The 64,273-nt window shown below is 46.8% G+C and overlaps 1 protein-coding gene across 3 annotated transcripts; it reads right to left on the bottom strand.

The window, feature by feature from the left end:
• Positions 1-34,042: 34,042 nt before the first annotated feature.
• On the bottom strand, positions 34,043-42,161 carry Dynll2 (dynein light chain LC8-type 2). 3 transcript variants are annotated; one of them, XM_038326808.1, is made up of 4 exons: positions 41,887-42,161; positions 39,191-39,236; positions 38,607-38,745; positions 34,043-35,969 (listed from the first exon to the last, which is right to left on the bottom strand). In XM_038326808.1, exons 3-4 carry the CDS (start codon positions 38,736-38,738, stop codon positions 35,832-35,834), a joined length of 270 nt encoding a protein of 89 aa, XP_038182736.1. In that variant the 5' UTR covers positions 38,739-38,745; positions 39,191-39,236; positions 41,887-42,161; the 3' UTR covers positions 34,043-35,831. The 3 variants fall into 3 exon arrangements, with proteins under 3 accessions (XP_038182736.1, XP_038182735.1, XP_038182737.1); XM_038326807.1 differs by lacking the exon at positions 39,191-39,236; XM_038326809.1 differs by lacking the exon at positions 41,887-42,161 and having other exon boundaries at positions 39,191-41,367.
• Positions 42,162-64,273: the final 22,112 nt, after the last annotated feature.

The raw sequence follows: 64,273 nt of genomic DNA, 5'->3' as shown, positions 1-64,273 counted from the left end.
AAAAAAAAAATGGAGAGAAGAGGCAGAGTCGAGACTCCAGAAGGCAGGGGTGGGGGTGGGGGTAACAGACTGTGGCCCCTGGTCACTAGAACAGATCCTGAGAACTTCCAAGTCTTGGAGTCAGGGTACCCACATCTAAGTCTCAAAAACTGCCACCCCAGCCACTGTCAGGGATAAGGATTGAGATCTCCAACACTTTCAGCCTCTATAAAGGCAGAGGACTCCAACAACCCAGGCTTAGAGCCATAGCACTCCTGGCTGCTGCCTTCCCTAGCTGAGGCAAGTGCCAAGCCACAGGCATACAGAACCCAGAGCAGTGAGCCTTCAACCCGAGCTCCTGGAGCTGTGGGTCTCTGGTTTCTAAAGCCTGGGACCATGAGTCTAGCTATCTGGCCTTGACGTACTGGAGTCCCTGCATCTGTCAGTCCTTAATGCATCGACACTAGAGGGCTGGACCACTCACACTAGAGGACCCATTCCTTAATACTCATGATTTCCATCCACATAGAGCAAATGACCTAGCCAGCTCACTGGTAACTGTGGATTTCTCAACCCCAAATACACAGGCAATGAAAGCAAAAATAGACAAATGACTGACTGCAGAAGTGGCTAAGGGGTTAAGACTCTGACTGCTCTTCCAGAAGCCCTGAGTTTGATGCCTAACATCCACATGGTAGCTCACAACCATCTGTTACTCCAGTTTGGGGGGGTCTAATGCCCTCTTCTGGTGTCTGTGGGTACTGCACACACATGGTGCACAGACATACTAACAAACAAAACATTCTCATGCACAGAAAATAATAAAATAAAAAAATTAAGTAGACTAGTGAGATTATACCAAATTAAGACACCTCTGAACAGCAAGAATGGCTGAGTGAAAAACAAACCAAAGAATGAAAATATCTACAAGTCATACTTTAAGATAGGGCTGTTACCAGGTGGTGGTGGCACACGAATTTAATCCCAGCACTTAGGAAGCAGAGGCAGAGGCAGGCAAATCTCTGTAAGTTCAAGGGAAGCCTGTTCTACAAAGCGAGTTTCAGGACTGGCTTCATAGCTACTGGAATACCCTGTCTCAAAAAACAAAACAAAATTAAACAACAACAACAACAAAGATAGGGACTGTTTCCCCAAATACATAGAAACTTCAATTACTCAAAAACCAAGAACACACACACAAAAAAAAAAACAAGGGCTGGAGAGATGGCTCAGTGGTTAAGAGCTTTGCCTACTTTTTTAAAAAGGTCCTGAGTTCAATTCCCAGCACCACATGGTAGTTTACAACCATCTGTAATGAGATCTGGTGCCCCCTTTGGGCCTGTAGAAATGCAAGCAGGCAGAATGCTAGATACACAATAAATAAATCTTTCAAAGAAAAAACAAGAACACAAATGACTATCTTTAAAATGTGCAAGGGGCTTGAATCTATATTTTTCAACATAAGACATATGATCAGCCAATTAATAGATTTTTAAAAGTTGACTGTCACGAAAGAAGTGTAAATTAAAGCCACAAGCTATCACCTAACGTGTGGTATACTCACTGTTACTTAGAAAAGCAAGTGATGGTGCACGCGTGGAATCCCAGAACTCCAGAGCCTGAGGCAGGAGGATTGCAATTTCTGGCCAGACTGGGGTAGCAAGACTGTCTTCAAATAGGGGATGGGTAAGACTAGGTGTAGCAGGCTTCTTTCTTCTTTGGAATCTGTCCTGGAACTAGCTCTTGTAGACCAGGCTGGCCTCAAACTCACAGAGATCCGCCTGCCTCTGCCTCCCGAGTGCTGGGATTAAAGGCGTGCGCCACCACCGCCCAGCTAATTTATTAGTTATGAATGCTTGGACCTATCTTATGCTTGTCCCACAAGCTCTTACAACTTAATCTGTTTCTTTTCATTTATGTTTCACCTTGGGGCTTCTTAACCTTGTTTCTCTATATATATTTTACTTTCCTGCTGTCTCCATGACTGGTGGATGCCTGGCTTCTGACCCTAAATGTATCCCTCTCTTTCTCCCATGTTATCTTCTCCTTCTTCTCTCCTTTATCTAGATTTCTCCTCCTACTTATTCTCTCTGCCCACAAGCCCCACCTATCCCTCTCCTGCCTAACTATTGGATGTTCAGCTTTTTATTAGACTAATTGGGTGCCTTAGGCAGGCAAGATGAAACAAATATTATACATCCTTACATCGTTAAACAAATGCAGCACAACTTTACATAGTTAAAATAATATTCCACAGCAACTAGTATGCCAGGACTAGGGATCAAGCTGCTACCTAGACAAGAGCCCCACTACTGAGCCCCATCCAAGATGGAAGTCAAATGTGGGTGGGGACATGGAGCAAAGCCAACCCTTATACACTGCAGTGGTGATGTAAACGAGGACCGCTAGTTTGGAAAACTGTTTCAAGTTCTTCAGAAACATGAATATAATCCAGTAACCTCATCCCTAGGTCTCTCTATACCCAAAGAAAATAAAACCTAAATATCAAAGACATATCTGCTTTCCCATGTTCAATGCAGTAGACAAAATATGGAAATGACCAAAATGCCTATCAATAGAGGAATGATTTTTTTTCATTTTTTATTGATATTTATTGAGCTCTACATTTTTCTCTGCTCCCCTCCCTGCCTCTCCTCTCCTCCCTTTAACCCTCCTCCAAGGTCCCCATGCTCCCAATTTACTCAAGAAATCTTGTCTTTTTCTACTTTCTATTTCCCATGTAGATTAGATCTATATAAGTCTCTCTTAGTGTCCTCATTGTTGTCTAAGTTCTCTGGGATTGTGGTTTGTAGACTGGCTTACTTTGCTTTCTGTGCCTGGGTTACCTCACTCAAAATAATGTTTTCTAGCTCCATCCATTTTCCTGCAAGATTTAAGGTGTCGTTATTTTTTTCTGCTGTATAGTACTCCGATGTGTAAATGTACCACATTTTTCTTATCCATTCTTCAGTCGATGGGCATTTAGGTTATTTCCAGGTTCTGGATATGACCAACAAAGATGTTATGAACATAGTTGAGCATATATCCTTGTGACACGATTAAGCATCCTTTGGATATATACCCAAAAATGGTATTACTGGGTCTTGAGGAAGGTTGTTTCCTAATTTTCTGAGAAATAGCCACACTGACATCCAAAGGGGTTGTACCAGCTTGCATTCCCACCAGCAATGCAGAAGTGTTCCCTTTTCCCCACAACCTCTCCAGCATAAGTTGTCATCAGTGTTTTTGATCTTGGCCATTCTTTCAGGTGTAAGATGGAATCTCAGAGTTGTTTTGATTTGCATTTCTCTGATGACTAAGGATACTGAACATTTCCTTAAGTGTCTTTCAGCCATTTTAGATTCCTCTGTTGAGAGTTCTCTGTTTAGGTCTATACTCCATTTTTTTATGGATTATGTGATCTTTTGGTGTCCAATTTCTTGAGTTCTTTGTATATTTTGGAGATTAGACTTCTGTCTGATGTGGAGTTGATGGAGATCTTTTCCCATTCTGTAGGCTGTCATTTTGTCTTGTTGACCATATCCTTTGCTTTACAGAAACTTTTCAGTTTCAGGAGGTCCCATTTATTAATTGTTTATCTCAGTGTTTGTGCTTCTAGGGTTATATTTAGGAAGTGGTTCCCTGTGCCAATGCATTCAAGTGTATTTCCCACTTTCTCTTCTATAAGGTTCAGCGTGGCTGGCTTTATATTGAGGTCTTTGATCCATTTGGACTTAAGTTTTGTGCATGGTGATAGATATGGATCTATTTTCATTCTTCTACATGTTGATATCCAGTTATGCCAGCACCACTTGTTAAATATGCTTTCTTTTTTCCATTTGATATTTTTTGCTTCCTTGTCAAAGATCAGGTGTTCAAAGATGTGTGGATTGACATCTGGGTCTTCTATTCAATTCTATTGGTCCTCCTGTCTGTTCTTACGCCAATACCAAGCTGTTTTCAGTACTGTAGCTCTGTAGTAGAGTTTCAAGTCAGGGATTGTGATGCCTCCAGAAGTTCTTTTATTGTACAGAATTGTTTTTGCTATCCTGGGTTTTTTTGCTTTTCCATATGAAATTGAGTACCATTCTTTCGATGTCTTTGAAGAATTTTGCTGGGATTTTGATGGGCATTGTGTTGAATCTGTATAGATTTTTTTATGTATTATATATACACTGTAGAATATTATGCAGTCTAAAAGGGAAAAAGGAGACATTATCTCATTTAAAACAACACAAATGAGCTTGGATGACATTGTGCTGTTAAATAAGCCAAACAGAGAGACAAATACAGTATAATTTTCCACTTACATTTAAAATCTTTAAAAAAATCAAACTCAGTCAGGCATGGCGGTGCATGCCTTTAATCCCAACACTCAGGAAGCAGAGTCAAGTGGATCTCTGTGAGTTTGAGACCAGCCTAGTCTACAAAGCAAGTTTCAGGACAGCCAAAGCTACACAGAGAAACCCTGTCTCGAAAAAACATTAAAAAAATTCAAACTCATAGAAACAACAACTAGTGGCTACCAAGGCATGAGGGGTGTTTAGACAAGGAAAGGGGAGGTGTTGGTCCACAGGTTCAATAGGAAGGACATTCTGTGCTCTGCTAGGCAGAGTAGACAGAACAGAATTGTGGGAGAAAGGAAGCAGAGTGAGGCAGACGCTTCAGGCAGTCGCCATAGTCAGTCGCCATGCTTCTCCTCTCTGAGATGGATGCAGGTTAAGATCTCTCCTGGTAAGCCACCACCTTGTGGTGCTACACAGATTACTAAATATGGGTTAAAGCAAGATGTGAGAATTAGATAATAAGAGGCTGAAACAAATGGGCCAGGCAGTGTTTAAATAAATACAGTTTCCGTGTAATTATTTCGGGTGTGAAGCTAGCTGGGTGGCGGGACACAGCCCACCGCTCCATCTACACTACATACTCTATTGATGAGTTGTGTGTCCTTCTCGGTGGAGACTGAATTCACCCAGACAGAGAAAGCCCAGTTCAGCTTGGTGAGATGGTGGGGGTATTGGGGTTACCTCTGGGAGCAGAGGTGACTCAAATGCAGCAACACTCCCAGGAAGTCCCCTGGGCACCTTGCAGGCTGTTACACCACCAGGGAGTCTCACTCTAGCCTTTCCTGACCTCTTATTGAGCCCTGGGGAAGGGCAAGGCCTCCTGAGACTATTGTGAGGGCTTATGAAGGCTCATGGGTCCTGAGAGCCTCCCCTCCCTGACAGAATAACATAGGTGGGACCTCAAGCCGGTCCTCTGAGACAGTCACAGGAGCTCTGACTCGTGATGCAACAGTCATGTCTGAGTCATGTTGGATGACAATAGATAACCCAGATGTAGACTTCAAAATATCTAAAAGGGAAGATTTAGGTGCTCTAAACACAAATAAGTAGTAAGTATTTAAGGTAATCTCTATGCTAATTGTTCCATTCCATAAAGTGCACATGTTTCCAAAACTTCACATTGAAAATAGAGCTTCAAGTTGTGTGAGGTAGGACACGCCTATAATCCCAGCACTTGAGAAATGGAGGCAATGCTAAGAATTCAAGGCTAGCCTCAGCTACATAGCCTGGGCTACCTGAGATCCTGTCTCAAAAATCAAACAAGTAAATAAATAAATAGAATAAGATAAGACTTAGAAAGAAAAGAAATCTTCAAGGTTGCAGTGACAGAAAAGTCAGTTAGTTGCCAGAAGACAGGAAGGGTAAGCTGCCAAGGAACGCAAGGAGCAGGTATTTGGAGGTGATGAGCAATGATAGGTGTGATCATGGGAGTGGTTACATGGCTGGAGACAATTGTCAAAAGCCAGAAAATTGTGCACTCGAAACAGTAAATCTTACTGTATATGAACTTACGCTAATGCAACTGGGTTTTTTTTAAATAAACACTATACTCTGGTTTCTCTTCAGACCATATAAATCTTTCAACTCCTGAAAATGAAAGAGATGCCTGAGATAGAGCATGAGCTGAGAATCAATGTCTCCAACTTCCTCTCAGCTTTTATTATGGTTTCTTTTACTTAAGCTTTTGCTTAAACTTGTGGAGATCTCCTGGTAGTTTATGTCTCCTGAGGAAGAACAGTTAGTGAAGGGGTAGTCATCTCATTCAGTTTTACTTCAGTGTGTGTGTGTGTGTGTGTGTGTGTGTGTGTGTGTGTCTGTATGTCTGGTGTGTGTGTGTGGTATGTAGTATGTGTCTGTTGTCTGTATGTCTGTGTAGTGTAATATGTGTTTCTCTGTGTGTTGTGTGTGTATATATGTGGTGTGTAGTACATGTGTCTGTGTGTGGTGTGGTATAGTGTGTGTGTGTCTGTCTGTCTGTGTGGTGTAGTATAAGTGCCTTGTGTGTGTGTGTGTGTGTGTTCATGCATAAGGATATCCATTTGTGTATGTGTGTACATGAAGGCCAGAGCACTGGGTGTGTTCCTCAAGAGCTGTCAACATTGCTTTTTGGGACAGGGTCTCTCATTGGCCAGCAAGCCCCAGGAATAATTGTCATTGCCTCAGGGATGAGATTACAAACATACACCACCATATCCAGCTTTTCTACCTGCATTCTGGGGCTCAAACCTTGGTTCTTGTGCTTGTAAGGCAGATGCTCCAGCCTCTTGGATTTCTTCTTCATCTGTTAAATTTGAGTAAAATAAAGTTTTGCTTGCATGTTTAGCAGAACGTGGAGCAATATCAATTTCTATGCAGTCATTTTTCTAATCTTGCCTGGTAATACTCCTGCACGCTCTTCATTTGTACACAAGCAAAGAAACATACTTGAAATCAGGTCACCTAGACCTACTGTTTTCGCCTGATCTAAAATGTGAGCTTTTCCTAAGATATGAGCAAGCAACTGAAGTCTGGTGAACGTGTAGAAGTAGTTGTCACTGCTGACACCTTCTGGTAAAACAATGGCAGTGCCAGCATCAGAACTATCTGAGTATATTGAAAATCCAGAGACAAGTATCGAATATCTCTCAAAAGATGCTGTGTTGCTAGACGTCTTTACGCACTAAAGAGTCTACTGTGTTCATACAGACACACACGGACCAACACACACAGAGATGGATGGGTAAATGTGATTCAGGGCAGGCATGATAGTGCCTGTCTATAATTCCAGCACGTAGGAGGGGGAGGTGGGAGAATCCCGGTGAGTGCAAGGCCAGCCTGGGTTACATGGTGAGTTCAAGTCAACCTGAGCTACAGAATTATACCTTGTTTTGAAAGAAAGTCAGTCCTAAGAGTTAAACTCTCAATGTGAGGATGTTTCCAAGCAATAATAACCAACTTCATTTTTATGCCTGCATATAAGTAGTATACTAGGAAAATGTATTTAGAGAAGTTACTAATCCCAATTGCCAAATTGATGAGATCTAGAATCCCCCAGGAGATAGGCTTCTGGGTAAACCTGTGGGAGCTAAGTTAATTGACAGAGAAAACTCATCTATTGTAGACAGCACCATTCCCTGGGCTAGGGTCCTGGACTGTACAAACAAGAGAAAGTTAACACAGCCCAAGCACTCCATGCTCTCTGTTTCTTGACTATGAATGCAGCATGACAAGCTCCCTCCCCACCATGATGGACTGTGGCCATGAACTATGTACTCTGGGATAATGCTCTTGTACCCTGTAAAGATTTGTCACTCATACTGGTTTAACAAAATGATGATTTGACCAGTAGCCAGGCAGGAAGTCTAGGTGAGGTGACCAAACTAGGAAAATTCTAGGAAGAGGAAAGGCAGAGACAAGGTCACATGCCAGATACAGAGGTAGCAAGGTGAGAATGCATTGCTGAGAGAAGGTACCAAGCTACCTGGGTACATGGCTAAACACAGATAAAAATTATTAAGTTGAAGAGCTAGTTAGTAATAAGCCTGAGCAATAGGCAAAACAATTTATAATTAATATAAACCTGTGTGTGTTCCTTTGGGACTGAACAGCTGTGGGACCAGGCAGGACAGAAACTTTCTTCTACAATTGTGAGCCAAAACAAACCCTTCTTGTTTGTCTTGGGGTATTTCATCCTAGCAACAGGAAGAGAAACTAAAATGCATTAGAGTTCTCTGGGGTGTGAGAGTGTGTCAGTATCAGTGCACCTGCTGAACACTGAAGATGTCCTGAGTCTGTCCTCGGTGTGGAAGAAGGATTGATTGACACCTGCTTAACATGTAAGATGTTCTAGGTCCCATACTTAGTGTGGAAGAGGGATTGATTGATTGATGATTTGGGTTATAATACAAACCTAGAATTGACCAAATTTGGTATTTATGGAAAACAGAAGTAGACAGTGTGTTGCTTTCTTCTTTAAACTTTTCTTTATGGTTAGCTTCTATAATAAGTATATTAATATTGTACAATTATGTTTAATAGACTATTAATATGTGTGACATCTAAAAGACATAATTTTTTAAAGACTTTTTTGTTTTGTTTGTTTGTTTGGTTGGTTTTTCAAAACAGGGTTTCTCTGTATAGCCCTGGCTGTCCTGGAACTCACTTTGTAGATCAGGCTAGCTATAAACTCACTGAGATCCTACTGCCTCTGCCTTTAGAGTGCTGGGATGAAAGGCGTGCACCCCCACCACCCAGCTAAAAGACTTAATTTTTATACGCCAAAAGAGATCACATAGTGGATGTGTAACGTTTTCTGCATAGGGGCAGTTTCTTCGGTGTCGTAACTGGTGCCTTCCAGGGACTATGTTGACATCACTCTCTCGGCCTTTTCCGAACTTGCCCACCTTAGCCCTATGTATCTCTCCACCATCCTCCAGGCCCCGTGCTCCTGCAGTAGAAAACACAGACCCGTTTCAAAGAGTGGTTCAGGACCACGGACAGTGGCACACAGCTTCCTAGTCATGCTGGAGGTGAACATCTTGCAAGCTAAAATCCAAGGTCTTTCTCCAAGTGTGGTGGTTTGTATAAGAGTGGCCCCTGTGGGTTCATTTTTTTTTTTTTTGAATACTTGGTCCCCAGTTGATGGCACTGTTTGGAAAAGATTAGGAAGTGTGGCCTTGCTGGAGGAGGTGTGTCATTGCGAGCGGGCTTTGATGTTTCTAAAGCCCATGCCAGGCCAGTGTCTCTCTCTCTCTCTGCCTGCCTGTGGATCAGGATATAAGTAAACTGGCAGCCCCATGCCTGCCTGCCTGCCTGGGGCCATGCTTCCTGCCATGATGATAGTGAACTAACCCTTTGAAGCTATAAGCAAACCCCCAGTTAAATGCTTTATTTTATGAGTTGCCTTGGGTCACAGTGTCTCTTCACAGCAACAGAGCAGTAACTAACACAAAGTTGATGCACGATCAATAAAAACTCAGAGAGAGAAATTGGGGTTCAACCTGAAGATCTCAAAAGCAAAGCAGCCAGCCACTGGCTCTTACCTCGACCTCAGTCCAAAATGGCAATCCTGCCTCCAAGAATCTCAGAATGAGACTGTATCTGAGAGCTGTCTCCTCCCATTTTATAATCCTCTCTAGTTCTGAGATTAAGAGGCATGCACCACCACCACCTGGTTTCTATAGCAAACTAATGTGTCTACTGGGACTGAAGGTATATGTTATTGCTGCCTGGTCTACAAGCCTGGCCAGTATGGCTGTTTTACTTTTCTGATCCTCAAGTGAGTTTTATTTATTAAAATACAAGTGAAATGCCACTATACAAAGTCAAATTATAAAATCGTCCCCCAGAAAGATATCATGACATTGGTACTCAAAACACTTTGCAAATGAATGCACTGATGAAAAGTTTGTTCCAGCAAAGAGCTACAGCTACATGCTAAATGTAGTCAATGAGTATATGTCTGAGCACCTATTGCATGTCATGCAGGACTCCTTCAAACAATCTTTATGCCTGTATTAGTTAGAGTTCTCTAGGTGATGAGCAAAACAGATAGAATGAACCTATAAACATTAAAGGAGAATTGATAGGGGTGGAGAGATGGCTCAGAGGTTAAGAGCACTGGCTGCTCTTCCAGAGGTCCTGAGTTCAATTCCCAGTGCCCACATGGTGGATCACAACCATCTGTAATGAGATCTAGCGCCCACTTCTGGCCTTCGGGCAAACATGCAGATAGAACACTATGAGAGAGAGAGAGAGAGAGAGAGAGAGAGAGAGAGAGAGAGAGAGAGAGAGAGAGAGAGAGAATTGATTTGATTAGAATGGCTTAAAGGCAATGATTCAGTGAACCCAATAATGGCTGTCTCCCGACAGAAAGGCCAAGAATAAGATTTGGTCTAGGAGACTGGATGTCTCAGTGAGTTTTCCATCTAGGTTGTTCTAATGTCTTTGAAGGAAGGCCTCAGCAGCAGGATAGATGGACTTGCTAGCAGGAGTAAGGTTGAGCAGGCAAAAAAAAGGAGAGGTTCTCTCTTCGGTGTCCTGAGATGTGAGCTGCCAACAGAAGATGTGACCCAGACTTAGGATGGGTCTTTCCATCACAAATGATCCAATCAAGATGCTTGGTTATAAGGATGGTCAAGGTGATGACCAAGATTAGCCACCACAGTGACCAAGGCCCTTGCTGCCCTCTATGTGGCTGACTTTTATGGCAGTAGAAAATCCCGCTTTGTGACTTGCAGGAAACAAAGGCCGATAAAGCTTTGGCCATTTTTTCCTGTTACAATCTGGGTAGCTTGTTCTCTGTCAACATTAGCCCTTTAATGTTTCCCCTCATCACCCCAAGACACCAGAGAAATGAAGCAAAGCCTTCTGTCCTTGCCTCCATTACTGGCACTATAGCCTCTAATGTTTCAGATAGATAGATAGATAGATAGATAGATAGATAGATAGATAGATAGATAGATTTTAGATTCATGTTATTTTTATGCATGTGTGCCTGTGCATCAGGTACATGCCTAGTGTCTATAGTGGCTAGAAGAGGACATCAGATCCCTCTGGATCTGGAGTTGTGACCCACTGTGTGGGTGCTGGGAGGCAAGCCTAGGTCCTCTGTGACAGTGACAAGTGCTCTTAACCACTGGGCCATCTCTGCAGCCCCTATTTCAGATTTTATCCTGTGACTACCACCTGCCCCTCCCCCATTGCTTCCACCCACTCTTTAAACTCATACATGTAGCGGGCGTGGTCGGTTGGCAATTGGAAATAACCAAACTAGCCTTATATAAAATGCTCAGATTTAATAAAAGGGGAAAATGGGAGAAACTTCTTTTAAAGGTATTTTGTGCCCCAGAGGGGTCACGCCCCACAGACAAGGGATTGGTCAGCTTCCCCATCACGTACAACTGAATTTGTTATTATTATTTTTGTTGATGGGCTCTTGTCATACTGTCCAGACTTGCCCCAAACTCCTGGACTAAAGTGATCCTCCTGTCTCAGATTCCCAACTGAGACCACCGGTGCGTGCACCACCACATCCAGCAAATGAATGTCTTGAAGAAGAAGAAGAAGAATCTACTTTATCTCTTCTGGAAGTACCTGGCATGGTACTGACTCACAGTCCTGTCTCAGTAAAACACGAATCATGAGAACACACCCTGCATGAGGACAAAGACTCCGGCTATTTTTGTCATATCTTAGGCACTCAATAAATATATATTGTTGGGAGCAGTGAGACCCCAGATCCTGAATTTCTCATAATCCCCTGATCTGAGTGCCTACAGCTGCTCTGAGCACGAGACCTTCAGGAGTTCCTGATGGCAGGAGAGTGGTTTCTGGTGGGTTTGGCTGGGGCGTGGCTATCTCTATATAATCTGCCCCTGAACACAATAAAGGGGGCATTCTTGGGGAATTCAAGGATGACCCGTGTCGCTGTCTCTCTGTCTGTGTGTGTCTGTGTATTTTAACCTCCAGCCCCTTTGCCCGAAGCTCGGTAATTGGGTAATAGCACATAGAGCGCAGACACGGGGGTGCGGTGTGTGGCACTTGGAGGTCAGGAACTAGGGAACGCTGAGAGGTCACCCTCAGAAGGTGAGGGTGGATTTGGGGTATATGTGTTAATCCTGACGTCCTTTGCTCGGTTTGGCAGCAAGTGGAAGTCAACCGAGAAAGAGGGGTAAACGAACAGGGTTGTCCCTGGCCGGAGGGGACATATATATTGGGAAAAGATAGAATGTATATAGCTTCAAAAAAAGATAAATGTGTACAGATTATGATACATTGATTGTATTGTCTTTGTGTTCTGGACTGGAGAAAGACATTTGATTCTAGGAACTGCTAAGAAAGGTATTTTGACTTTAAAATATGGGCTTAAGAATTTGATGCTTTGGAGCCGGGCGGTGGTGGCGCACGCCTTTAATCCCAGCACTCAGGAGGCAGAGGCAGGCGGATCTCTGTGAGTTTGAGGCCAGCCTGGTCTACAAGAGCTAGTTCCAGGACAGGCTCTAAAAAAGCTGCAGAGAAACCCTGTCTCGAAAAACCAAAAAAAAAAAAAAGAAAAGAAAAAAAAAAGAAAAAGAAAAAAGAAAAAAAGAATTTGATGCTTTGGAAAAGAGGTTCTGTTTTTGTCTCCACAGACGATGAGAACCTGAGGGTTTATTCGCAATTCATGTGGTTTGAATCCACTGAGACCTCCTGAAATGTTGCAGTAAATACCCCCAAGAATGCAGTGTCCCAGCTCAGCAGGAAGTAGCCAGACAGATTGACAACGCCCCAATTCCCTAAAAGATTGTTTAAGTGGGGCCCCTTCAGTGGTTCCAGAGCAGCAAGCCTGCTTTCCTGAGTTCCGCTCCACTCCATGCACCAGTTTGGACCCAGAACGAATGTAGCTGGGGCTAGAAGGCAGCTGGAGCAGAGCTTTGTTAGGTGGCTGTGGTAGAAGGCATATTGCCTCAGCCCAGTTGGTGCCTAGCCTGCCAGATGCCACAAAATCAAGAGACTGCCCTATTGTAGGAGCAGGTGGACTTATGGTTAGTACAACAAATGTCTTGTTCATTATTTCATTTGTATGACATCTGTTAATATTGCTGATGCCTCTTATGTGGTGAAATAACTCAATGGTTACTTGAATAACCGTTGAAATGTTACAATTAGCACACCAGATTGTACTGTTTAGCCAAAGGGATGGTTGAATACCATAGCTCAAATGGGAGGTTGGGTCCAGTGGTGACTGGGGATCATATTGCTGGCAATCTTAATGCCTGTTGCCATGGGCATTCATCTTTAAGTCCTGTGTAAGATCAAACAACCCATGAGAATGCAGCACATGATCACTTAGCAGAAGCAGGATCAGCTGGGCTGCTAAGGAAGCCAAAGAGGTGCACGAGCGAGAAGGTGTCTTCCATGCACTCAGCTGACAAGAATGAATGTGCCATGTGGGTATGGCAGCTGGGTACGTTATTTAGGGGACTGCTGAAGGAGCAGTGGTTTCTGACTGCTTTTGGGGCCATGGCAAAGCCACTCCTAAAAGTCCCGAGTCTGATATGGTCACACACCTCTGTTCACTTGAGGGGAAGAGGGTGTGTGGGAAATAGTATGAGCAACCAACAGTCTCTGGGATACTTGAATCTACCTGTCTTACAGGCTTGAGTTGCTCTCTTGTGTTCCCTAAAAGCCAGTATTCTCCTGAGGAGATGCTGTCACTCTCTCCTGAGTATAGGTTAAATCAAAGTGACCAAAAAGCTGCGTGGTCAGGAGGGTCTTCTGTTTTATAAAAAAATTAGGGGGGAGATGTTGGGAGCAGTGAGACTCCAGATCCTGAATTTCTCGTAATCCCCTGATCTGAGTGCCTACAGCTGCTCTGAGCACGAGACCTTCAGGAGTTCCTGATGGCAGGAGAGTGGTTTCTGGTGGGTTTGGCTGGGGCATGGCTATCTCTATATAATCTGCCCCTGAACACAATAAAGGGGGCATTCTTGGGGAATTCAAGTATGACCCGTGTCGCTGTCTCTCTGTCTGTGTGTGTCTGTGTATTTTAACCTCCAGCCCCTTGCCCAAATCTCGCGTCGCAACTGGGTGCTAGCGCATCGAACACAGACAAGAGGGCGCGGTGCGTGGCAATATATTGAATGAATTGCTTAAAGTCATAAAGTTGGGCTGGAGAGAAGGTTCAAAGGTTAAAGTGCAAGCGTGAGAACTGGAGTTTGGACCCCCAAGACCCACTTAAATGCTGGATGGAATGACAGTATGCGCATAAAGAGTGTCCCCAGAGCAAGCTGACTAGTGAGATTGCCCTGACTAGTGAGTGAGCCCTGTGTTTGACTGACAATCTCAGGGAACAAGATGGAAAAGTGATTGGGAATGATTCCTAACATCAGCCTCCGGCTTCCACATGTTCACACACACACTTGCATGCACACACATACAGACATCCATAAACAAGAGCACACACAAGCATACACAAGCAAGCATGCATGCACATGCAAACACATGTACTTACACATATGTATCCACACATGAAGACATTCATGCACACACGTGCAGGCATGTGCTTACACATATGTATACACACATGAAGACATGCACGCACGCACACGTGCACCCACACATGAATATGGAGAAAAGAAAAATTCATGTCTGGGAGATGGCTCGGGATGTAGCACTCGCTGTCAAGCATGAGGACCAGAGTTCAGATCCCCAGAATCCATATAAGGTCCCAGTGGGTGGGTCAACCCTTCCACAATTTCAGTACGTGTACGATAAAGAGGATCCCCAGAACAAGCTGCCTAGCTAGGCTACTACATATCGATGAACTCTGAGTTTGAGAGACCTTCAATGAATTAGGTGAAAAGCAATTAAGGAAGACTCTTGAGGTCATCCTCAGGCCTTGGCATGCCCACATACCCATGTACACATGCCCCTGCACTTATAATGTGCCCCCATACACGCACAGACACACAAACATATTACAGGAAAAGGAATACAAGCCATGAAAATTCTGTCCTCCTAGAATGTACATTCACATGAGAAAAACAGTCAAGAAGTAAATATACAGGAAATTAAGTCTTATTTTTTATTTTTTGTCAACTTGACACAAACTAGAATCACTTAGTAAGAGAAAACCTAATTTGAGGAATTAACCTCTATCAGATTGGACTGTGGGCATGTCTGTCTGATGATTGATACAGCAGGCCCAGCCCACTGTGGGCGGTGCCACCCTGCAGAGGTGGTCTTGGATTGTAAACACGTGCACTCACTGAACTGGCTGAGCAAGCCAAGGGATGCAAGCCGATAAGCCGCGTTCTTCCATGATCTCTACTTCAACTCCTGCCTCTAGGTTCCTGCCCTGGCTCCTCTCAAGGATGGACTTTAAAATGGAACTGTAAACCAAATAAACTCATTCCCCACCCCCAAATCACTTTGCTCAGTGTTTATCATAGCAACAGAAAGCAAACCAGGAGAGGAGTAAAATTTGAGATCAAAGGAAACTCTCTAAAGAAAAGGAGGTAAAGGGGGCTGGAGAGATGGCTCAGAGGTTAAAAGCACCAACTGCTCTTCCGGAGGTCCTGAGTTCAATTCCCAGCAACCACATGGTGGCTCACAACCATCTATAATGAGATCTGGTGCCCTCTTCTGGCATGCAGGCAGACATGGAAGGAATGTTGTATACATAATAAATAAATAAATCTTTAAAAAAAAAAAAAAGAAAAGAAAAGAAAAGGAGGTAAAGCCAGGTGGTGGCGGTGCACGCCCTTAATCCCAACACACAGGAGGCAGAGGCAGGCAGATCTCTGAGTTCAAGGCCAGCCTGGTCTACAGAGAGAGTTCCAGGACAACTAAGGGCTACACAGAGAAACCCTGCCTCAGAAAAAAGAAAAAGAAAAAGAAAAGAAAAGGAAATGAGAAGCAGGGGCGGCTGAAGCTAGAGAGATGCTTGCCAGAAAAGAGCACGCATTGCTCTTGCAGAGGAACAAGGTCAGTACCCAGCCCCAAGTCAGGTGACTCACAGCCATCTGTAACTTCAGCTCCAGGGGATCCAGCATACTCCTCTGGCCTCTACAGGTATATGTATTCACATGCACTTATCTCACTACAACACATACACAAAATTAAATAGTTTAGAAATAAACAGTTATTTCTAATACTGTGGTCTGTAAGGTTTCTCTGGAAGGGCATCTAGGCATGGTGAGGGAATGGCTAGGACAGAGATCTAGGGGAGAATCTCCTGGAGAAGATGCGATGCAAAGGCCCCCATGTGGCTGTGGTGGCTCAGAATGGGGAGGAGTGGCATTGGATGTGGTTACGCAAGCCTATAACTCCAGAAGGTAAGACTGGGGAATCCTAAGTTCAAGACCAGCCCAAATTAATAAATTACAATAGTAAGGCCTCACACATACTAAAAAAATAAATAAAAAGGAGAGAGAGAATGGGGGAAAGAAATCTTTGAAGTCATGCTAATTGGAGTGTCTTGTTATCTCGTCTAGTCTCCCCAGACACTTAGTTCCCTTTCTGAGTGGAACCCAATACCATTGGCTTCCTGTGCCGTCTACACTTAGATGCACTAACCCCCTCCTCTGTAGAGATGGTATTATAAACGAACTACCTTATACTGTGTCCTTTAATCTATCTCAAAAGCCTTCCTGCACAGTGTTCCGGGGGGTAGTATGCCATGGGGTGGTGGACCGTGAGGTACTGTACCATGGGGTGATGGACCATGGGGTGGTGGACCGTGTACTGTGGGGTGGTATACCGTGAGGTACTGTATTGTGGGGTGGTGTCCTGTGGGGGTGGTGTACTGTTGGGTAATGGACCGTGGGGCAGTGTACCATGAGATACTGTACGTGATTACAATGAATACAAGTAAAAAACTAGCATGCTTCTCATTTCCCTTGCATGATTAAACATTTTCTATATTTCAGGTGAAAAATAAATTATTCCCAAGGATCCACATACATTCATGTCTAAGCAACTTGTTATAGATTAACAAAGTGTGCACACACAAGGTATTTTTCTCAGTCAGCTCTGTTACTGGAAGGCTGCGTTTTACAGTTACAAAGAAAGGATCAATCATTTCATTATTTATCCCAAAAGGTAGTCTTATAAAAAAAAATCTTAAAAGAATCACAAATCTAAACTCTGATATATGAAAAGCAGTCATCTCTACTCTAAATCCTCAGGGTGCATACCCACTCATCAACAGTTTTTTATTAAATCATATCAGGAAGTTGAGGGTAAAAATGGGAACAAGGAATTAATCATCACTTTTAGTCACCAACCCATCGTTAGCAAGAAAAGCACGTGGTCAGCTAGTAATACCCGGGCCACCTTTGTTCTTGTTCCCTGACCTCAATGAGTCCCTCGCTCAACTAACAAATGTGTGCCTTTCTAAACGTTAAATTGTCCCCTAAGATTTTCTACATCAAAGCCATGAACAAATACACCTTAGCCTAACCTTACTAACAATCTACATGTCTAAATTCTTTCTAAGGCTGGTGATGGAATCATTAATCTGCTCCAGCAGCAATGCTTAGAAAAAGTCACTGTTATTGTAAGTACCAGTACCACTGCCCAGCGAGGAGCTAGAGACCCCTGAGAGTTTTCAACAACGCATAGACTATGAGGGACGTGGTGCCCACATGGGCACTAAGCAGAGCTCTGCTCAATAGCAGCAGGAGGTCCTCAGGGCACCTAGTTCCGAGGCTCACCCCGTGTGTTTGTGCTGACCACTGAGCTCCAAAGCTGCTTGCTGCTCCTCTTGCATGGCCCCTGACAGGATAACTGCAAAGATGCTCTCCAGCTTGCTAAGGCAACCCCGCTGGGGGACAATGATGCTGTCGACCTTTGTAATGGAGAACTTGCCATCCCTTACCTATAAGGCCAATGCTGTGGAATACGATCAACCAGGGTTCAAGTTCTGGCTTATTTCACGCTTATAAGGTATTGACTTTGGTTCAGATTTTTTACTTTCTGTGTCTGTTTTCTTCACGTGCAAAATAGGGACAATAATACTGTCCTGGGAGCTGGGCCGATGACTCACCTGTCATTATCCTCACTGTCACCATCATTATCACCATCCCCACTAGCAAAACCATCACTATCAACAACATCATGGTCATCACTATTGTCAGCTTAAAGCCAACATCAATCCCACTCACTGATCCCTGAAATCTCCTGTGTCTTGTTTTGTCTTTGGGGTCTCAATGAACCGGTACAATTTTTTTTTGTTTGTTTGGTTGGTTGTTTTTGTTTTTTTGCTTTTTGAAATAGGGTTTCTCTGTGTAGCCCTGGCTGTCCTGGAACTCACTCTGTAAACCAGGCTGACCTCAAACTCACAGAGATCCACCTGTCTCTGCCTCCCAAGTGCCGGGATTAAAGATGTGCGCCACCACTGCCTTTAATCTGTAATGTGCCCAACCCAATACAATTTTTTTCCAGAAATAATTTTGTACGTTGAAGCCAGTGCTTCCTCTGACTTCAGCTACATGCATGTGTGTGTATCCATGTACGTGCATGTGTGTATACATGTACAAGTACAAGCATGTGTGTATGCGCGTACACATACACGCATGTGTGTATGCGCATACACATACACGAATGTACATACACACAGAGACCCAGGGGCCTTTTGTGATATGCAGGATTTAGGATGGTCTATGTGCTGTGACTCTCTTGGTCAACATCAGTATCAAGGCAACTGAGAGGACTTGCACCTCAAGGGGAAATGTAGGAGACAGTGTCCCTTTCTCTGCCACCACTGTCATCCCTGAGCCTACTTAAACAGAGAAGAGCAAAGTCCAGTGGCCACTTATTGTGCACCTAGGACAAGACAAGTCTGACCTGCGTGTCCCCTGACCCTCGAGACAGGTACTCCAGGCTGCACTACAGACTAGAAAGTGAATCTTCTCTGAACTAGAGTTGCTCAAGACCAAGCTAGTGGCCGGGCGGTGGTGGCGCACGCCTTTAATCCCAGCACTCGGGAGGCAGAGGCAGGCGGATCTCTGTGAGTTCGAGACCAACCTGGTCTACAAGAGCTAGTTCCAGGACAGGCTCCAAAGCCACAGAGAAACCCTGTCTCGAAAAACCAAAAAAAAAAAAAAAAAAAAAAAAAAAGACCAAGCTAGTAAGTGGCTGAAGCAAGATTTGGTCTGAGGCCTAGCAGATGAAGCTTTTTTTTTGGGGGGGGGGGTGTTGAGACAGGGTTTCTTTGTAGCTTTGGAGCCTGTCCTGGAACTAGCTCTTGTAGACCAGGCTGGCCTCGAACTCACAGAGATCCGCCTGCCTCTGCCTCCTGAGTGCTGGGATTAAAGGCGTGCGCCACCACCACCCGACCCAGATGAAGCATTTTGAGGCAGAGAAAATGTTCAATGTATCACTGTCCTCGAGTTCTGAGCATCAGGGTGGGCTGGAAAGAGGGGGATCCCTCAAAAGCAGTCTACCTCCTGGTGCCCCATCCCTGTCTGGTCTCCTCGGAGTCTCTGCTAGAAAGCCTCCAGATTTCACCTCCCACCTCTCTTAGAAATTGATCGTGTGCCCCAGCAGACATATTTTCAGAATTGGTTATTTACGTCACAGTCCATGACAACAAGCTTGGAGTCTCCTGCTCCAATTTTGCCAGGACCGAGATTATTAAGCCCCCCCGCACCGCACATCACTCAGGATCCATGATAAAGAACCTTGCTCCCCACAGCTAGAGGACAGGGAGGAGGACGTCGCAGCACTGGCTCTTCAAACAGTCACCCGGAAGCGGCCCCTGTCGTTCTCATTCATTTCAGCAGCCAGCTCAAGTGACCTGGTTCCCCTAAGTCAAGGTACAACCTTGAGGACAAAAATGCTCTGTGACAGCACCAGCGACTGCCCCGGCTGCCGCCGCGACTCCCCTCGCTGCCCTTTCCTCCTCTGCTTCTCTGCCACCCACTGCCTTTCCTGCATTCTTGGCATGAAGAACACTAACGGAGCGGCAGGTCTACATGGTTTTGTGGACCTTTGGAGCTCACTTATTGGGGCCCCAGTCTTGAGTTGATATTCCGAGAGATCTTGGAACGTCTCTGTGGCCCTCTCTGGGCCACAAGTGCCCCAGAAACAGAAGACCTGGCCTCTCTCCTAAAGCTTCCGCTGCCTTTGTTACAATGTTGCGGTCTCTCGACCTTTACTGGAGACCTCAGCAGGAATGGACAATGACAGAGACAGAGCCCCTCAGTATCTGAAGGAGGGGCCAGGAGTCTGCCTCACCAGGAGCTAGCTGGCTGGTGGCTTCCCACGGTCTCTGTCTCCACTCCCTCTGGGAAGCCCTCTAATAGCAGCTGAGGGAGCCCATCTCCACGAACCAGCTACACACATGGCCAGAGGAGCTGCCTCTGAGGATGGGGACCCACAGTTTAAAGACACTCACCCCGCCCCCCAAAGTGCCTGCCTTCTTCACTGCCCAGAACCATCCAAGGTCATCCTATGACCTCAGAATTTAAGGCCTCTGGATTCCTGCAGCTCTCATATTATTTTGACTTTGCTGTATGTTTTTCTTTCGAACCTTTTGAGACAGAATCTCACTATCTTGATTTATATAGCCCTGGCTGGTCTAGAAGTCATCACATAGACCAGGCAGGCCTTGACCTTGGCAGGCGAGCTGGGATAGCAGCGTGTGTGCCGCTCATTTCTTTCTCTGGGCTCCTCGGTGGGCACCAGGTGGGCACCAGGAACTGACAAGGTCTGCTCTCTCTAGAAGCTTCGGGTCAAATGAAATCATAACATAGTGATCAGACAATACCTACACCTAGAGGCAAGGTGGGGCCATGACGAATCAGAGAGGGTAGTCCATCAGCCACACTCAGGAAGAAAGCCATCGTGTCCTTGGCTAAACTGTGGGGGGAATGGACCTGGGTGGTGAGAGATAACATGGGGAGTGGGTTAAGTGGGATGATAGAGGGCTGGGGTGCCAGGAAAAGGGGCCCAGTGTCTATACAGAAAGAGAGAGAGAAGTCAGGCAGTGATGGTGCACTTCTTTAACCAGAGCAGTCAGGAGGCAGATCTCCGAGTTCTGAGTTCAAGGCCAGCCTGGTCTACAGAGTGAATTGCAGGACAGCCAGGGCTACAGAGAGAAACCTTGCCTTGAAAACCCACAAAAGAAGAAGAGGAGGAGGAGGAGGAAGAGGAGGAGGAGGAAGAAGAGGAGGAGGGAGGAGGAAGAGGAGGAAGAGGAGGAGGGTGGGGAAAAAGCATCCCTGCAGAGCCCTGAGAAGAGAGCTGAGATGTCAAACACTGCAATGTCTAAGAGAAGAATTGGAGCAGGGAGACCAGGGAGCCATCAAGGCTTCGGCTCAACCCAGACACAAAGAGGCAAGGACTGACAGACCTAACCTTCTGAGGCATAGGCTGCCTGGGACACAGGTCATCGGCACCTGGTTCCCCATATACAGTATCTCCCTTAGAGTGTCCCTGAGCCCCAAAGGCCCTGAGGGGAGGGACGCCAGAGACAGGCCATGGGAGTTGTCAAGTAAGCACCTTGTAATAGGGACCAGGGCTGGGCATGGAGAATTACTGGTGCTGACTACACTTGGCCCGAGTCAGATCTCCACACACAGCACACCAGTTACATGATGTATTGCCTTGAGGCTGGGCTGAGGCAGGAGCCCTTCCTCAGGGTTTTTCCTTCCACTATGAACTCTTTAGAACTCAAGCTCTCTGAACCCCAGTTTTCTCACCTGTAAAGCATCAATGACAAGTTCTATATCCTGATTTTCTGCGCAGATTTGAATAGCTTTAATGGCTACAAAAGAAAACCCACTTGGCTGCATGCCCCTGCCCCTCCTGCAGCCATGCCGTGCAGTGTGAGGCTCCTCCCCTCACAGGTGAACCTTGTTTTCTCCCTGAGCCCTTGCCTTGATGGCTTGCCTTGGCAAAGAGCCAGCAAAGCGATTCTAGAATAGCCCTGAAGAGCGACAGCTGACTCCTTGGGTGTGCTTTTGGAAGCTAGCGCCACACTGGCAAGCCCAGGCTGGTCTGCCAGCTGAGGAGAGACACGTGACCCAGTTTCCTAGACCGCCCCAGTCAACAGCCAGCAAATGCAGGTGACAAGGGACCTGTGCACCCCCAGCAGACCTGCCTTGGCTCGTGGGAACCACCGTCTGCAGAACTGGGGAAATAACAGCTGCTGTTGAAAGCCCGGGAGGAAGTTAGGCTGCAAGAACCCGCTGACAGGTTTAGGCTTCTCCCCACAATGAGTAACAGCAACCATGTTTGTCTTCCGCCTAACAATCAAAATACCCAGGCAAGAATCGAGGCACAAATTACCACCTCTCCTGAGAGACAAGAAAATAAACAATACGAATTCTAGGAGAACCCCACCTTTCTGCCTAGAGAAAAGGGCTATAGTCCACGGTGCAGACGAGGGGAAGCCAGAGGGAACCAGGATTACCTGAGCTTGGGAGATGTAACAGAACCCAGGAGACCAGAGTGGCTGACTGAAGAACCGAGTGCTTGCTCTGTAGAGAGAACAGGACCCAGAGGTGTGCAGGGGTCCCCCAGCACTCAATAGAACACTTCCCAGCACCTGAAGCTTGAGGAAGGTGGGGGAGCGATACCCTTCCAAACCTGCCTAATGACAGCAAGGCCCCAGAGGACCAGGCTGTTACCAGACAACTACATCCATAGAACTAACTAAAATTCATGGGACGCTTGCTGCGTTCCAACAACCTTACCCATCGACAAGCAGTTTACATCTTAAGACATTTCTATTGCCCTGTAATAAAGAGATGTCATTATAACCACTGTCGTACAAATGATAAAGTCTAAGACAGTTAGAGGCTGGAGACATAACTCAATTGGTAAAGTGAACACACAGAACCTGGGTTCAGTCCTCAGGAGTCACATTAAATAAATAATCGATGATTTAAAAAATGGGCATGGTGACTTGGGTTTGTAATTCCAGCACCGAGAAGGCAGACGCAGGTGGATCCTTGGGCAGCCAGGCAGGTCTAGACAGGAGAGCCCCAGGCCAGTGAAAGAGCCTGTCTCAAAAACCACAGTGGATGATGGTGCTTGAGGATAAAACCAGAGGTTGACCTCTGACTTCCACATGCATACACATCCATAAAAACACACATAAAGTTAAAATACAAACCTAGCAAATAGCACATTCAATTAGTGACATTTCCACCCTTGTAAAGCCTCAAACAAAATGACTTTTCCTAGTTGCACGTCCATTGAAGACTATGGATTTTTAAAAGCCAAATACCAGCATTCGGGAGAGAATAATTTTCCAGGCCCTGGGACCACTGCTGTGCACTGCAGGTCAAACCAACCCAGAAGCTTGAGCCTCTCCGACTCTGTGCTGCATTATTCACTAAGGCCAGAAGGTGGCGCTGCTTCTCCGCGGGTATTCAAGTACTTTTTTTTTTTTTTTTTTTTTTTTTAAGTTCAATGGTTTGAGGATTTGTATGTTCGGGACAATGGGGATACAGGCACAGGTAATGTACAATGCGGGTTACAAGATGGACCTCATTTTCAAAAACCTTACATTGTAATCATAACTAAATGCAAAACTGGAACTTCTCTGAGTAGAAACATCGGAAAGTGCGAGGCGCTGTGCTAGCTGCCACCTTAGAACCTTTCATTCCGAAAACCCAAGCTTCTTTCCATAAACCAAAAGGTCATTTTTTTTTTCAGGAGATGGAGGAATGGCTCAGTGCTCAGGACTTGCAGAAAAAGAGAGTTCAGGTCTCAGCACTCAGATCAGGCCGCTCACAACCACCTATAACTCGATTCCAGCTCCACAGGATCCAATGCCCTCTTCTAAGCTCTGCAGGTCCCGCGCACACACACACACACACACACACACACAATTTTAAAGTAAAATAATTCTTTTTTTAAAATTCTAAATATCGACTGAGCAGTGGCGGTGCACACTTTGAATCCCAGCACCTGGGAGGCAGAGGCAGGTGGATCTCATTGAGTTTGAGGCCAGCCTGGTCTACAAAGCGAATTCCAGATTCCAGGACAGGTAGTAAGTACTGTTACACAGAGAAACCCTGTCATGAAAAAACAAAATAAATAAATAAATTTTAAATATCTTTTTTTCTTCAGCCTGGTGTGATGGATCCTTGGCTATAATTTGAGCTGCTAGGGATTCTGGGAGAGTGGGATTCCAAGTTTGAAGTCAGTCTGGACAAGTCAATGAAACTATTTCCAAAGAAACATAAAACTTAAAAGGGCTGAGTTTGTAGTTCAGTGGTAGAATGCTTCCCCAGTGTACTAGGTTCCATCCCCAAACTGCCGCCGCTGCCACCACCACCACCACTGCCGCCGCCGCCACCTCCAACAGCAAACAAGCTGTTTTGTGTACTGTACATAGGTATAACTTTCACTTGTTCACTTGAAAATACGTATAAAAATAAAAACAGGCCAGGCCTGGAAGTTACTTCTTTACCGTCAGCACTCGGGGTAGAGGTAGGTGGGTGAATCGCTGTAAGTTTGAGACCAGCCTGGTCTGTGCAGTGAGTTTCAGTCCAGTCAAGGATACAGAGTGAAACCTATCTCAAATAAACACATAAATAAATAAATAAATAAATAATCATAAAAGGAATAATGAGCCAGGGGCAATAATGCTCAAATATGGTGAAAACAGAAAGCTGAGCACTGCAGGTTCAAGTTCCTCTTCCCTGCACCCTTTCTGGCATAAGGGACTTGGTTATTGATCAATGGAACGGAATTGCAGTTCTTGTAGGTTAGGGTTTCTATTGCTGTCAAGAGACACCATGACCACTGCAACCTTCTTTGGTTTTCGAGACAGGGTTTCACTGTAGCTTTGGAGCCTACCTACCTCTGTAGACCAGGCTGGCCTCAAACTCAATGAGATCCACCTGCCTCTGCCTCCCCAGGGCTGGGATTAAAGGCGTGCGCCACCACCGCCCAGCCAACCACAGCAACTTTTATAAAGGAAAAGTTTTAATTGGAGCTCGCTTACAGTTCAGAGGTTCAGTCCATTATCATCATGGCAGGACGCATGGTGACGTGAAAGCAGACATAGCGCCGGTGAAGGAACTGAGAGTTCTACATCTTGATGGGAAGACAGCAGGAAGAGACTGTGAGGCACTGAGCCCAGCCTGAGCTTCTGAGACCTCAAATCCACCCCCAGTGACACACCTCCTCCAACAAAGCCATTTTCATTCAAACTACCACACAACTACAGATGGAAGCCTCAAAGTTTTCTAGAATGTCAGGACCAGAGGGCACTGTCCAAACGCTACTTGGAAAACGCGGCCTTAAAAGATGTGGCAAGAGAACAGTGCCTGGCCCACGGCAGGTCCTCTCCGGACACTTGCTAAACTGATGAGTGAAGCCCCTCTGACGGCAGGGTCACTCTCCGTCACAATAGTTTTCACCCCCACTTTACAGGTGAGGAACACAAGGCTGCCCGCAGGAGCCCGACTTTATGAACTTTAAACAGCATTGATCCAGACTTTAAATCGTGCAGAAGCAACACCCAGCCGGGTTTGCTGGGGCATGCGTCAAACTTAGGAATTAAGAGCAGAACCCATTCAAGGCTACCCTGATCCACATAGCAAATTCAGGGTCATATGCAGTGGTTGATAGTCCTCACGGATTCTTCACGGGGGGGGGGGGGGGGGGGAGGGGACTAGAACTTGGAACCAGACAAAGGAAGAAAAAGATTGGCATTAGTGCCATTCGTTTGAATTGAATAATTTCGCAATTCTCTTTGTATTTCATCTGTGAATTTGCACTTAGCCCTCGTCACAGCCACCGCTTAAGAGCTCTGTGCACACGTTAGTGCCTGCTTTAAACTCGAGCGATATATTCTAACAAAACTAATTTAGCACCAGGATAAGTCATTCCTTAGCTCAAGCTGGCGTAGAATTTATGATCCTCCTGCCTCGTCCTTATGAATGCTAGGGTCAGAGGCAACATCACCATACCTGGCTCGTTTGTTTCCATCTAAGACTGTGTGGGGCCAGCGAGACGGCTCAGGGGAGGAAAGCTTTTCCTGCCGCGCGCGCGCGTCTCAGTGTGATCCTTGGGACCCACGTGGTGGGAGGGAAGAACGGACGGCTCCTGAAGTCGGCCTCTGATCTTCACACAAGTGCTTTCACTCACACACACCACAACTAGAATTTAAAAAAAGGTTGTATGATCAGTGAGTGAAGTTAGACACATGGATCACTTTGTTTCTCCGAGGAGTGGGCAGTAGCGAAGGGCCGAGGAGCAGAGTCAAGACAGGCCTGGTCCTCCAGGTACACAGACACCAGGAAGTAGTGACATAACCAGTCTACATAAGTAGTTATTAGTTATGAATCTATATAGCCATGATGGCACCCTAAGAGAGGTAGATGTCGCTTAAGGAATGAGGGAGTAGTGAGTATGTGGTTTGTGTGTGCGCACATGCATGTGTGTATATGTGTGTAAAACCATCACAAGAATCACTAAGAAACCATCGCGCCCACTCTCCGGAGCAGTTGTCCACTCTGGTAAATGTACGGCTGTCTGGAAACTGCCTCTGTTTGCCACAGGTCAGCATCCCCAGGAAGTCAAATGTGCATCACTGAGAAAGAGCACAACTCAGGCTTTGAAGTGTGTTTTCCACTGAGCATGTGCTGCTTTTATACATATGTGCTGGAAGCATCAAAAGACCTTAAGGCACCGTGTGGTAGAAACTGTCTTGACGGCCTTTACTGAGGTCTGATGTCCCACACATTGTGGGTGACGCCATTCCCTGGGCTTGGGGCCCAGGCTGTGTGAGAGCTGAGCACAGCAGGTGTACACGCATGGGTCCCCTATCTGTTTCTGACCGTGGATGCTACTGACTGCTTTGAGCCTGGGCCTTGGCTTCCCTGCGATGACAGGCTGTCATCAAGAATTGGACATCAAATGAACCCTTTCTCCCTCGGCTTGCTTTTTGTCAGGGTAGTTTATCACAGAAGGAAACAAATTGGTCTTTTCTATGATAAACCTGCCATGTGGCTTTTAAGGCTTTGGAACCTCTCTTTGTGAGGACCATGGAAGTACTTGGTATGTTGGGCTAGAAAAGCTGTTGAATGCTGGGAGAAGAATTTGGTTCTAGTAGGAGCTTGAAAGACAGTGACTGCGGAGCCCCAGCTCTCGAATCCAGCGGGGACAAGAACTTGAGCGGGGACAGGGACAAGTGCCATTTACATATGCTCTGACCAAGCAAGAATCTGGATTTATTCTGCCTGACCTAAGACTCTGAATGACGCTGAATTGAGAGATGGACTCTTTTGTTTGGCAGAGGGAACTGCAATACGGGAGAGCATTCTGGTTGACGCCAAGAGCGGCAGCTGCCCCCAGCACCTCTGCAGGGAGACCTCAAGTGCCTTACTGGGACACTGGGAAAGATGTCCTGAAGGCAAGGCCCCCACCCATCAGAGGCTCCACCTTCTGGGGATCTGAATCGGTTCAAAGGAAGAATGCCTGGGCTGATGGGTTCTCTGCTCCTCAAGTAACTGCATGAGAAACTGTTTCTCCAGAGCCAACTCCAGGAAACCGATACAGCTATGGTCCGAGTGGACCAGACTACATCCCAAGAGGACAGCACAGGTTGATGGTGTCAAAACCATTATCCTCATGGTACTGGTTTCAAAGGCAAAGATGCAAGATTAAAGGGGCCATGGAGAGCAGCTGAGGCCAGGCACTGGGTGACAGGATCTTTGTTCCAGCAGAGTGGCCCTGAAAGGATAGTGTATGGAGATGTGAGGGTGAAGCCATGGTTGCAAGAGACCTCATGGTATTGGAGATGCCAGGACCTTTGGTCATGGTTATAATAGAGACCTCAGGGTATTGAAGATGCCAGGACCATTGTATATCTGCCAAGGCCAGCTATAGGTGTGGAGTGTGTGCAGCCTAAGATGAGGGGCTTCAGCAAGTGGCAGAGCTGGGGGTACAGCTACTCAATCCCTTTGGAGCCTAGAGACTGTAGGATCCAGATATTGGACACAAGATTTGGGCTTCAGTTTTGCTTTTGGGGAGCTGTCCATTTGCTATATGCCCCTGGCCTTTCATTTTAGAATAAGAAAGTTTATTTCTTCCATTAGATGTTGACAGTATAAAACTTGATTTTGAGCTCAAAGTTGGGAGAGTTTGGACTTTCAAGATAGATTTTTTGGGGGGAGTATTTTTTTGTTTTGGTTTTTGGGTTTTTTTTTTTTTTTGAGATAGTTTCTGGCTATTCTGAAACTCTCTGTAGACCATGCTGGCCTCAGACTTGGAGATCCTCCTGCCTGTCTCCCAAGTGCTGGGATTAAAAGTATGTGTCACCACCTCCCAGCTAAAGTACTGAAGTTGTTTTTTTTTTTTTTTTGGTTTTTTTTTGTTTTGTTTTGTTTTGGTTTGGTTTTTTGAGACAGGGTTTCTCTGCAGCTTTAGAGCCTGTCCTGGAGCTAGCTCTTGTAGACCAGGCTGGTCTCGAACTCACAGAGATCCGCCTGCCTCTGCCTCCCGAGTGCTGGGATTAAAGGCGTGCGCCACCACCGCCCGGCAGTACTGAAGTTTTTAAAAGATTATGGTGTGATGGTTGATTTTATGTCAACTTGACAAGCTAGACTCATCTAAGTTCAGTTGAGATATTCCCTCGATAGGACTGAGCTGTAGGCAAGCCTGTAGGGCATTTTTTTTTTTAAGTTAGTGATTGATGGGTGAGGGCCCAGCCCATTGTGGGTGGTACCATCCCTGGGCTGGTGGTCCTGGGTTCTATAAGAAAGCAGGGTGGACAAGCCAGGAGGAGCAAGGCAGTAAGCAGCACCCCTCCATGGCCTCTGCATCAGCTCCCGCCTCCAGGTCTCTGCCCTGCTTGAGTTCCTGTCCTGACTTCCTTTGATGATGAACAGGGATGTGGAAGTAAAAGCCAAAGAAACCTTTCCTCCCCAGTTGCTTCCAGTCATGGCATCTTACCACAGCAAAGTAACCCTAACAAAGACACTAAGGGGACTTTTAAACTATAGTTTATGAGTTAAGCATGATGCCTTGGGGACAAGGGGTGGAAGGTTGTGACTTAAAGTGATCCATTGGTGAGGCACAGTCTGATGCTTACTGTCTTTTAGAAAGAGTCTCACTATGAAACCCTGACTGACCTCGAACTCACTCTGTAGACCAGCCTGGCCTTAGCTCAGAGAGATCTGGCTGCCTTTACCTCCCATGTGCTCACCATACCCTTCTGATGGCTACTTGTCAGGTAGATTGTCACCGGGGTTGTCTAGGTAACATATGAGTGGGGGACTGTCTTGACTACTTGGAGGTGGGAAGGCCCTCAGCATGGCAAGCACCACGCCCTGGGACATATGTTGGATGGTCCTAGGTCTTGGTACAAGAAGAGGGGCTGAGCACAAGAAAACACGTATGCATTTCTTCTCCCTCTGCTCTTGTCTCGGAGTGATTTAGCTGTTTGCAGCACCTTCTTTGACTTTGTGATAACCAAACAAATCCTTTCTCTCTTGAAGCTGCTTTTATTCGGGGATTTTATCACAGAAACTGCCAACTCAACAGGATCTAAAATAACCTAGAAGACAAGCCTCAACAGGGTCCCTGGGGTGGGAAGACCAACCGTCACTGTGGGCAATACCATCCCGAGGGCTGGGATCCTGGACTGAAGAAAAAGAAAACCGTAAGATGGGCAGGAGCTTCCCTCCTCTGCTCCTGCTGAAGGCCATGTGACCCGCGGCTGGGGCTCCTGGACCACAAGCTGGAGTAAACCCTTCCTTAGGGGCTCTGGTATTCATCACAGCAACAAGTATCTAGTACAGCTAAAGCAGGGAAAGGCGCCGGACAGTGGTGGCTGCACAGTCTAGGCAGAGGCAGGCGGCTCTCTGTGAGTTCAAGGCCAGTCTGGTCTAGAAAGGAAGTTCCAGGACAGCCAGGGCTACACAGAGAAACCCTGTCTTAAACAAAAAACAGGGAAAGAAAAACATGAGTTCAGGACTTCAATTCCCAGCACAAAACTACGGAATGACTTAAATGTCTGCCCTGGAAACACATTCCCAAGTGTCTGATACAGTGTTTGAGGTAGCAAACGCCTTCTCAGTACCTGTTGTGAAGACCGGAAGCCTTTGCACCCGTCAACACCAGCACCCTCCCTGGCCTCCATCCAGGGACTAACTCTCCGGCTCTGTCATCGTCTAGGTCACAGGAACCCCGTCTCTCCCTTCCACCAAATGTCACACTGGCCCACTCCATGGGTGACATGGTGCTGACAGAACCAGTGAGCACAAAGCACTAGTAAGATATCTGCATATCGCAGGAAATCCAGGAAATGCTAATACAGCAGACTTTAGTGGAATTTCTGGGGGTTCAGTAGCCTGGGTGGGTGGGCTCTTTGGATTTCAGAGTCCACAACTTTGTCACTTGTGGCCTGGGGGTGCAGTGCAGCAGCGGAGTGCTTGCCTATTATGTCTGAGGTCCTGGGTTCCATCCAGCATCACCAAAGATGAAGAATGGCAATAATTCACCATTTCTGAGTGGCCTACCAAGCGTACCTCTCACTGAGTCCCCACAACTGCTAGACTTGAAGCAATCCCAAGAGATGCCTCTCTGCACCAGGTCTGGGCCGCTGTTCAGGCTGCTGTCACTGTTTGTAGCAGGCAGTGCCGTTGACAGGGAGGCTGAGCCCTGAAGCCCCACCCAACAGGACCTTTACTTGTCTATTTGCTGCACACCTTGTCACCTACCATAAGTGTACTCAGAACAGCTAACTTCGTCACACGGAAGTTTGCAGGTGGAGCAAGGGAGAACAGCACCCAGGGGCTTACTCATTCCCAGTTGTACACAGGGCGGCTGTGCTGTGACAGGCAGCAATGCAGCTGTTTCCCGCTGTAGAGCTGGGTTTAAGGAGCTGTGTGGGGACCAAGCAGGAAAGACACACACAGAGATGGCCATCACGTTGAGCTGGCTGAGCTTCAGTTATTTCAAAACTGCAGGTTGCTGTGAGGAAGCCATTTGGTAGATGTGACTTACAGCTAACAATAACAAATGAGATTATCCTGGATAACAGGGAGCCTGAGCTTCCAGACTGGCCTTCCTCACAGCCTGCCCTAAGACATCAGCTTTGCCTGGCCAGCAACTGCATAAAGCACTTCCTTGCAAGGGACTTAACAGGTGACTAATAGACAAGACAAACTACTAATACTGTTGGCTGTTTCTAGAGTAGAAGTGACTTTTATACAAATCAAGAGAAAATCTTGCTTCCCTGGAAAGTTGGTTTTCACTAAAATCAGAGTAGGTGTTAAACAGGCCTGGCCAGTCCCAGGATTTCGAAGGACTGTGTTGAGTCAAGCAGAGACTCAAGGCCACTCTCCTTGTATAGGAGTATTACAGAGCCACTTTTAATGATGCTCATTACCAGCTGGGCGGTGGTGGCGCATGCCTTTAATCCCAGCACTCGGGAGGCAGAGGCAAGAGGATCTTTGTGAGTTTGAGGCCAGCCTGGTCTACAAGAGCTAATTCAGGACAGGCTCCAAAAGCTACAGAGAAACCCTGTCTCAAAAAATGTGTGTAAGAGAGAGGGGAGAGAGAGAGAGAGAGAGAGAGAGAGAGAGAGAGAGAGAGAGAGAGAGAGAGAGAAAATATGATGGGCATTACCAACTGTTTCCAAAAGGTTGGAAATACCAACTATCCTAACACTAACTGCAGCTAAGGCAGGGAACCACTGGCTGCTGAACAGAGGTAAAAGGGAGAATTCCCCTTCTGTCATTCCGAGTATGGAGTCTCATGAAGGAATCAAGATTGGGGGGTGGCCAAGTGTGGTTAAAGGCTCCCCAGAATAGTAATGCTTACCTACTCACTACCACTGCTTTCGGCTACGATGGCAATGCAGTAGATGTGGCTGTTACATACAACTGCAGCATACCCACACAAGAATGTGGGCATAAATGCTCAATTTACAATAGCAACAACAACAAATCCTTCAACAGATGAAGATGAGGCATTTGACAAATCATGAAAACACCACGTAGCTAGACTCAAAGGCCAGCTTTTGGATAGTGCATGGTTCCATTTGTGTGAAATGTGAACAGGACAATTCAGAGACATAAAGCAGATTAGTGGGCTGGGGAGGCAGCTCAGTAAAATGCCACACAAGCATGATGACCTTAGTTGGATTTCCCAGGATTAATGTTTAAAAAACCAGGTATAGGAACTAGAGAGATGACTCAGCAGTTAGGAGCACTGGCTGCTCTTCTAGAGGACCTGGGTTCAAGTCCCAGGACCCACACTGCAGCTCACAACTGTTAACTCCAGTTCCAGGGGATCCAATATTATAGGTACTGGATATTTACATGTACAGACATGTATACATACAAAACACCCATAATTAAAAAAAAAAAAGAAAATCAAATGCAGAAGCACATGCCAGTAATCCCAGCACCGGGGAGGCAGAGAGGTTAATGCCTGGGACTTGCTGCCATCCAGTCTAGCCAAGTCAGCAAACTCCAGGCTCAATGAGACTGTCTCAAAAATTAAGTGATGGAGACACCAATGTCAACCACTGGGCTTCACACATGGACACATGGATAGAGGATTAGTGTTTTCTAAAGGCTGAATGGAGTGGGAATTGACTTCAAATAGCTACAGGATTTCTTTCAAAGATGCAAACATTCTGGAGTTGTTTGCGTAAGCGTGTATCTGAGATATACTAAAATCCACTGACCTATGTACCTGCAGAGTTCAGTAGGGAACCCAGAACCTAGTGACAAGCCAGTCTCTCCTCTGCTGCCTTAAACCAAGATCAAACGTGGCTGTCAATCAGTAGCCAGCGTTTACAACCCCACTGTCCTATCATCTGTGACTTTAGGTGTTTCTGGTTTGTGTGCAAATGTGTGGGGAGGAGAAAGGCTGGCGCGAAGTGTGTGAAGATGATCCTGATTCCCCGGAATCCTTTGTCTCCTGACTTCATTACGTGGCTATCTTCATTCAGTTCTCACAACCAGCCACGCTTTGGGGAAGCAGCATTTTCTTCACATACTGATCATGGTTCAGAAAGGTCAAACAACTCATCTGTATGCAGAGAGGACGGGGGCTGGAGCCAAGACCACCTCACATTTTCCCACAACACTGTTTTTGCATACTGGACCTCTCTAAAAAGCCCACATATCACAACAGGAGGCAGCAGCAGGAACCTGGTGCTCTGCTGGTCCTCTTCAACCTTTCACAGGCCTCTATTAGCACAGCAGCCACCATGGATGATTAGAGCTAGGCCCAAACCTTAAGGTGTACCAACGAGAAGTCCGCCATCCCACTTAATCTATTCCTCCAAGAGTCTTCCAGGACAGGTGACCCACATCAAGGGGACTGCCTAAACTGGCAAATGCTGCTTTTCCATTTGGCCAGGAATACTTTTCTAGCACTTGCTGCTGACAGTCACAGCTGTGCTTGATAAAGCAGTGGAGGATGTGGGTGGAGAAATAAGCGAGGCAGGTTGGCAGAGACTATGCAGAAGGAAAAGTGGTCAGGGAAATAGTGGGAGAAGGGCACACCATTATGCATGACATGCAGGCCTAGGCTTGAAGTCACTAGGACTCAGGGACAGACTGAGAGCAACACACTACAGTGGGCAACTCCTACCCACTGTGAACAGTTGTCTCTTATCAGGTATCCTCCATTTATTCCCAGTGCTCTTGTTCTCCAGAGGGAGGGGACTGACCCCCTTGAGACCCTTCCCAACTGGTTGGGGTGGCCCCATGACTGGGAAAAAGGGCAGATACTGACACTCCTTTTCTCTACTCCACGTGGGCACAGCTTTGAGTGGCTGTTTCCTCTGCACGAATTCCTGTTCCCAACTTCCTCTCATGTGGTCCTGTTTTCATTCCGTTCTAGGGCCCCACAAGATGGGACTGGTCACCAAGCCCTGCAGAATTAGACCAGACTTACCTGTATAGGTAATGTGCTGTCCAGATGAGATTTGGAGGAAACGCAGATGACTTTGGGCACTACAGTCCCATTATCACAGATGAAATGTGAACTGAGGCCTCGTCTCGGCATACCTCAAGGCTCCAGCTCTGTCAGTCACTAACTAGAGATTGACTTCTTAATCCCTTGGTACCTACCTCGCTGTCCCAGAGACAGTCTTCCCACACGTTCCAGCAAATCAGCTTAAAATATGAAGCCCTGCTGACCTCCATGACCCATTGGTAACACACTCCATTCTCCTTCACCCTAGAAAACACCACTCTACCCACCATGTGGCACCAACAGCACCAGGCCAACCAAACCTTCACCCCTAAAGAAACCTCAACAGCTCAGAAGTGCATCAATCGACCTTTAATGTCCAAAAGAGGCGTGGATGCAGAGCATAGATGTGGCAGGGTCTCAGTCCCTGCACCAAAAATGAGAGATGAACAAAAAACTAGACATTTCCAACTGGCCAGTCTCGGAGGGTAGGGAGAAACACAGATCTGGACATTCGTAAGAAAAATAAAACCTAAAATCAAACATTCAGTCTTGTACCCAATGAAAAGTTTGAACAGGGAACTCGGTCACTACCAGTCCCCACCCTCCCCTGCCAGCACTGAAGAAAATCAGCTCAATACACACCAAGGGATCAGGAGGAAGGGGCATTCTCCTGCCTTCCCCCACCCTTACAGTGTCACCCCACTCAATGTTCTGAATGTGACTCATTAGAACCAGCAGCTCAATTGGCAATGACGACCCCCACCCACCCCAACCATGTCAACAGCGAGGTTTCCCTTGCACCCTCTCTGGAAGGTCCTCCCACCCAGTCCTTCACCTCCTGACTCCCAGAGCTCATTGCTGTACTTCATACCTGTTCCACGGAGTCCCCTCTCTGCCCTCACTTCTTACATTCCTAATTCCCACTAGCGGTTGGGACACAAGTTGCCCCCTGCCCCCCAGATCCAACTCCAGGGTGGATGGCAGTATGGCCATCTTGTCCTGGATGACCTTCCAAAAACTTTCCCAGGAACAGGCAGCTATAGGGCAAAGCAGGGTGTCCAAGCTAGATGGCTGAGGGGACACCAGCCTGTCCTTGCCCCAAAAGGTAACATAAAAGCCCACTTAGAACTAACTGTGCCCCCTACCTCCCCATACACCCTAGAGATTCCACGTATCCTGCCCCTTCCCTCCCTTCTACCCCAGACCCACCCCACGCACACACACACAGACAAACACAAACACACAAGGAAGAATCGAGTGGACACTGATTTGGTTGATTGCTAAGACCTAACTAAGGACTACAGTCACCAGACATTCCCTTGCCAGCCAACAACAGGGCTGCTCTAAGAGAACTGAGGAATGAGAAAAACGAGGGCTGAGCAGGGAGCAGACAGAAGAAATGTAAAGGGGAAAGTCAAGCTAACCCTACTCCCAGCATCCTCCCCACATGACCTCTGGCTGGAAGAATAAAGGAAGGTAATCCACAAAGACAGAGCCCTTACTTAAGAGACCCTGACAAGGACAGCAAGACACGTCTGCTCCCCACTCCCACATCATAAACACATCTATCTCAGGGCCTCTTAAAGACTGCACCCCACCACCCCCTGCCCCAAGCCATAAAGTCACAGTTCTGTGGAATATTCTCCCTGGTACTAGATCAATCCCCCCACCCGACTTCCTATCCCTCTCCTTGCCAATCCTAAAGCTGTCCTCATAGTCTCCGGCCCTTCTAGAGCAGCATCTACCACAAGAGGCAGCTGCAGTTTTCCCTCCACCTCCAGAGACCTATTCCAAGCCCTCGGCCTCCTGGTCTCTTGGGCTTTGCTGAGGGCATTTTATACAGGGAGAGAAAGAAAATGAGGGGTGGGAGAGGTCCTAGTGCAGTACAACCAAAAAAAATATCTTTAAAGTCTTAAAAAAAATAAACATAAAGCAGCCTTCTTCCCCAGGCAACTAAACAGAAAGAAGTTTGGTTTTTGTTTACTGCGACACACACATGAAATCGAGTATACAGTCCATGCAGTAGCACAGCCATTGGAGAGGACTTCCTGATGCTGGCCCCAGTGCAAAACAGTCCCAGCAACGCCGCCTGCTTGCCATTGCTGCCGCCGCCACTGACACCTTCCCCTCGGCCACCTAGCCTGACTTGAAGAGGAGGATTGCAACTTGACCCAAGTAAAAATAGATGAAGTGCTTCGTCTCGTGTGTGACATAGCTGCCGAAATTCCGGCCCACGATACAGTGCCAGGTAGGGTTATATTTCTTGTCAAATTCCTACAAAAAGAGAAAGAAAGGTGGTACAAACTCAGAAGGGAGCTACTCCAGTAGTTCCAGCACGTACATTCAGTCATTCCCACCCACCTTGTCAGTATCCAAGCCAACCCTGCACCCCAGCCCAGGGCCTCAGAGGCTCAGGTTCTTAGGCTGGCAACAACACTCCCACCCTCATCAATAATCAACACCACAAAGGCTCCATTATTCCTTACGGCCAAGCCTCTAGCACTCTACACCCTATCATTTCCCCATCCTCTAGTTACCCCACACCCAGACCTGCCCACCCTATGACTCCTCAAGATAATAATCAGAAACCAGGATGGCATACAGCAAAGTGGGGCCTGGTCACCCCACTGCCTCACACATTACTAAGTCAGCATTCCACGCAGGAACAAATGGGGACTAACTGCTGAAGTCCCAGGGAGCAGAGACATGGCACCACACGTGATATGCACACCAATTCCCTCGCTCTACAAACTACCCAAGCAATCCCTGTGAGCACAGCGGGGCCCAGCCCACAGCTCAGTTCCATTTTTTTGTTTTGTTTTTCGAGACAGGGTTACACAGCTCAGTTCTAAACAGATCCTTCCACAACCATGAAAGGACAGTGGCCTCCCACCCCACCTCCAAGGCTGCCCCATGGCTCTGTCACTGGATGCTCCACATACTTGTCTAACTTCCTAAAAGCGCCCACACCACACAATTCCAGGAGGCACTAAGGCACAAAGGAAACCAAATTAACTTCAATCCTAATTCTAGACTGTCTGAAGAGCCATCATCACTTTCCTCTCAGGCTGAGAGACTAGGAGTCTACTTTCTCTCTCTGGGTGGACTGGCAAGGTCATCAATCACGTAGGACTGACTCTGTAGCCCCAGCCCCACACATAGCAAGGTCTCTCATGACTCCCATGTCTGATTCTACCCTTCCAGGGCAGGGAAACAAGAGTTCTGTGAAGCTGGCGCCCCCACTGGGCACTCTTACTACTACACAGACTGCCCTCACAGTCTTCGCATCCTTTTTAAGATGCCAGCATTTAGATGACCAAGGACAAGGCCTATGGCTCTAGTTAAGACATGGGTCCTGGGGGCTGGAGAGGGGGGGGGGCAGTGAAGAGCACTGGCTACTCTTGTAAACGCCCTGGGCTTAATTCTCAGCACCCACACAGTGGCTCACAGCCACCTCTAACTCCTATTCCAAATAATCTAATGCCTGCTTCTGACCTCCACAGGGACCAAGTACACATGTGACAGACAGACAGACATGAAAAGCAACACAGTCACACGATAAGGATATAAACACAGCTAGGTCTTGATTGGAAACCAGGAGCCCATGCTTACTCCTGTTCAGCTGTCTCCTCACTGTTGACCATCTCCACTCAGGTATTCATTTAGGAATTTTTCTTTTAAATATTTACATTTATTTGTTTATTTGAGAGTGGTTGAATACGCCACAACACACGTGTAGAAGTTAGAAGACAACTTGCAGGAGTCCATTCTCCCCTCCCACCATGTGAGCTTCCGGAATCAAACGCAGGTCATCAGGTTTGGCAGCAACCACCCTTGCCCACTGCACAATCTCACCAGCCCCATTTAGGAATTTTTCAATAACCAAACTCTATTGTTGAACCATTTTTATAAAAATTACACTGTCAGCTCATCTGTGGGTTCTATATCCATATATTCAACCAGCCATATATTTAAAATACTCAGGAAAAAAACCACACCTATGTTGAATCAGTACAGATTTTCTTCTCTATAATTTCCTAAAGTCCCTACAGAAATCAAGAGTCTGAATATTCAAGATCCTGGACCTTGACATATAGGCCAGGCTGGCCTCAAACTCAGATCAGCCAGCCTCAGCTTCCAGAGTACTGGGATTAAAGGCGTGCCCCACCACGGCCAGGCTTCATTCTCATGCTTTTAAGAATGCAGGAGGGGGTTGTTGGAGTTGGCTCAGAATTTAAGAACACCTGCTGTTCTCCCAGGGACCTGGATTCAACTCCCAGCACCCACACAGCAGCTCACAACCATCTGTAACACCAGTCCCAGGGGGTCTGATGGCCTCTTCTGGCCTCCACAGGTACCAGGCATGCACTGTGGTACAGAGACATACACATAACCAAAATCCCATACACATAATTTCTTAAAAATAAGAGAATATAATAGGGAGAAGAGTAGTAAACATTGTAAAATATGCAGACCCTAAGTCCTTTTGTAGGGAAAGGAAATGTTCCATATCATGAAGATTATAAAGGATACACCACTGTAAATGAAGACATTCACTGAAGATCTGCTCAGGATCAAACAGTATTCATTCAAATGTTAATTTTGAATATTGGATAATTCTCAACTGGGCCAGTAATATTAGTTCTGAAGCTTCTCCGCATAGTATTCCCTTCCCTAGTGCCTTGCAGCAGCACAATTATTTGTAAAACACACACAGCTTCAGCAGAGCTCTTATCAAGAATCATTAAGGTGATTGCTTTGGCAATACAGAATCACCCCTAATCCAGCTGTTTTACACATTTACAAGGTTTTGTCTGAAGGGCTACACCTGCTTTCTCAGAAACTGGCTGCCCCACCCCTGCCCCCATCTCCAATGTAGCTCAACTGTCAATCCTCACGCTACCGGCTTACCTTCTTGATATAGGCAGCAATGTCCTTCTCTATGTTGTATTTCTCCATGGCCTGTGTGGCGCAGTCAACGGCATCCTGTTGCATGTCCTCAGACATGTCTGCGTTCTTGATCACTGCCTTCCGGTCAGACATCGTGACACTGCAGCAGGAGCACAGAAGCACAGCTGACGACTGCCCAGTGTGGGCAAGAGGCTAAGCTATGGGGGGGGGAGCCTCAGGGCTGGGGAGAGGGGATTATAGAAGGTGGAAGGACATGAAACACAGACCAGAGACATTAAGGGAAACCTATGCTGGGTGAGGTGGAGCACACCATAATCCCAGCACCTAGGAGCCAGAGGTAGTTGGATCTCTGCGTTCCAGGCCAACCAGCTTTCAGTAGAAATATGGTTCTTACTTTTTGGAAACACAGGGCAAGTTAAAGAGAAATGTAGATGTAAGGTGTCATGTTTTAAAAACACACAAAAAAAATGAATTTTCTAACTCTTAATAGCTACATATTTCATGCACTCTGAACTGCAAGACAACGGTGATAACCACAGTGGTACATAAATCCCCTGACTGTATCTTTCAGCAAGTTAATTTACCTTTGTGTAACGCCACTGGTTGTAAAATGGGGATTGCAGCGCTATCCTAAGGATAAAGCCAGAAGTTAACACCTAAAAAGATTAAGCGCATGATTGATTTATTGACTATTACATACCACTGGTCAAGGCAGACAACACCTGCTAGACATTAGTGTCCCTGATTTCTGGTCCTGACTGAACATTTGTGGTCTGGGCAAGTCATCTGGCCTTTCTGTATCGATTACCTCCATTTTAGCAATGAGGTCAGCTCTCAATTGGAGGTTGTTTAAGAATTAACTAAGGTTATATGAGAGCATCTGCAAACTAGAAGTCTATGCAAGGGGGCTGGCTGTCCATCAGCCAGACACAACACCTGTTTTTATAAATCAAAGCTTTATAGGAACACATTACTACAACAGCAGAGATGAGTCCTAAAGACTATTCTGCCCATAAAGTCTAAAATATATTCACTATCCCTCACAGAAAAAGGCCAGCTCCACTTTGGTACAAATAAAAGGAGCTTCAGACACAAGGCCTGGTGGCAAAGATGTAACAACGACCTCATAAATCCTGGGGGCTGGTACACCTCTAACTAGAAAAGCAGTCACATGCCATCATCACAGCCCATCCTTCTCCTTCCCCACTCCTTACTGCCATGTTCAATCTTTAAAGTGCAATACAATTTCTGAATTCTAGAATTTAGTCACAGCCAGTGACCTGTCATTTCGCTGAATTTTTGCTTCCTCACATGAAAATTATTTTTTATTCACTCAAAAAGCATTAATGAAATAAAAAGTTAGAGAAATATCTTATTATCCTGACAGGAAAGCCAAGAACTTTCTCTTAAATAAAAACAGGGCCAGGTGCGGTGGTTCAGACCTGAAATTCTAACACTTGGGAGACAGCAGCAAGAAGATCAATGCCTCAGCTACCACGAGACCCAAGAAAAACACAGGACCAAGAAAAACCTGGAGATGTACGAGGAGCATGACACAAGACACATGATGTCTAAGAACAGGGCTGTTAACATGTCATAGCCTTGTTTCATAGCCATGCTTCCTGGGCCACGGCACCATCCAGATTCCCGAGGCTGATCCAGCACAGACCCTTCTACCATGGCAGCCTCTGGGTATAACAAAAGAAATGAGCATGAGCCAGAATATCCTGACCCTTGTCCTTGACCATTCTCACTGATCCCCTCACCTCAGCTCCAAAAGCACCACTGGCTGTGGCCCAGCCCAATGGGAAAAAAAGATGCTGTTCCCTCTGAGCAAGTCTGACCCACAGGAGCCTGGCTGCTCAAGGAGAGATTCCTGGTATCATTCCACATTACCCACTGGGTAAGATAAAAAGAACTCAGACCACAGCTGCCAGGCTGGAAGCCCTTGACAGAACCCAAAACACCTTCGTGTGACACTGTCAAACGAAGCAAGACTTCTTCCACTTAAGCAGACACCAGCTAGTGTTTAGATCAGAAGCCCCCACCCCCCTTTACCCCAGAAAATCTGGAGCATCCAAGGAGTCTGCGGTGGTGAAGAAAAGGTCAAGAACTGCGGTGCAGAGGCTGACTATTCAATGACCTTGGGCAAACAATCACATTTAAAAAACAATGGCTGGAATGAGAGAAACCGGGCGACCTCCAGGAGGTCTGAGGAAAGAAAAAGGCAGTACGGCGTCAGAGACCTTTCTAGAAGTGAAGAAACAACAATGTCACCTGGTGGCCTGTTCCAGGTTACCACTCAGAAGGGGGCACTGTTTACAAATCCAGAGGCTGGGGGTGGAGCCTGGCTACAGACAACGAAGTATGAAATTGGCACCATTTTGCCAAAAAAGCTCACCTGCTTCACTGCCTCATTCCTCAAGCCCCAAGGATCAACTCTGTCACAGTAATTAAAAGCTATCTTACTCTCCGAGAGGGAGCCCGCGATTACATAATGCTGGTCTTGTGACTACAAAGCCACGATTCTTCACCCCTGGCCCCTCAGGCGTCGCAGAAAGGTGAGGCCCAGCCCCCGCAAGCCCTATCCAAGGTGCCAGAGAGAAAAGGAAAAAGGAGCTAGATGCCCAGCTAGCCTTTCCTTCGGGGGGAGGGGGCAGCTGGGCCTCCAGATAAAAGGATGGCCAAAGGGCCCCAAGCCAGCTTCCTGAGTCACGAGCCAGTAGCTCCAGTGAAGACGCAAAAGGAGCTCTCCAGGACAGTTCTCATCGTCTGTCCCCGGTCTTGCGACAAAAAAAAAAAAAAAAAAAAAAAAAAAGGCTAAGCCTCAAATGACACGGAGCACCTTGCACCATTCCTTAACACGTAAAAGCGTTATTGCCTCCCTTTGGATTTCCAAGGGGGCCGTACCCCCCCACACACACACCCCACCCCATCCTCCAGAAGACAGCGACCACGGGCAACAACTGGGAATTGAGAATGCATCGGCCGCCCCGCCGGGTCCGCAGGCCGCGGTCAGTCCTCCGCCCTCCCTCCCCCTCCAGGCCTGGAGCGGCGCCGGAGTGACCGGGCGACCTCTCTGCAGGAAGGACGGCCCGGAAGGTGGTGGTGGTGGCGGCGGGAAGAGCCGCGTCATGCCCGAGCCCTCTCCACCCGCTCGCCTCGGACCCCAGAGGCCTCCCTGCAGCGCAGGCAGGCGGCTTCTCCCCGGAGGCTGTGGGGCCTCCAGCCGCCTTCCGAGGGTCTCCGGAGCTCGGGCCGCCCCCGGGTCCCCGCTCACCGTCACGCAGGCGAGTCCGCACAGGCCCCTGGGGAGCAGCGCTGGGCTGAAGCAGAGCGCGGGCAGGGGCGGTGTCCCCTGGGCTCGTCCTGCAGCAGCAGCCGCTGCCGCCGCGGTGTCTCCCTGCTCCCGCAGCCCCGGGCCGAGCGCTCGCGCCGCCGTCCGTCCGCCCTCCGAGCTCCCTCGGCCGCCCGCGCTCCGCCTCGCGCCACCCGGCAGCCCGCCTGGTCCCGCTGGTGCCTAGCTGTCCGCTCTGCTCCGCCGCTGAGCGCGGCCGACGCGCGGCCCTGAAATAGAGCCCCGCCCCCGCCCCCCTGCCGCGCGCGCCGCCGTCCGCGCTCCCCATTGGCTGCGCCCGCCCGGCCCCGCACTGCGGGCTTCTCCCCGCGCCGCTCTCGCTCCACATCTTGTTTCCTCCCACAATGCCTCGGGGCGGAGGAGGGGGTGGGGAAGGGGGGGGGGGAGAAGCTGGAGAAGGTGGGGGGAGGGAGCGGTGGCCTTTGGAAGAGGAGAAAGGAGAATGCCGACCCCCTCGGCTCAGGCCTGGAGAGGCCTGCCCGGGGAAGGTATAAAGAGAGGAGGTCCAGAAAAAAAAAGAGGGGCGTGGAGACCCCAGTCTCAGGGAAAACGGAAGAATGGAGGGATGGAGATCTCAGACTCAGGAGGAAAGGCCTCTAGGTCCCAACTTTGCCAAGAGGCCCGGGAGGGCATGATAATCACCGGGGATGGGGGGGAAAATACAGAACACTATTTCCCTCGGCTTGTGAGCGGAACAGCCGAGCCCCATGGTGAAGTAAAGGCATAAGCAGTCCTCAGGGGCCCCTGCCCTCACATTCTGGAAAGGTCTCCTGCTTCTAGCTCAGCCTTTGTTCACGAATCTCATGGCCATTCTCCTTAGCCCTAGTTGGGGCCCTAGCCGCTATCTTCAAGAACAATTGACGGCCGGGCGGTGGTGGCGCACGCCTTTAATCCCAGCACTCGGGAGGCAGAGGCAGGCGGATCTCTGTGAGTTCGAGACCAGCCTGGTCTATAAGAGCTAGCTCCAGGACAGGCTCTAAAGCTGCAGAGAAACCCTGTCTCGAAAAACCAAAAAAAAAAAAAAAAAAAAAAAAAAAAAAAAAAAAAAAAAAGAACAATTGACGTACAACTTCTGCAGCTTATGTCCCTTGGGTCCCTCGGGGGTAGAGGTGAGAACCATTTCCTGCCAGTCGCCCCCACCTATCCAATTAAACAGGACCAGAGGGAACTGAACAGGATGCTTATGAGTGCTGAGGTGTCTTTAAAAAATCTCTTCATCCAGTGGTGGTGAACCTTTAATCCCAACACTCACTCGGGAGACAGAGGCAGGTGGATCTCTGTGAGTTCGAGGCCAGCCTGGTCAACAGAGTTCTAGGACGGTCAGAGCTACACAGAAAAAAGCCTGTCGCGAAAATGAAAAACAAAACAACAAAAATGTAAAAAGAACACGGATTCAGACCCCTTGCGAGGTCAGTTCCCTTGGACTCCAGTTGGGAAAATTCAGGCAGCAGACACTGTGGGGTGTGCTTGTCTACGTTTGTGAATATGTTCTCAAGGGTTTTGTTCATGGTATGCCATCCCAAAAGACAGGCATCCAAGAAATGTCTCTCCCCCCTCCCAAACTCTGATTCACAAAGGGTCTGTGGAAAGGGTGTGCATAATAGAGTCTCCGGTGGGAGGTCAGACACTCCGGCCACTCAATAGATGTTAGCAAATTGCCTGGCACGGCTCCCGTGCCCATCTTTTTCTCTCCCTTGACCTAAACCATGAGCGAGAAGTCAGTCGCTCTGGCCTTAGCCTGCTCTGCCTGGGAGTATCATAATTGAGTGTTCATTATGTGTCAGACAAAACTTGGAAAATCGTCCCCTCGGGTTTCAACATTCCACAGCTCTGTCTTCTCCCACGTTCAGTCGGAGATTCAACCAGGCAAAGGCCTGAGATATCCCTTCCTTCATTCAGGGGCATTCTGATGTCAGCCTGGGTTAATGAATGAGGGGTGGGGCACATGTGGGGAGGGGCCAGAGGATGAGCCATCCACCTAGGGCTTTTGTGGAGTAACTCTTAGGAAAAACAGAGCTTCTCTTTCCCCAACCTCCTTTAGCTTCCAGCCCTTCCCAAGGTCTGAGGGTCACAACTGTGTGGTGTGGTTGTACAGGATGTTCACTGCTCAAGGACACCCAATGGGAGCCTGCCTAACACTTGCTTCCTGACGTGTCTTGGTACAGGCCTGCCAGCATTCAACCAAGTGGCCTTTTCTAGTGTGTACAAAAGCGATTATGAACTTTCATGGCCCTACTGTGGTTCTCCCTACTCCTCTTGCCTGCAGGAGAGAGGAGAGAGATTAATTATTCCTAGTGTGGATTATAATGGGATGGAAACAGAGGCTAAAACTCTCAACAAAAGTCAGTCTAAGATTTGTGGCTCTTCAGAAATTTGGGTATTGGAGTAAGTGTGTATGTGTGTGTCGTGTTGGGTGAGACTTGTTAAAACAGTATGGTTTACGGTTGGGATGTAGCTCCAGTGGTTGACTGTGTGCTTGCTCAGCATGCTCAAGGTCCTGAGTCTGACCCCCAAAGAGTAGTCTAGTTCACAGATAACAACTAACCCGTATGGAACCCTCGCTCTGTGCCAGGTTCTAAGTGTTTCAAAGGTAATACATTCTCTGCTACCACATTAGACTGGTTTTGAAGTGAATTATTACTGCCTCCCATTTGGGTGAGCAGCAGTTAGTATAGTTTGTCCTCTGCAAGTTTCAAGCCCAGCCTTTCCCAAGTGCTTACGACCTTAGCCGTTAGACTACTGTGCCACCTAACAGTGAACTCAAATTATAGAGGAGGGACTTGGCTTTTTGCCTAAATCCTGCCAGCATTTGTGAAACTTTATCTCCAAAATCCTTTTTCAAAAGCCTTTTTCCTGTGATGTCTCTTTACTAATATTATATATGTGAGTCTTTTGCCTGCATGTATGTCTGTGTACCACATGTGTGCCTGATCCCTATGGAAGTCAGAAGAGTCAGATCCCTGGAAGTGAATTATAAATGGTTATAAAATACCACGTGGGTACTGGGAATTGAATCCAGGTCCTCTGAAAGAGCAGCCAGTGCTCTTTTAGCTCTCCAATCCCCTCCAAAGTCTTTTTTTTTTAAGACCAGGTCTCACTACACGTAGCTCTGACTGTCCTGGAGCTCACTGTGTAGACCAGGCTGGCCTCAGACTCATGAAGACCTGTCTCCCTCTGCCTCCTGTGTGCTGGGTTTAAGGGTCTGCATCACCGTGCCTGGCTCCAAAGTTCTTTTTTTTTTTTTTAAATCCAAACATGAATATCTCCAGGGACAGAGTTTAGGAAACTTGTCCTATACTAATTAATGCTACTTATGCAAAATGCTCACTCCTCAGATAATTACTAGGCAGCATTGCAACTATGATAATTAATATATTTACCTAACTTGGGGAAGTCTATTTGACAGAGCTGTTTGAAATTGCCTGGTTTACTCTTTCTTTGCTTCCAGTCATCTCTGATTTAAAACAGAAGGGTTTGATTTTGTCTTCTTTTGTGGGTCTCTTACCCTCTGTCCATTTTGATCTCAGGGCTCCTCAGATCACCCCTCAACTTACAAGTTCCACCCATATTCCTGGTTTTTAACGATAGCCTGGAACCTGGACACACTTCTCATCCACAGATTTCTCCACACAGGCCCTTCAGACTCTACACACACACACACACACACACACACACACACACTGTAGTTCTTATCTCCATTCAAAGCCCACTGCATAAGCCAGAAAGCAGGGATCCTCCCTGGACTTGTATCTCCCCCTTAAACCCACTGCATACCCATCCATCACTGCTCACCTCCTGCCTCTTTTGCCAGTACCGTACGTCCAGCCGACTCTTGCCCAGTAGCTCTCAACCTTCCTAATGCTATGCCCCTTTAATACAGTTCCTCATGTTGTGGTGACCCCCCCCAACATAAAATAATTTCTTTCCTACTTCCAAACTAATTTTGCTACTGGCATAAATCGTAATGTAAATGTCTGATATGCAGGATATCTGATCTGCACCCCTGTGAAAGGGTCGTTCGACCCCCAATGCTCTGCTCTATAGTAAGAATCCATTAACAATGCAGACATTTCTCTCCTGTTCAGAATAAGGGCTTTGCCCTTTTCCATAGCATGCTCCCCTCCCTTCTACACACACACCTCTCTGTTTGCCAGGTTTCCCTACACTTCCCATCTCATGCCTGCTGCTCCTCTAACACCTCAGCTGCCTGCATTTCCCACATGCAGATTCCTTACCTCTGTTCAAGCGGTTCTTTCCCCCTTGAGACTAGTCGCTTTCCTGCCTGGCTTTCTCTCACATCTAGGATGCCTTCCTTCCCCAAATCTCACAAGGGATGTGTACCTGCCATGGACTCTATGATGTCCAGGGCTCGTCACTATCTCTTCCTATTAAACTTATCAGTCTTAGGTTTGCCTGTTGTTTCTTGCTAATAGGGGTCACATGTGATTTCTGTGGATCATGAAGGACCTAACACAGTTCCTGAAGCAGGGTGGGAGTTTTCCTAGTTCTGGGCCCAACTGTGCTACAAAATGAAACCTGTCTTAGAATGAGAGAGATAGGGAAGAAAGGAGGGTGAGGGTGTGGGGGGGAATATGAATTATGTTAGGGAGACCTTGTCCTTACTGTCATAAAACTACGCACTTTCTTATCTTCAGTATCAGGATGAGATAGGAACTTAGGAACGGTGAGATGAGCTTCTACAAGATCTGCACAATCCTCCTCCCTCCCTCCCTTCCTCCCCTCTCCTCCCCCTCCCTTCCTCCCCTCCCCTCCCCCTCCCTTCCTCCTCTCCCCTCCCCCTCCCTTCCTCCCTTCCTCCTCCTCCCTTCCTCCCTTCCTCCCCCTCCCTCCCTCTCTCTCTCTCTCTCTCTCTCTCTCTCTCTCTCTCTCTCTCTCTCTCTCTCCTCTCTCCAGTGCTACCACTCAACAGTATCTCCTGCCCTGCCTCCTTCTTTTTTATACTTTTTAAAAATTACTTTTTTTTCTGTTCTGGGCATCAAACCCGAGGCCTTGCCCATGCCAAACAAGAAAACGATCACTAAGCCACACCCCCAGCCTTCTTTTGAGAGTAATTTTCAAAAACGTAAAACCAAATAAACCAACCAGAAAATGAGCACTTGGACTTGTCAGGCATAGTAAAATAGTAGTTAAGCTAACAAAGAACTTCGGGGAGAATCTTTTCACTAGGAAAATGGAGGCCTATTTTACATTTCAACAGAAAGTAACCCTACTTTTTTCCACGTTCATTCATTTATGGGTGCTCACATGTGGAGGTCAGAAAATAGGTAGCTAGTTCTTGTCCATCTGATACAAACTAAGTTACCTGGGATGCTCAATTAAGGCATTCCTTCCATCAGATTGGCCTGTAGGTATGTCTGTGGGTCATTTTCTTGATTAATGGTTGATTCAGGCTGGCCAAGCCTACTGGGCAGTGCCACCCCTGGAAGGTGGCCCTGGGGAAATCATGGGGAGCGAGGCAGAAAGCAGTGTTCCTCTATGGCCTGCTCGACTTTAGTTCCTGCCCTGGTGTCCTTCAGTTCAGAATTGGTGCCTAGAAATAACATAAAATAAGCCTTTCCTCTCTACGTTGCTTTTGGGCACGGTGTTTTTTGCAGCTATAGAAAGCTAGCCAGTACATGAACAAGTTGTTGGAGTCAGTCTCGCCTTGCACCGTATGGAACCCAGAGATTAAATTCAGGTTCTGACTTGGCAACAGGTACCTACTGAGCCATCTTGTCAGTCCAAAGCAAACTTTTTAAAAAAATCTTTAAGGTGCATAACTTAGTAGCTTTTTAAAATCTATGTTCACATATCTTTGTAGCCAGCACCCTGTCAAAATTTAAAACTTTTCATCACCCCCAAAACAAAACCTTCTGCGTGTGGTTTACAAATATTTTCTCCTTGTCTGTGGGTTTTATTTTCAGTTCCTTGACAAGTCCTTTGAAGCACAAAAGTATTAAATCTGGACAAAATACAACTTGTCTGTGTTGTGGAATATTAATTTAAGGTGTGTTATATTTGTTTATGCTGTGGAACATTTGTTTAATAATGCGAAGATGTGTTGCATTCCTTTGTATTGCATATGTTTAACTCTGTGAAACTGTTACTTTGCCTGCCTAAAATATCTGATTGGTCTAATAAACAGCTGAACAGCTGATAGCAAGGCAGGAGAAAGGATAAGCAGGGCTGGCAGGCAGAGAGGATAAATTGGAGGAGAAATCTGAGAAGACGGTTCAAGGAGTAAGAAAAGAAGGGACTGGCCACTAAACCACACAGCCAGATATGGAATAAGAAGAAGAGAAAAGATGTGCAGAAATAGAGGAAGGTAAAAGCACAGAGGCAAAAGGTGGATGGGATAATTAAAAAAAAAGCTGGCAAGAAACAAGCTAAGGATGGGCATTCATAAGAAAGCATAAGAAAGAATAAGACTCTATGTGTTTATTTGGGAGCTGGGTGGCAAGACCCTCAAAGAGTCAAAGAGCTTAAACAACAACAACAAAAAAATAAGGTGTGTGCACACCTTTAGCCCTACACTCGGGAGGCAGAGGCAGGCAGATCTCTTGAGAGTTCAAGGCTAGCCTGGTCTACAGATCAAGTGCCGGGGCAGGCTCCAAAGCTACACAGAGAAACCCTGTCTTGAAAAAAAAACCAAGCAAACAAAATCCCAGCTACATGTCTCTGTTTTCTTTTTCCACTTGTGCTTTGTTGTCATAGCTAAAGTGTCATGTGACACCCAAATTACGAAGATTTACTCTTGCATTTTATTCTAAAAGTTTAGGTGCTTCCCTTTTTAGATCAGTGATCTGATTTATTTATTTATTTGTTTGCTTGTATGCAGTCGTGGCTGGCCTCGAACACACAGAGATCTGCCTACCTCTCTGCCTCCTGAGTGCTGTATTTAAAAGTGTGTGCCCTATACATGGCCTGACTGAGTTCTTTATGCATGAAGGTAGGGTCCACATCCTTGTTTTGGATGAGATATCTAGGTATCCTGTGTTGTTAGCTGAAAAGACTTGTAACTACTAAAAATGTAACTTCTGGACTGTCAGTTCGACTTCATTTACTTATTGGCTCTTCTTCCAGCACTGAACTGTTTCCAGCTACTAAGCAGCAAATGAACAGCTTTGCCTTTCTCAGAGTTTGGGTGGAGGAAGCAGAGCAGGCTTAGTTGTGCACACCTTGGCACTTGGGAGACTGAGACAGGAGGCTCGTGAGTTCCAGGCAGGCCAGCTTTGGTTACGTAGACGAGTTGGGCTGCATGGAAAGACACTGTTTCAAACACGCACACACACACACACACACACACACACCACACACACACACCACACACACACACCACACAATACCCCACTGATCCATTCTGGGTCTTTTGAATTTATAATTTATTAATTTATATTAGAAAGTCTAGTTGATATTTTAATAGGGATTGTATTGATCTAGGAAGTACTAGCAACGTGGCAATATTAGTTTTTCCAAGTCCACCAAGTTTAATACAGGTCAGGCTCCACTGAGACTCATGACTGGGAATAAGCAAAGTGCTCAGAAGACACAGAGTTGGAGGCAACCAGTTTGCCTGAAGAACCAGGGAGTCGAAAGAGCTGACAACTGATATAAAAAGTGGGTGGGACATAGGGGGAAAGGAACGTTCTTTGGATAGAAGTACATGGACTCAGGCAAGGAAAGGTAGGAAGCCAGATACATCAGAGACACAGAGTGCTGAGAAGCGGAGTGGGTGAGAGGCAAGAGTCAGACCTTCGCAGGGTCCAAAGAATGAGACAAGCAGTTAGAGCCTAAAATCCTAGTGAATCTGCTGCAGGGCTCTGAGTAGGGAGACAGTGTGATGAGTCTTCCTCACACCGTAGATCCTGAACACCCCTCCAAAGGACCACATGGAGGGTTTGGTGCCTAACCCATGGGGCTGTTAAGAGGTAGTGAAGCCTCTAGGAGGTGAACCTAGAAGAAGCGGTTAGGTCATTGGGGATTATAGTAGTATATTATTTGTGTTTTAATAAATAAAGCTTGCCTGAAGATCAGAGTGCAAAGCAGCCACACAGGCCAGGCAGTAGGGGCACACAACCTTTAAACCAGCAGCCACACCAGTTAGCCATAGAGACTGGGTGGTTGTGGTGCACGCCTTTAATCCAAGCCCTAGAGTGTGATAGGAGATGGGAGGAGACAGCTCTCACCCTGAGACAATCTCAGTCTGTGGGTTCGTGGAGGCAGGGTCGCCCGTTTCGGTCTGAGGTAGAGGTAAGAGCCAGTGACTGGCCACTTTCCTTTTCTGATCTTCAACTTGAACCCCAATATCTGTCTGGGTTTTTCTTGTTCGTGCTACAGGGGATGCATTCTTGAGGGGATATTTGGAAAGAGTATCGTTATTCTGGTTAGCTCACCACCTCTGTCTGTCTGTCTCTCTCCCCTTCCTGACTGCATGAGGTACCACACGCTCCTGCCGTGGCAGAGCACTGGCACAGGCCCAAAGCGGCAGGATCAAGTGGCTGCGGAAGGAAATCTCTGAAAGCATGAGCCAAAAGCACAAGCCTTTCCTTCTTGTCAGTTGGTGACAGCAAGGGTTTTGTCAGTTTCAGAAAGTAACCCAGTAGGAGCAGAGACAACAGAAACCTAAATTTGTTTTCTGGGGCTCCAAAGTGGCTGATGTCAGCAAAAGCGGCTGCCTTCTCCACTGCTGGTCAGGTTCCCATCGGGGCCTCCCCTCTGTGGGCTTCTGTGACATGGTGCTGCCCTGGTTTTACCCTACCTCTCTGGTTAGTTACTCCCTCCAGCTTCCTCTGCAGGCTCCTTGTCCTCTGCCCATCCTTCAAATGTGGTGCTCCTCAGAATTCTCCTCTGGATCCTGTTCTCTCCCTTAGTGAGCTCACGTTGCCATGGTTTCATGGCCCGCCATCAGCTGGTAAGTTCAAGTCTCTTGATTATCTTCCCTAACCTGTCTTTTAGATTCATCAGCTTTAACAGATCATCGGATGTTTTTATATTTACCAGAATTTTGTCCAGTTGTGAGAAGAGGAAAATCCTATGTCAAACAGTTTAAATAAAGTAGAACTTTGTGTCTTTTTGGAGGAGGGAGAGAGAGTTTCAAGACAGAGCTTCTTGAAAACAGGATAGCCCTGACTGTCCTGGAACTCACTCTGTAGACCAGGCTGGCCTCAAACTCAGAGATCCACCTCCCTTTGCCTCCTGAACATTGGGATTAAAGGTGTGCACCACCACTACCACCTGGTGAACCTTGTGTCTTTTTAAAAAAAAATATCTATGTATATTTTAAAAGTATGTGTATATTGGTGTATTCGTGTGTGTGTGTGTGGTGTGTGTGTGTGTGCACATACACACATGCTGCACAAATGCATGCAGATGCCTGAAGGGACCAAAGGGAGACACTAAATTTCCTGGAACTGGAGTTACAGACAGTTATAAGCCTCCTGATGTGAGTGTTAGGAACCAAACTTTGGTTCTCAACAAAGCAGTACCCATTCTTGGCAGGGGAGCCATCTCTCTAACCCTTAGAAGTTTGTTTCTATCTTAGATTAAAGGGGACCAGAGGTACTAAGTCTGGGTCTGGTGTAATGTCTTCCTAGTCTCAGTCTCAGGATCCTTCTGGTTTTCTCCTCTTCACACTCTCAACTTTACCTCCTGATCCAAGGTGGCTACTCAGGGGCTGGAGAGATAGCTCAGAGGTTAAGAGCACTGACTGCTCTTCCGGAGGTCCTGAGTTCAATTCCCAGCAACCACATGGTGGCTTACAACCATCTGTAATGATATCTGGTGCCCTCTTCTGGCACGTGGGCATGTATGGAGGCAGAACACTGTGTACATAATAAATAAATATTTTAAAAAAAAGATGGCTACTCACACTCCAGAATGCTTTGTCCTTAGAGACAACTTTCCAAAGTCATATCACTTGTACTTAGATTCCACCAACTATAACTCAGTGAGAAGGCCAACACAGCTATAGAATAAGTTGGTTGATATTTTACCTATTCAGAGTGGCTATGCGGCCAGTCACACCATTAGACAGATGAGTAGAGATACTCCATCAGCACCATTTGTCTAGGGGCTGGAGAGAGAGCGCTGTCAGTAAAGTGCTTGCCATGCAAGCATCAGGGCCTGAGTCCGAGCTCCAGAAGGTAAGGGGGCCAGCTGGCAGTGGAATGCAGTAGTAATCCCACCACTGAGGAGGTAGAGATAGACAGATCCCTGAGGCTCAGAGCTAGCTAGCCCGACCTAATTGTCAGGTCCCAGATACCAGTGAGAGACCATGTCCAACAAACAAGGTGGATGACTCCTGAGGAATGACACCCAAGGCTCACAACTAGCCTCCATATACATGTGCACCCACATCCACATGTGCACATACCCACATGCACTCTCACGCGTGCGCACACACACACCGTTCGGAAGAACTCGTGCATCTCAGCTAGAACCCATCATTTCCACCCTCTCCGTACCCACTCACCTCAAACCTCTTCCTGACTTTGTCCATCTTAATATGGACCCAGCAACCAGTTGGTTGCCTAAGGCACAATCCTGAGAGTCCTGTCTCTAAAATATTTCCCCTTGTCTCCACCCTCAAGCTGCCAGCATCTTCAAAATCACGTGGGACACCTTCTCTTCTTGCTCCTCTCATATACATTCTGTGGATCCACATTACTCAATATGGGAGCAGTTCATCATGTGGTTCTTCAGTGCTCAGAGGGTAACTAGTCTAATCTGAACTGTGTTGTTGGAGCTTTGAGATTGTTTAGAGGGTAAGGGCACTTGCCACCAAGTCTGATGACCTGAGTTTGATCCCCAGGACCCACAAGGTGATAGGAGAGAACTCTCACCTTTTGCCTTTTGACCTCCATGCATGAGTGGCCGTGCATGAGTGCCCAAATATACACACGCAATAAATAAATGCAGTTTTAGGGAAGTGCGTTGGCATAAAGTACATATCAGATTTTGAAAAATCAGTATGAAAAATCTTACATTATATTGATTATATGTTAAAAATATTATTTTAGCAGTCAGGCAGTAGTGGCACACACCTTTAATCCCAGCACTCAGGAGGCAGAGGCAGGTGGATCTCTGTAAGTTTGAGGCCAACCTGGTCCATAGAGTGAGTTCCAGAACAGCTGAGGCTAAACAGAGAAACCCTGTCTCAAAAAAAAATAAGTAAATTAATAATGATAATTAATAAATAAAAGAATAACTTAGCTATTGATTAATAAAAATTTTATTAATTTTATGTGAATGGATGTTTTGCCTGAGCATGTGTATGTGCACCACATGCATGCCTGGTGCCCATGGAGGCCAGAAGAGGGCACTGGGTACGCTGGAACTGGAGTTACAGAGGGTGAGCCACCATGTGGGGCCTGGGAATCAAATCCAGGACCTCTGTAAAAGCAGCAGGTACTATTAACCAATGAGCCATCTCTTCAGTACCAAGGTTATTTTAAATTCATTTCACTATTTCTTTGTATATTTTATATGGCTATTAGATTTTTTCCTTTCCTGACAGATGTATTTTTTTTAGTTTTATGTGTATCTATATCGTGCCTACATGCATGTGTGATTATTACGTGCATGCCTGGTCCTGTGGAGGTGAGACAGGGGCAAGAACATCAGAGCCTCTGAATCTGGAATTATGGCTGGCTCTTGGCTGCCATGTGAGTGCTAGGACTCAAACCCAGGACCTCTATAAGGACAGGGACAGCTAGTGCTCTTAGCTGATGAGCCATTGCTCCAGCCCCTTTTCCTAACAGACTTCTAAGTTACAAATGTGGCACTAATATTTATAGTAAATAACTCCACTCTACATAAAAGCAAAAAGTACTTTCCTAAAACGAAAGTTGAACCATGCCCCCCCCCCCTTGTTTGTTTGAGACAGGGTTTCTCTGTGTGGAAGCACTGTCTGGGGAGGTAATGGAGCCTTGAGGAGGTGGTGCCTTGCTGAAGGAAACATGCCTCTGGAGCCCAGGGAGTTTATAGCCTAGCCCCACTTCATTAGTCACTCTTTTTGCTTCCTTTGTGGATAAAAATGTGATTGCTCAGCTTCCTTCTCCAGCCACTGTGTCTGCCTAAACTTACCACTGTGTCTCTCTATCAAGATAGACTTTTACCCTCTTGGACCAAAAGCCAAAATAAACTCTTCAGTGAGTTGATTTTGGTCATGGTATCACAGCAACAGAACGTAGCTACACACCTCATGTCTTGCCTCCTCCTCTCAGTATCCCTTACACGCTACACTCCAGCCCTGTGTGCTGCCTTCAGGTCTTTCACAATTGCATCTCTGGTCCCTGGGCCTTCACATATAGTGTGAACACTTTTTCTTGTACCTGAAACACTTTTCCCCTCTTGGCCTGCTTAATGCCCTATCAGCCTTGACTTCAGTATGTCTTTTCTTAAGGAGGCTACAGGCCTTTCTTCTCTGGGTTTCCATTATTTCTGTTGTGGGTTTCCTAGGGAGATTTGAACCATTTCCTATTCACCCCAGATAAGGACTGAAGAAATGATTACACCAGCCAGGAGTGGTGGTGCACACCTTTAAACCTAGCACTCAGGAGGCAGAGGCAGATGGATCTCTTGAGTTTGAGACCAGCCTGAACTACAGAGCGAGTCCCAGGACAGCCAGGGCTACACACAGAAACCCTGTCTCCAAAAATAAAAATAAAAGGAATAATCCCCAGCTGGGCGGTGGTGGCACACGCCTTTAATCCCAACACTCAGGAGGCAGAGGTAGGGGGAATCTCTGTGAGTTCAAGGCCAGCCTGGGCTACCAAAAAAAAAAAAAAAAAAAAAAAGAAAGAAAGAAAGAAAGGCCTAATCCCACCCAAATGTGGCTTGAAAATGAGTATATTAGGGTTACTTACAAGAGCACAGGGGAAGGCTATTTCCAGGGCACAGATGACTCAAAGGCAGGTACCCACCCCAGCATAGATGAGGACCCATGGAATCTGCATCCTGGAGCTCTCCATGCTTGGAGGCAGCTGGGCACTCTAGAACACCTCCTCTCACCAGTTAGTCACAGCTTATATAACCTTGAGGAGAGGCCTTGTGAATTTTGCAACTTTCTGAGCATTCTAAGTTTCTTTAGATTCCAGAACTTAGTGTGTTCTGTCAGTGTCTTGCAAGCCTCTCTCCAGGAGGGAGTGTTTCCACGCAAGGGAAATTCCTACACAAATCTACAAGTCTCATCTCTCTACCTCATTTTGTTCTAGAAGGGTGTCCCCATTCTTGGCTGATGACAACTCTGCCTGTGGTCTTCACTGTGCTATTGCCAAGCACCTCTGGCACACGCTGACTCATAACTGATCTTCCGGAAGTTGTTACCAAATGAATGAACAAATTAGTGACCGATATCCCAAAGCCAGATACATTTTCAGGTAGAAGATAGAACAAAAGTTCTCAGGCTCAAAGAGAGGGCCACCAAGTCTGGGAGGAAAGGCAGAGGGAAGACAGTGTGTCTTCAGCTCTGAATTGACCAGATCCCAGGTTACCACTGGCCCAACACTGCCTCGAAAGAACCAACGGCTCTGTTCTAGGAGAGCTTTCTGCTTCCCCTAGCCTTTACCCCAAAGCTCTCTGAAGTGGCTACATGGAAGATTCTTTCTAGAGACACGTTTCTCTTATACTGGGGATGATGAGAATGAGGAATGGTCTGGCTTAGAACTGCTGCTTGCTCAATACATGGAGAATGAAAACATATTCCTAACTCCGTGTGAGCCTTGATTTGGAGATTTCCCTTCAAGAGACAGGTGGTCCAGACCCAAAACCAGAGGAGAGTAGGGACTTAAAGAATAAAAAAGCAGGGCTGGAAATATGGCTCAGTGATTAAGAGCACTGGCCACTCTTCCAGAGGACCTGGGTTCAATTCCCAGCACCCACATGGCAGCTCACAACTGTCTATAACTCCAGTTCCAAGGGACCTGGCATCTCACACAGACACACATGCAAGCAAAACACCAACACACATAAAAATAAATAAGCCTTTAAAAAAGAGGAAAGGAGCAAGAGTATGACTGGGGGCGGGGGGGGGCTCCATCACTGACTTTTCCACATGACAAGACTCACAGCCTCTCTGGGCCTTGGTTGCTCCCTGGTATTAAACAAAAAATACCTTTCTGTGTCCCAGAGGGATTGCTATGAGAATAGATGGAGACAGTGGATGTAGGTGAGCTTGTTAGACGTCTCTGTGACAGATACCAAAAGAAAGAACCTAAGGGAAACAAGAGCTTCACTATGTTCATGATTTCAGAGGTTTGGGCCCAAGGTTTGTGTTATGCCCAGATCACAGAGTCCCCCAAAATCAACGAGGAGACCGAGTCCTGTGTATAAAAGCAAAGAGCCTTTATTTTCACACAAGTTTGCAAATTCAGACTCTTCCTGTCATATTAGAGTGATCAGAGAGCCCCGAGCTCAGTTAGGGTTGGGTTTTCATGGGAGCAAAGGTGGGGGTGAGGTATTTCTAGGGTACAGGACCCCTGACTGACTGACATTTGTCTAGGAGTGTCCTGGTGAAAAGCGATGGGTGTGTGCTGGCCGGCGATTCTATACTGCAATGGTTGGAACGCTAGGAATTTCCTTTGGATGGTCTGTTCTGGGTGGTGCCTGGGTAGTCTTGAGTTTGTGGTCTTTCTCAGAACCTAAGGTATTGCCTTAGGGTAAATAGAGACCCAAGCCTCTATTGAGCTTGTGGTGGCTGGGTCCTACAGTTTGGTTCCATTACTCTGGGCCTGAGGCAAAGTTCACCTTGGCACTGGGAGGTTTGTCACCTCAAGTGACAAAAAAGCAGAGAGGTGTCATTGGAAAGGGCCAAGAAGACTAAGGGAGACACATCGGAGACTCAAGGCATGCCTCTTATTCACTTCCGCAATTCCCACCTACTTCCAGTAGACTGGAAATATGAGTCCATCAATAGATCAAACTATTCATTAGGCAAAAGTCTCCACCATTTAATGTTCTCCAGAAATACCCTCATGGGCACACCAAAGGCATGCTTTATTAATCTTCTATGTATCTCTTAATCCAATCAAGATTGACCATCACAGTGGCTTTGAAAATGCAAGGATCATAGTAGACACTCCCTGTAAGTGCAAACATTTTTAGATGATAGTTTCAGTTAGCAGCAGATGTACATATACATACAGTTGTAAGAAAAAAAGATGGGAGCCCACATTCCGTCAACAAAGTTGAATTTACACAGAGGTAGAACCAGAAACTGTACTACCAGGCCTGGTCCAGTGCCTGACGTTCCTGTTCGAGGGCATGGTGGTGAATGCCTTTGATCTGGGCACTCAGGAAGCAGAAGCAGGGGGGTCTCTGAGTTCCGGGCCAGCCAGGGATACACAGTGTAACCTTGCCTCGAAACAACAAAATAGATGACAGACAAAAGATTCCCACCTGCCCAGCTAGAGGCGGGTGTTTGGTGTAGATGAAACCAGAGCCCCAAATATGCTAACCATGCATTTTACCACTGACCCACATCTCCAGGCCTCAAAGTGGGTGGGATGTACCCTGGAGGCCCTTGCTCCTGCTCCAGGCCCTGGAAGACTCAGGCTTCCTTAGCCTTGCCTCCACAGCCCTGTCAAATCACACAAAGCAATCAGTAGTGCCTGAAGTTCCCCACCTGGAAGGCTGCAAATCACATCCCAGCAGCTGCCTGAAGCAGCAGAGGAGACTGTTAAAAGGCACACACAGCCTGTGGCCTCTCTCCACTCCTCTGTGAACATTCCCTGCCCTTCCTTTCCCAGGGTTTGAAAAGGCACTGCGAGGGGCTGGAGAGATGGCTCAGAGGTTAAGAGCACTGGCTGCTCTTCCAGAGGTCCTGAGTTCAATTCCCAGCAACCACATGGTGGCTCAAAACCATCTGTTCTGAGATCTGGCGCCCTCCTCTGGCGTGCAGGCATACATCGAGGCAGAATGTTGTATACATAATAAATAAATAAATCTTTAAAAAAAAAAGAAAAGAAAAGAAAAGAAAAGGCACTGCGAGGCCGGAATCCTTCAGAAAGGGAGTTCTAACTCCCTGTGTTGTGGAATATTAGCTCAAGGTGTGTTACATCCATTTATGCCGGGGAGTATTTGTTTAGTGATGCAATGATAGGTTGTATTTTTTTTTATGTTGCATTTGCTTAACTCTGTAAAGCTGTGTTCCTTTGCCTGTCTAAAACACCTGATAGTCTAATAAAGAGCTGAACAGCCAATAGCAACGCAGGAGAAAGGGTAGGTGGAGTTGGCGGCAGAGAGAATAAATAGGAGGAGAGCAGGAGCAAAAAAGGAAGAGCAAGAGGAGAGAAGGATCCCAGGGGCCAGTCACCCAGCAACACAGCCAGCCATGGAGTAAGAAGAAAAGAAAGAGAAATAAAGGTAAAAGCAAGCTAGACAGTGGTGGTACACACCTTTAGCTCCAGTAACTCCAGCACTTGGGAGGCAGAGGCAGGCGGATCTCTGTGAGTTCGAGGCCAACCTGGACTACAAGAACTAGTTCCAGGACAGGCTCCAAAGCTATAGAGAAACCATGTCTCGAAAAAACAAAAAAAAAGAAAGAAAGAAAGAAAGAAAGAAAGGAAGGAAGGAAGGAAAGAAGGAAGGAAGAAAGAAAGAAAGAAAGAAAGAAAGAAAGAAAGAAAGAAAGAAAGATTAAGTCTCAAATTTTATTTGGGAGTTGGGTGGCAGGCCCCCAAAGAGTAAAAAACAAAACAAGAAGACCAAAATAAAAACAAAACAAAACAAAAAAAAACTACATCCCTCTTACACAGTTGAGGGCAGGAGTGGGGTGGGGGTGGGGAAGGACTTTGAACAAGCCTTTTGACCTTGCTGTGATTCAGAACCATTGAGTCCACACACACATTCCTTTACTCAAAACACATTCAATGAACCCCTAAAGACAACAGAAAATGTGTGATAGGCAAAGTGCAGAGCAAACCCTGAGTAAAGAAAGGAAATGCTGGTAAGGGCTGCTGTTTCTTGAGAGGCACTTTATTGTCATGGATGAGAGTATAGGACCTGGAGAGCAAACCCTGACTTTGTAACTTATTTGGTATACAACCCTGAGAAGAAATAGGGATACTTCTGAGATTATTGTGGGGTTAAAATACAGAGTAGATGCCCAATGAACAGCTACTGTAGTAGGGAGGCAGTGTGTAGCATGGCTCTACCTGTGCAGCAGGAAGGCAAGGTGCAGTAAACAGTGATAAAGGAAGAAAATGCAGTGTTTGTATGCAGTTCCTTCGGCCATTGCATATCCTGCATGACAGAAGAGGAGGCCAGTATGCTGGGACGCTTTAAGGTTACAAAAAAACTTAAAGAATAGTATAATGACACAGACAATCTTCACAAGACAGCACACATGCCTAGCACCAGCTAACACCCCCTAAATTTAGAGCCACAGTGAAGTCAAATGACAGGGTCTCTAAAGTTGGAGAGCCAGCTCTTGGGACTTGCTTCGCTAATTGGCCTATGTTTTCGATTCTGCTCATCTAGAAAGGGTCATTCCCGCTGTCCTGGTTTCCTGTCTATTTCTGTGATAAAATGGATCAGAACCAACTTGGGAGGGAAGGGCTTATTGGGTTTTTATGTCCAGATCACAGTCCATCACTGAGGGAAGCTGAGACAGGAACTCAAGCAGGACAGGAACCTGGAGACAGGAGCCAAAGCAGAGGAATGATGCTTACAGGCTTGCTCCTCACGGCCTGCTCAGCTTGTTTTTAATACATCCCCGGACCACCTAGTGGTGGCACCACTCACAATGGGCTGTACCCTTCCACCTCAATCATGAATCAACAAAACGCCCCTATAGACTTGCCGACAGGCCAGTCTAATGGAGGTATTTTCTCAACTGAGGTTCCCTCTTCCCAAATGACTTTAGCTTGTGTCCCTGACGACAACAACAAAAGCCTAACCAGCCTACTTGCCTGTCCCTGGAAGTAGTTTGAGCCCTGGAACCAAGGGAACACACATCTCCCGAAAGTTAGAACGGACCTAGTTTCTAGACTAGGATAGGCCTCTAGCCAGGTAGCCAGCGAGGAGATGGAAGTAGAATGCCTGGATAGGCTGATCAGGTTTATGATCACTGACCCTAGCTTCTTTGGGTCCTATTTGGAAGTGAGACCCACTGAGGGCAAAGACTTTGCCCAACACACATGGAGCTGAGGAGAATCTTTGCTGGGAGAATGCGAAGAAGAGCAGAAGCCAGAAGCCTTCAGCCCCGAGCTGAGGGCAAGGAGGCATTGAGGCTCTGAGGGGCATTCAAGTAAGAGGAGCCACACGGGAAGAGTTGTCGTTTGGAAGGATGGGGGTCAGGAGGTCTCCGTTCTTGCCCAGTTGACTTGGCTCACTTTAGCTTTCAGTAAAAAAGATGGTGTTATTAGTAAGACCATACAGGTCCTTCATAGCTCAGAACTGTGACATCTGGACTCAGTCAATGCCTGAGCTCTTAGGATCTGGAGCATTGAGATGGGATCTGAAAGGATAGGTACTAAAAGGAACTCCAGCATAGGCAGGTCTGAGAAAGGGGTGTGATGGGTAATGTGAACCTGACAGAATCTAGGATCATCTGAGAGACAGACCTCTGAGAATGCCTATAGGGGGATTATCTCTTTTTTTGTTTATTTTATGTGATTTTAGGGTTCTGCCTGCAGGAATGTCTGTGTGTACCTTGTGTGAGCCCATGGAAGAGGGTGTTGAAAGCCCTGAGTTGCGGATGGTTGCTCACTGTCATATGAGTACTAGGAATTGAACCTGGGTCCTCTGCGAGAACAGCAAGGGCTTTTAACTGCTGAGCTGTCTCTCCATCCCTGTAGGGATTATCTTGACTGCATTAACTGAGGCAGGAAAACCTGTCCACTTGGGTACCACTGTTCTCTGGCTGGAGTTCTGGACTGGATAAATGATACGGGGGTTGAGCTGCGGCGGCATTCATCTCTCTGCTTCCAGATGGATGTGATGTGAACATCTGCTTCAAGCCCCTCTACCTCGATTCCCCATCATGGTGGACTCAACAGTCAGTCAAAAGTAAACCCTTTTCCCCTTCAGTTGCTTTTGTCAGACATTTTAATTACAATGACAGGTAAGAAATTAATATAAAAGGCTACTCGCAGCTCTCAACCCTCAGGTCATATGAGTGCTTCAGAAGGTGTAGGAAAGGCATGATGGGGAAAAGGAATGGAGGCAGGTAAGGCAGATTGGCCTGCCCAAGCTCCTGACATCTCCAGGGCAAATAAAGTTATCTCCCAACTCATGCCACCTCAGGAGCCCATGGAAAAGCTGCATTATAATCGATAGCCTCATGAATAACTAAAGAGGCAACATAAAACATCTTGCCTCCAGCACAGGGCTTCCTCGGGAAAATGGAACCTTGACCCACTTCTGCTGTTCATCCTGACTTTCTTCAGAAGTTTCTGAAGGCTGATAACTCTTAAGAGTCATCTCAGGCATGCCCCTGTCTCTGTGCAGGCCTCTATGTGCTATGATCCAAGAGATCAAGAGCTGATAATTGTGCCTTTGTCTACCACCCCACCCAGGTGAGGACACCCTTTCCTATCAGTCCCCCACAGGCAGGCTGCCCCCCCACTTCATCATCTACTCCTTTATTCTCTCCCTGTTGGTAACTCTCTCATCTTTGTTTAGCTCTGGCTTGGCTTTCTGCTTCTCACCCTTCCCCCCGCCAAGATTTCTTGCCTTTCTTTTGGGTAATGGCTTAGCACCACGTAGAATCTGCAGCAATAGGAAGATAGTTGACCCCCACTCCTCTGTTCCCATTATAACCACCTCAGATGCCTTCATGTAGGGTATAAATGAGGAGGAGGTCTGAAGGCTAAAAATGCATTTCTGAGCATGAGACACCAAGACTCCACTCATTTGCTTTGCGATACAGCCATGCATGAACCACTGAGTTGACCAACATTTCTCTTTGTCCATGACTTCTTGACGACCGTAGGAGGCAGGGAAGTCTTTGAGCTCCCAGACTAGGGAAATCTGGAATGTTAGCACACAGGGTTGTTCCTTCAAGGGGAGGAATGCAATGCATGTTATCTGCCCAGAAAGCTGGAGCGGGTGTGCTCTCTAGCCTGGTGACCTTTGCATACATGTGTGACCAGAGATTTTCTGGCACCAGATCCTCCCCTAGACCCTATCATAAGCTTGTTTTTCTAAGTCAATCTATAGAACCCATCTTTATGGGCTTTACAAAGACTTTCGATGGAGTCACGTCTGGTGTGTTTTTAGCTTACTTTGCTCCTCAAGGGGATGTATACATGCTTTGTTATACATGAGGGGTTGAGTTAATCATCACCAGAACAGTTTCCACCAAATTGGGCTGTGCTTATATATGCCCACAACAAACCACTCGGGGTCAGACTCCCGAAGTCTGAACCAACACCAGCTGTTGAGTTGTGTTGACCCTAATTGCCTTCTTGCTTCCCTACCTTGCTCTCTACAGCCTGGCAAGGCTGAAGACACCCCTAAATACCACAAGAAGAGCAAACCTCCAACAAATACCCCAGACCAAAATGGTGGCCACTCATATGTGTGTTGAAGGAGCAGCGGGGCTGCGTCCCGCCACCCGGCTAACTTTACCCAAAATAATTACACGGAAACTGTATTCTTTTAAATACTGTCTGGCCCCTGGCCCATTATCTGTAGCTTCTTATTGGTTGATTCTCATATCTTGCTTTAACCCATATTTAGTAATTTATATAGCACCACGAGGGGTGCCTTACCAGGAGAGATCTTAACCTGCGTCCATCTCGGAGAGAAGCATGGCGACTGCATATGGCGACTGCCTGAAGCGTCTCCCCAATTCTGCTTCCTTTTTCCCCACAATTCTGTTCTGTCTACTCCGCCTACCTAATTTTCTGTCTCTTAAAGGGCCAAGGCAGTATCTTTATTAATAATGAAAGTAACACATAGACACTCCTCCATCATATGTGGAGATAGGCAACAACGTTCTGTGTGTGTCTTGAAACTCCTCGGAGCTCTCCTATGCTTTGCTGCCTCAATTTCCCCTCTGCTCTCTGGCCATGGAGAGAGGTGCCCAGAACTAAAGACTGTTCAGTGCTGGGTCAGTTAACATGTAGAAAGGAGATGTAGGGTTATAGCAGTGCTCTTTGTCCTCAGTTCTTCGGTTCTAGTGAATTCCTTTAAGTTTCTGACTAGGAGAGGCTCTCACTTGCTCTCCGATCTGGGCATGTGATGTTTGGAATGATGTTTCCCTGTCAGTTACCATGACAGAGTGTATCACTGGTACCACCCCTGTGCAACAGCTAAGTCATCTATCCTCTCTTCATTTGTTTTGTTTTTGTTTTTTTTGAGACAGAGTTTCTTTGGAGTCTTGGTGTCTCATGCTCAGAAATGTATTTCTCTCCTCCAGACTTTCTCATGTATAACCTCCACGAAGGCTTCGGGGACAGTTATAATGGGGGACAAAGGAGTGGGGGTCAACTGCCTTCCTCTTGCTGCTGATTCTAAGTATATGGTGCTAAGCCATGTGTGGTGTAACCCTGGCTGTCCTGGAACTCACTCTGTAGACCAGGCTGGCCTTGAACTCAGAGATCCACCTGCCTCTGCCTCCCAAGTAATGGGATTAGAGGTGTGCGCCACCACCTGGCTTGTCCTCTGTCCTCTTATCTGAAGGAAGCAATCAGGATGATGCCTCTGCAGCCTTGAATCATTCTTCACAACACACATGTGAACAACAGTGCTGTTTTGAGACATCTATACTGTGCTTCCTTGCCCCAGCACTGAGGATGCAGGCTTGATTGTCCAAGGATGGAGCTCTGACTTGACCTGACAGAAAGTAACTTTAGTATTCCGAAAAGAATTATCTGTCTGGTCCCTTGTCAGAGGCAAAAGTGACCAGTCACACAGTTTAGCAAACCTGGAGAGCCAATCACTAATTTACAAATCTGCTTTACCTGCTCCATTGTAGCCCAGGCTTGCCTTGAACGCTGAGAGCACAGGAATGCATACCATGCCCAGTAGTAAGCAATGGATTCCTGAGCTACAATCTATAATACCTGAACCTAGTGGTCCATGCCTATAATCCCAGCAATCAGAAGGTGGGTGCAGGAGGACCAGGAATCAGAAGTCAAATAGGATTACTCCATGAGTTCAAGAGTCTTAAAGAACACCAAGAGCTGGAAAGGGAGCTTGGTGGGAGGACATCTGCCCAATATACCACAGGCTTTGGGTTATATTATCAGTAGCGCGCGCGCGCGCACACACACACACACACACACACAGAGAGAGAGAGAGAGAGAAAGAGAGAGAGAGGGAGAGAGAGAGACAGACAGACAGAGAGAGATAGACATGGAGT

Source organism: Arvicola amphibius, chromosome 4, assembly GCF_903992535.2.
Source record: "Arvicola amphibius chromosome 4, mArvAmp1.2, whole genome shotgun sequence".
NCBI lineage: Eukaryota > Metazoa > Chordata > Mammalia > Rodentia > Cricetidae > Arvicola > Arvicola amphibius.
Note: the sequence above shows the minus strand (reverse complement) of the source record. Positions and strands in the feature narration are given on the sequence as shown.

What these genes read in the sequence shown, in the direction of transcription:
- Dynll2 (XM_038326808.1), bottom strand. Translation starts at nt 38,738, where the DNA reads ATGTCTGACCGGAAGGCAGTGATCAAGAACGCAGACATGTCTGAGGAC. An exon ending in TTGCTGCCTATATCAAGAAG is followed by an intron (nt 35,970 to 38,606) that starts GTAAGCCGGTAG and finishes CTCTTTTTGTAG; the next exon opens with GAATTTGACAAGAAATATAA.